Source organism: Monomorium pharaonis, chromosome 3, assembly GCF_013373865.1.
Source record: "Monomorium pharaonis isolate MP-MQ-018 chromosome 3, ASM1337386v2, whole genome shotgun sequence".
Lineage (NCBI taxonomy): Eukaryota > Metazoa > Arthropoda > Insecta > Hymenoptera > Formicidae > Monomorium > Monomorium pharaonis.
The window spans coordinates 16,596,134-16,668,222 of record NC_050469.1 but is presented as its reverse complement, the minus strand read 5'-3'; the positions used below and the strand labels follow the sequence as shown (position 1 = coordinate 16,668,222).

At 37.8% G+C, this 72,089-nt stretch overlaps 4 protein-coding genes across 5 annotated transcripts in view; 2 read left to right on the top strand and 2 right to left on the bottom strand.

Moving 5' to 3' along the window:
• Positions 1-20,139: 20,139 nt before the first annotated feature.
• Positions 20,140-21,345, top strand: LOC118644963. The gene has a single exon (XM_036284956.1). It carries the CDS (start codon positions 20,140-20,142, stop codon positions 21,343-21,345), a length of 1,206 nt encoding a protein of 401 aa, XP_036140849.1.
• A 12,287-nt stretch (positions 21,346-33,632) lies between these two features.
• Positions 33,633-35,124, bottom strand: LOC118644961 (collectin-12-like). Its single transcript, XM_036284951.1, has 3 exons — positions 35,084-35,124; positions 34,595-35,010; positions 33,633-33,652 (listed from the first exon to the last, which is right to left on the bottom strand). The coding sequence occupies exons 1-3, from the start codon at positions 35,122-35,124 to the stop codon at positions 33,633-33,635; spliced, it is 477 nt and encodes a 158-aa protein (XP_036140844.1).
• A 33,631-nt stretch (positions 35,125-68,755) lies between these two features.
• LOC118644852 (putative nuclease HARBI1) lies at positions 68,756-70,716 on the top strand. Its single transcript, XM_036284560.1, has 2 exons — positions 68,756-69,911; positions 70,007-70,716. Exons 1-2 carry the CDS (start codon positions 69,644-69,646, stop codon positions 70,591-70,593), a joined length of 855 nt encoding a protein of 284 aa, XP_036140453.1. The 5' UTR covers positions 68,756-69,643; the 3' UTR covers positions 70,594-70,716.
• Positions 70,717-70,779: 63 nt separating this feature from the next.
• LOC118644851 (myb/SANT-like DNA-binding domain-containing protein 3) overlaps positions 70,780-72,089 on the bottom strand; it is a 2,235-nt gene continuing 925 nt past the window's right edge. For both annotated transcript variants that reach the window (XM_036284558.1, XM_036284559.1), the window contains exons 3-4: positions 71,987-72,054; positions 70,780-71,890 (exon numbers count right to left, since the gene is read on the bottom strand). In XM_036284558.1, coding sequence (XP_036140451.1) covers positions 71,477-71,890; positions 71,987-72,054 — 482 coding nt within the window. In that variant the 3' untranslated portion in view covers positions 70,780-71,476. The remainder of the gene's footprint in view (positions 71,891-71,986; positions 72,055-72,089) is intronic.

Here is a 72,089-nt window from a genome sequence, read left to right as displayed (position 1 = left end):
CAATTGTCTTTTGACAAACAGACGGACGACTAAATAAGAATCGCTAATCATAATCTTTAGCAGCTATCTTTTGATTGATCTAAAAACAATCGTAGACGCAAACGTAAATGCTGACGCAATCGCTAATTGTTAGTGTGATTCGGGCATAATCTGACCCATCCCCTAAGAAACGGCTTTAAAATATATGATAAACATGTGGACTTAACTTTGAATAACGTCAACAAGATCAGTCAAGAGATCACTTTAATTATTTATATACATCAAATATTTTTCCCAAAATATCTTACCTACAAACAACTTTTATCTGGAACATTTTTTTATATTTAAAGCCGTTTCCAAAATTTAGGAAATAAGTCAGTAAAGACGTTCTGCTTAAAAATAAAAATATTAATTTTCCACTGTATTTTAATAATAAAGTTGTCAAATCATTGCAACATAAAAGCTTTATACTCATTAGCTGTCACAAATTACAACCTTACTACTTTACCACTACGGCTATTGTAAATGGACAATTAAATAAAGGCCATTGTACGTACTTTCTTTAATCATAACCGTAAGATTTCAATCATATTATTCAAACCGACCGAATTAACCAATCGTATTGCTGAATTTCTTACGATTATGATTAAGGAAATGTACGTGCAATGACCTTAAAGGTCCGTCTACAATCGCAGTAGTAGTAAGATCCCAGATAGCCACAAATGTATGTATGAGCACAAATTGTTCTCATGTTGCTAATAAAGATGTTAGCATCTTGCTACGCATTTACGTCGTCCCTTGTGCTGTTATTTGCTAGCATTCGACAGTGTCGAATCGACACTGATCTTAAGTAATGCTAGCGTAATGTTTGAAACGTGCAAAGAATTTTATTTCCGACATCGAATGCTAGCAAACAACAGCACAAGGGACGACATAAATGCGTAGCAAGATGCTAATATCTTTATTATATCATACTGGCTATCTGGGATTGTCAGTAAAAACTGACCATTATAGTTGAGTGTGAGAAGAATAATTGAATATAATTGATCAATTCTTATGGTTTGCGGCTTACAACCTTACTATTACTGCCATTGTAGACAGATCTTAAGAATCACTAATCGTAATTGCCAGCAGTTGCCTTCTGATTAGTCTTCTGATGGAAGAAACAATCGTAGACGCAAACGCGAACGCAGACGCAATCGCCAATCGCTAGAAGAAATATTCACCTGAAACATTTTTCCATATTTAAAGCCGAGATTTAGGAAATAAACCAGTAGACATTGTTTAAAAATAAAAATATTAATATTTTATGTTTATTTTAATTATACATAATATAAAAATTAGATAAAAGCATACAAGCATTGAAAACGCAGTACTTATATACAACGTAAAGATATTTATACATAAATGCTCAAACCATAAAATGTTAACATATTTATAATTGTAAAAGTATTGTCAAAATTTGGATTACAATAAGTATAAATGTGTCAAAACGTAAAAATAAAGAATAACATAACCGTGTTTCACTCTTAATGCCCGTTTACCTTTATCTAATTTTGTAAAATTCCAAGTCTTTGAAAATAGTTACACATTTCTTTTTGATACTTACTAAAATATTATCTTCAATACTTTCTTCTCGCCTTTTACTTTCTTCTCGCCTTTGATTTAATAATAATCAAATTAATTATATTGACAAATTGCATCAATAATAACCATAGCCATAAACAATCCATCAACAATGAAGACATTATTCAAACAGCCATAAAATTTCTAAAGCTGCGTTCGCATATCACTCCTATGTACCTACATAGAGTATGTTCAGGGAGCCGCTATTAGCGCTGCCAACATCAGTCTATCTTCATTGCTCATTAAAAGCAGAACAAGAACAGACTTATACTGTGATGATAGCGTCTCGCCGAACGCACTCATACATCGAGTGTTCCCGCCTTCCAGTCTCCACGTTCAAACATGGCGGCGAACAAGGATGTTACTTAAGTAAAATATACCGTAAAAATATAAAAATAAATGTATAAATATAAAAATATTCATTAAATAAATATTAATTTCAGCATCATGGAGATCGACGAAGAAGGGGATGCAATAATAGATAATGCAGCTTCTCAAATTGAGAAGCTGCACGTACAAGTCGCACCTGCAGCTTCTCAATTTGAGAAGCTGCATCAAATAGATACACCAATAGTGAGGGCCTCGCCACCGCCGCAGCCAACATCGGCGACACCACCGGCGGCGATTCCACTACCGCCGCTATCACCGCCGCCGACGACGTCGACCTCGCCGCCGACGACGACGTCGACCTCGCCACCGACGACGTCGATCCCGCTGCCGACGACGTCGGTCCCGCTGCCAACGACGTCGGTCCCGCTGCCGACGACGTCGGTCCCGCTGCCGACGACGTCGGTCCCGCTGCCGACGGCGTTGATGACATGGTGGGGGGCCACACCAACAACATGGTCATACCCGTGGGGGATGGTAACTCCTCCACCACCACCACCACCACCACCACCACCCCCACCACCATCATCATCACAGCAGTCGACAAGACGTAAGTAAAAAAATAGGAAAATATATCTTTATATATTAATATCAAGATCTGGTCCGTGATACAGATCAGTTTTCTTTTTGGTGCGACAGTACAGTACATTCACCATCTGTATCACGGACCAAATCATTTTTATATATTTATATAAATTTTGTTTATTAATATTAATCCTCTTTATTTTTCCTCATTACAGCTCCTCGATGGCAACGAGCAGGAAGGGGCCGCAGGAGAGAAAGGGGCCGCGGAGGACCATACATAAGAGGAAGGGGTCAGCGGAGGGCAAAACATTTATATAACATATAAATAAAAAGGTAAGCAATATGGATATGAATATTAAAATATTGTTGTGTGACAATAGCTACATACAAATCGAGGAATTTTTTGATCCGCAGCTACTGTCACATTACACTATAATTTTTAAAATGTAGAAAGTAACATTTTTTATTATTGTTCCAGATATGTACAAGACTGATGTCCCGAGTACCCATAATGCCTATAAAAATGTTTTATAAAATAAATACAGAGACATATATAATAAATATATGCTTATTTATTATAATTTAACCTTCCTAATCCCTATAATTCCTTATAAAATGTAAAATAAATTATAATTAAAATTTGTAAAACTTAAAAAATAAATATATCAGTTGAATGTCCTGAATACTTTTATATTTTTTTTACTTATATCACTTTTCTTGCGAGAGAACGATATATGTATTATTTACATCAGCCATAGAACTTGTTGTTGGGGAGTCCACCAGCCAGTTCTTTATAAAAAATTATATAAAACTAGTTAATTGTACAACTTCTGATTCTCAATCACGATATAGTAAAAAGAAAATCCAATTGCGTTTAAAAAAAAGAAGAAAAAAGAAACATTTCATTAGTGATTAGACAGAGAGTTTAAGCGTTGACAAGTGATTTGAATTTCAGAGTTGTATGACAATATTGACAGATAACAAAATCAAGCCATGATCAAATATTACAACTGATATTTAATATACAAATTTTATATATATTATATAATTTAGTTTAAAAAACAATTATATCTGATAAATCCCAACATTAATTCACGCTCAAAAAATCTATATTAACTCACTGGATATTTAAATGATATTGAACTCGTCTAATTTCCTCGCAAGCTATTTTTTCCGTGCGGCCTTTTCTGCTTTCCGTTGCATTCGCTCGAACTCCTTGCTCTTCTTGCGCTCGCGATTAGCCTGCACCCGTAACTCCTTCAATTTCCTCTTAAGATGAGTCTTAGCCTCGCCGTAAACTTCCAAGGCCTTCAGCTCCTCCAATTCCAAGCGTAACATTATTCCCATTAATATTCTATCAATTTAGCCCCATTGGCATACCTATTTAAAAATTAGAAAGTTATTAGAAACCATTAGAAATAAAAACCCCTATTTGTTCTTAAAGTAAGAGAAAAAAAGAAATAACACATTAAACCAAAGTCGCTTGGGTGAGCGGGTAATCAAACTGTGCTTGAATATATTGATAATGCAGAACGGATCAATATATTTTTATACTAAAGAAAATCATGCAATTAAAGCAAAAATTTAAGAGAATAAGGCACAAAATTGTACTTAAATAAAAAAATTTGAATATGATCTTTATAGATATAAAAATTATTTTGGGAACAAAATTTAAATACTTTCTTTTTAGTTTTTGATTTCTGTGCCTCATCCATATATCCAGCTCATATAAAATGCATATATAGTAGTTACTTTGACATCTATATAAACATCTCCCCTTTTACCATGTCATCAACAGGCCAGTTGGGTGATACTATATAACCCATATAGCTGTTATAGTTTTGGACAAGATTTCACGTACTTTACCTACAAAAAAAAGACGATATTTTTAAAAGCCATACAGTTGCAATACAATATTTTTTTAAAAAATATAACACTGTAACTCTTACCTGGCTTGCCATAAGACTTTTGATATGAATTGCTCTGCCAATTCTCTAAATGATAATTCATTGTTGAATTTAAAAGAGAATGAATCTCGATGAATTATGTTTCTTTCTCTCTTTCTTTTAATATAACTGAAATTTTAAACGTTACACAAAGTATTACTCTTATCTCAGAATACTTATTCTATACAAAAAATGAAACTTTTATGTAACTTATCTGATCTTCAAACTAGGCACAGCTGTATTTCCCTCCACAATGTAACCACGATGTGTAATCCACAACAATGTGCAAGTTATCATATCGCTGTAAAACCCACCATGGATTAAAAGCCATCACACACGAAATGATCACTCTCGCTGTATCTTTTCTTTCTCTTTCTCTTTCTCTCTCGCTCTCTCTCTCTCTCTCTACCTCCTTCCCTCTCTCAAAGTTCTTGTATTCGATGATCTCATCTCACAAGTACCTCAAACAATTATCAATATAAAGAATAATTCGCGAAACTATCTGTACAGAGAGAATGTCTTTTAAAAAAACAAGATTTTAAGAGAGGTCATCAAAGTTTCAAGAGGCATGATACTGATTCGCTGTAAGTAAGTGTATGTGCAACGTGAGACAGTTGGAGGACTCTGAGGAGAGGTTTCTCTTTGGTCTCCAACTGTCTTACGTTACACATACTTATACACTTACAGCGAATCAGTATCATGCCTCTTGAAACTTTGATGACCTCTTTTAAAATCTTGTTTTTTTAAAAGACATTGTTAAACATAATGGTATAATCTTGATATGCATTGGGTGCGTTCGGGAAGACGCTATTAGCGCTATCAGCATCAGTCCATCTTCATTACTCATTAGAAGTAGAACAAGGATAAACTGATACTGGTAGCGCTAATAGCGTCTCCCCGAACGCACCCATTATTATTACTTCACGAACTGTCATAACATAACCTTACACTGCATGTCATTTCACGCGAACCCCTGGCCAAAGACCGTGCTCCTGGCGACTCACATAACTCATTACACACGATGCAAACGCCGTAATGATAACGCGAATGGCTGCGTTCCGTTTTATTACGCATACGCACATGATAAACGTTAGATTATGCATGAAATGGAACGTTGTCCAAGAAGCATGCGAATGTGAACGCTGTTCATGCCACTATATTTTGTCGGTATGACAGGTTCCTAAATAACCTGATACGCGTTCATAGCACACAAGCGCCTCTTGTATCAAAGATGTGAAAGTGACTTTTTCTGATCTGAGAGGACGATGACGACGACAATGACGACGTTTCTTACATGAAAATTTTGACATTTGGAACTTTGCGTCGTGATATCTCCTCTCATAAGATACGTAGAGGAAAAATGAAAATAGTTTTCTTATACAAATCGACCCTAAGCTTTCGATTGAGCCTAGTTAGAACTCGATCCGTTTAGCCATTTCTGAGATCCGATAATTTCGGGTGTTCGCAAGTCGCGTACTCGCGTAAAGAGCACGGTCGGGCTCACGCTGCGCTTTCACTTGGCGCGAGCCACTACCGTGTCTCTTGATACTACCGTCTCATACGACGATTGCCGCGTCTGCACCGCGAAATTCGAGTCATTTATAATACCTACCCTCTCCGCACGTTATCACACTCCTTTTTATAATACTCCGATTACCATAACCGTCGCACGGTCTATATCTCCGTATCGCCTTCACGATTCCGATGAGGACACCGAGTAAAGAAAGAACGAGCAAGTTATGTGCCCTCCGCGTTCGCTTCATTCTCCGGCGACTTTTAACCCGACCGCACGGTCAGCCCATTATCACGCATGGATCGCGTCTGCTAAATGTTCTATCTCGCGAATTTACCAACACCGCCTTGACGTAGAACATATAATCTGTTTCGCGTGTTATATCAGTGCTTCTTGAGAAATCTGTTCATCCTACGTTTTGAAACGAAGACACGCTATACATATCGGATTTACTCAATGCTACGACGCGTGTATTTCCTGTTCAACGCGTTTAACAATTTTGAGACTTCTCGATGAATGTCTTATCTGTAGCGATATTTTAAGCGATTTTATACAATACCTAAATCTAACGGGAGAAGATCCGTATAATTCGGAACGACCGACGTTAATCGCAATTTCACAAACAGACGTAAATTCCTCCGAATAAACGTCGCGAATAAGATTTTTTTGTTGTGAAAATTGCTTGAATTTGCCTGCCACTACTTAATTTCCAGAGGAACGGTGGACCGCTCGACTCTGTTCCTTTAATCTTTTTCCCCCTCTTCTCCGGCTACGGGAGAACATCGGCGACGCCGCCCCTCCCGCACGCCCGGGACGTAACAATACATAAATAAAATATTTTTATTTCTCAGATTCTGACATTTTATTATAATCAATTCATATAAATAATTCCAATTAAATACAATTACTGATTAATGATTATTTTGACAATTATTATTATATAACTGGCATTATCTACGCACATGATTGAATTTGATTGAAAAACAATACTATTCTACTAAATATATATATTGTTGCGTGCCGCGTGTCGCCCGATACACCCCTGAAGCGCCAGTCAGCTGACGGACCGATCGATATTTTTGATCGGCCGGTTGCCGGAAGAATTTGTTATTAAAATAATTGAATTGAACGGCTGGTTGCCGGGAAATATTTTGTAAACAAATATTGTAGACAGTTTAACGTCGGACTCCTGCCGAGGAGGACGTGTCACGCGCTTTCTCTGTTACAATAAAGCTTTTTGAGTTCCATAGACGTTTTGATTTTCTTGACGCGAGTGTGTGTGTGAGTGCGGGAGTGTCTTTCGACGTTCCGACGCAACATTTTGGGGGCTCGTCCGGGATCGGACGAGCGAGCGAGCCGACGGGAGTTTTTCCGACGTCGTAAGGAATCAAAATGTCGACGACTCACTCGCCGAGGAAGACTCGCTCTCAGCACCAGGCGGCGAGCTCAGACGAGACTAGCGCGATGGAGGCTGTTCTCCTCGAGTTACATCAGATGCGCGAGGAGCGGAGACGGGAACGGCAGGAGCAACAAAATTTCCGCGCCGAAATGGAGGCCCGTTTCGTGGAGCGTGAGGCAGCTTTCCGACGAATGGAGGAGCCCAACTCAACGATGCTCAGCTAAGTCGCTCCAATAATATTTCCGCGGGCGAAGCTCCGACAGACGCGGCGCGTGTGGATTTCTTGAGCGGGAGGGGAAACGCGAGCGGGGATCGAGCGTCGTTTTCTTTAAGAGTAAAGACCGATACTTATGACGGGACGGTGCCGCTGCGCGAGTTTCTCTCACAATTTTCTTTCATTTCGCGCGCGAACGGCTGGGACGAGGCCTCTCAAACGGTGGCTCTTGCGTCATGTTTGCGGGGGAAGGCGCGTTCAGTTTTGGATGGGTTGAGCGCGGAGAAAGATAAATTAACGTTTTCGGAATTAAAATCTGAATTGGAATTGCGCTTCGGTGAAAGTAAACTAGCGCAAAATTTTTATTTACAATTCACTAATCGTAGACTTCTCCCGGGAGAAGATTATGCTACGTTGGGCGTGGATCTTGAGTGCCTTTCTCGAAAGGTATATCCAAATTGTCCTCACGAAATGCGCGATAAAGTTGCTTGCGCTCAATTCGTGGCTGCTCTGTCGGACGGTTTTGTTAAACGGACCCTCCAAGTAGAGGGAATATCTTCGCTCAGAGTGGCAATTGAGCGGGCCCGAACGTTGAAATTTATAAATGAGAATAGTTTCGCACGAAAACCGGAGAGACAAGGGAGCGGAAATTCGGGCGTAAAAGAAAATAAGAGCGCGGAGGAGCGAAGGGAAGGGAATAAAAAAAGGAATGAGGACGGGAGAAACAGGGGACCGAAAAAAGGGGAATGCTGGTTATGCGGAAATTCGGGGCACTTTCGTGCGGAGTGTCCTTCTCAGCGGAAGGAAAACTAAATTTTTCCGAGCTTCGCGGAGCCGGCTCGGCGGGGGGAAAACGGGCCCCGGAACGCGGCGGTGCCGGCGCGTCTCGGGAACTTTTTCTGGGAAGTTTTAACGCGGCGGACCGTGAACGTTTCTGTTTTCGGGGAAAATTAAATGAAAAGTCTTGTTGTTTTAAAATTGATACGGGCTCAGACGTGTCGGTGTTGAGCGCCAATTTGGCGGCTTCTTTTGAACAGGAACAAATAAAATTTTGCAATTTAAAGTATCCCACTGGCGAGAGAGTGCCGGTGACATCTCGGGTCACGGCCTCCGTGCGCCTGGGAAAATTTTGTGTCGTTTTACGATTCTATGTTGCGGAAATCGGTGAAGACTGTATTCTCGGAGCGGATTTTCTTTCCGAAACGGGAATTTTCGTAGGACTTTTTGAAGACGCTCTCGGGTTGACAAAGAGCGAGGCGGGGGAGCGCGGGCTGGTTTGTTCTCGTATTGAGAACTGCTCTGCTGATCTTCCCGATTTTCTTAAAGAGATTTATGAACAGAGTTCTATTGATTTGGAAAATACTCAAAAAGAAATTTTCTCTGACTTTTTATACGAATTTTGCGATGTTTTTACTGAAAATATTGTTGCTGGAAACTGTGATATTCTTTGCCATGACATAAAACTTTGTGATTCTTCCCCAATAAAGCAGGTACCTCGTCGTGTTCCAATTCATTTACAGGCTGAAGTTAATAAAATCCTGGAGGAAATGAAAGTCCAAAAAGTAATCGAGGAATCAAATAGTCCATGGATGTCCCCAGTTGTGTTGGCAAAAAAGAAGGATGGTTCGATCCGTTTTTGTGTGGATTTTCGGAAATTAAATGAGATCACGATAAAAGATTCCTATCCTCTTCCAAGGATCGATTGTATTTTGGACTGCCTTGCAGGAAATCTTTGGTTTTGTACATTAGACTTAAGGAGTGGATATTGGCAGGTAAGATTAAATCCTAAAGATCGTGAGAAGACTGCTTTCTCTTTGGGTAACGGTTTGGCAGTTTACGGTGATGCCTTTCGGTCTATGCAACGCCCCTGCAACCTTTGAACGATTAATGGAAAGAACTCTTAAAGGATTGATTTCTAGAATTTGTTTCGTTTATTTGGATGATGTGATTGTTTTCGGTAAAGATTTTAAAGAAATGATGGAGAATTTAAAAAAAGTCTTTTCTCGTTTTCAAAGCGCTAATCTCAAGGTTAATCCGAAAAAGTGTGTATTTTTAAAAAAAGAAATAAAATATCTTGGACATTTAATTTCTGCAGAGGGGGTTGCAACTGACCCTGATAAAATTTCATCCGTAAAACTGTGGCCGCTTCCTAAAACTCGTAAACAAGTATGTAGTTTTCTTGGCTTTTGTTCCTATTACAGGAGATTTGTTAGAAATTTTTCTGGAATTGCTAAACCTTTATATAAGTTAACGGAAGAAAATTGTAAATTCTTCTGATCTAAAGAATGCCAAGACGCGTTTGAAAAATTGAAATCTATTTTGACCTCCCCACCAATTTTATCTTTTCCGGTGGGGGAGGGCCAATTTGTTTTGGATACCGATGCCTCGAACCACGGTATCGGGGCAGTTCTTTCTCAATTTCAGGGTGAAGAGGAAAGAGTGATCGCTTATTTTAGTCGAGTATTGAGCAAGACTGAGCGGAATTATTGTGTGACTCGACGGGAGCTGTTGTTGGCCGTGGTGGATTCTATTAAATCTTTTCACCATTATTTATACGGGAGAAAATTTTTATTAAGGACGGATCATGCTTCGTTGCGATGGCTGATGTCTTTCCGAAATTTGGAGGGGCAACTGGCAAGATGGTTGGAACGCCTACAACAATACGATTTCGACATTTCCTATCGAAGTGGAAAAGGACATGGGAATGCCGATGGTTTATCCAGACTTCCATGTTCCGAGGATTCCTGCCAGTATTGTGCCAAGGTCGAGCAAAGAAAGGAAACCTGTAGTCAGAAAGTTTTTGGACGAATGGTTTTTGCTCAAGGAGATGTTCAGGAGTGGCGGTCCGCACAGCTTCAGGATTCTAACGTTTCCAAGCTGATACGAAGCAAGGAGGCTGGAAGGCGGCCAGAATGGCAAGAAATCGCTTCCGGAGAAGCCTCCCTGAAGATCTATTGGAGTTATTGGGAAATGTTGGAATTGAAAGAAGGAGTTTTATACAAGAGATGGATTTCTCCGAGTTTACAAAAGAACGTCTATCAAATTGTGGTGCCACGACTGAAGGTGAAAGAGATTTTGGAAGAGGCACATAATTCTCCTACAGGTGGACATTTCGGTGTAAATAAAACTTTGCAGAAGATTCGGAAAAGATTTTATTGGGCAACGTGCAAAAAGGATGTTGAGGAATGGTGTGCGACCTGCAAGATTTGTGTGGCAAGGAAAGGTCCTATCGGCAAAGGAAGAGCTCCCTTACAAATTTATAACGTTGGTGCTTCCTTCGAGAGAATTCAAGTTGATATTCTAGGCCCACTGCCGATTTCTTCGCAGGGAAACAAATATCTTCTTGTAGTTGTTGACTGCTTTACAAAATGGCCTAAAGCTATTCCTCTAAAGAACAAGAAGGCAAGTACAGTAGCTAGATGTTTAATTGAACAGGTGTTTTCTCGACATGGAATTCCTTTGGAGGTGCATTCGGATCAAAGTAGGAACTTCGAATCTCAACTTTTTCAAGAGATGACTAAGCTTTTGGGAATTAGGAAAACTCGAACTACTCCTCTTCATCCACAGTCTGACGGACAGGTCGAACGCCAGCATCGGACCATATTGGATTTTCTAGCGAAATTTATTTGCGAAACTCAGAAGGATTGGGATCGCTGGGTCCCATTATATTTGTTGGCTTATCGTTCTTCTAAACACGAAGCTACAGGATTGTCTCCGGCAGAAATGTATTTAGGACAAGATTTGCGTTTACCCCTTGATCTTTTAAGAGGAAGTCCCCCTTCTTTCGAGGAAAAGGAAGAGGCGGGTTACGTATCTCGGTTGAGAGATAAAATGGATTTAATTCATCGGTCCGCTAGGCAACGTCTTCAGATTAAATCCAAGAATGCAAAATCTTGGTATGATCGACGAACCAAGCAGGTACGTTTCGAACCCGGACAGAAAGTTTGGTTCTTCAATCCTCGTCGTGAAATAGGAAAAGCGCCGAAATTGCAGAGCCCTTGGGAGGGGCCATGGGTTGTAGTGAAGAAGCTCGGAGAGGTAGTTTGTTGTATTCGAAAACCTTCTTCTAAAAAGAATAAAATAGTGCATGCAGATCGTTTGGCTCCTTTTCTTGAAAGAAAGTTCTTCTAAAAATAATAATTAAAATAAACCGACAGAAAGCCTGAGCCCGTACCTTTTTGGGGGGATCTTAAATCTTTTTTTTTAATTTTAATTATTTAATTTAAAGTTTGTGTTCTGTTTTGTGTTTTATTATTGTTTTAGTATTAATGGAGTTCTGAAAAAGGAAAGGGATTTCGGAATTGAGAGCCGTAAGATAGTTAATTTCCTGGACTGCCTCTCCCACGGTTTTTGACCGTGGTTTTCCCGTGGGACTTGGGTGAATGCCGAGGCAGGGGACGGGGAGCTCTTTGAGCGATGAGTCCACGAAAGATATTCCTCCCCTGATCCCGAAGAAAGAAGAACGAAGCGCACAAGACTCGGCGGAAGAAGAGTTCGGGGACGGCTGGAGGAATACGGGCTAAGGAATTCTTTGTGGGAGCCTGGCCAGCTTCGCGAAGAAGGAAGCCCGTGTGGAGAACCTCCCTGGAAGAAGAGGACTTTGGTGGACGTGGCCCGGTAACTCGCTACGGAAGTACGAGGAGGGCAAGAAATCGTCCTGGAACCAAAGAAGGTCCTTTTCCAGAAGTGTCGCAAGCTGTTTTTTTTTTTCGGATTGTCGGGACGACAATTCAGAAGAGGGGGAGCAGTGTTGCGTGCCGCGTGTCGCCCGATACACCCCTGAAGCGCCAGTCAGCTGACGGACCGATCGATATTTTCGATCGGCCGATTGCCGGAAGAATTTGTTATTAAAATAATTGAATTGAACGGCTGGTTGCCGGGAAATATTTTGTAAACAAATATTGTAGACATTTTAACGTCGGACTCCTGCCGAGGAGGACGCGTCACGCGCTTTCTCTGTTGCAATAAAGCTTTTTGAGTTCCATAGACGTTTTGATTTTCTTGATGCGAGTGTGTGTGTGAGTGCGGGAGTGTCTTTCGACGTTCCGACGCAACAATATATATGTCTATTTTTATTGTCTGATAACCACTAATTAATTTGCATCTCTTCGCTAACAACAAATTTAGACAGTGAAGTGCTCCTATAGGTCCTAATCCTTTATGCGATCTCGATATATTACAGTAGTCAGACGGATGGGGTATTCGTGATCTGATGAATCGTTTTCTATATTTAAGATATTTTAATGAATTAAATATATAAATTTCTGATCGCATCCCTCTACCTAATAAACAAATTAAAGAATTGTTTCATTAATAAATATCTCGATACTATTATTCCCTCCAAATTAAGATTACTACAAATAATTTCTCGGGTGCGATAAGAATCACCGTCTCGTTGCGTCGGCTACTTAAAATAAGAAGTCGAGCTCAGTCACCCAACAGCTTGGTGGTATTAGCTGACTGGAGCCCGTTGAGGGTACTCCTGGTGATAACAAGCTGAGCATGTCGATATTTAATATCTACGTTGCAGCGGGGTAATACCAGCCTTGATCCGTCGGGTCGTTAATTACTAATTTTCCAGACAATCAAATAAATTTTAGGCAACATATTTTAATTAATTAACCAATTCATTATTTAATATTCAACATCAGAGAATAATTACTCTCCAATTTTCCTTTTTCCTTTACAAGAGTGACCACGCGTCTTGTTCAATGTTTATTACATTTTTGAATGGCAAGATTTCAGTGCGTCTGCGTTGTTTAACGCCGAGTTCACGTTTACTGGTATTGGCAAATTCGTTGAGCTTGTCCCATACGTTTACGGCCCTGAATGATGGTCATCTTAGTACCCCTGGGATGATCACCTCGTACTGAATATACCACCAGTTGCCATTCGTCGATCTTGAATAATAACTAAATAAAAGTTTAAACATAAATTGATCACTCTCTCGTTCAAATTATTGTGTGACTATATACTCGAGTTCAGCAAGAGTTCAGTGCGTCTGCGTTATTAACGCCGAGTTCTTGTTCCGCCGGCTCGTCACTGGTAGGTTTGTTGGGCTTGCCCATACGTCTAGGGTCCTGAACGATGATCATCTCAGTCACTTCCTGAGTATGATCACCTCGTACTGAGCATATCACTAATTGCTGAACATAACGAGTTAAAATTAAAACAGTCGCACTTGTTCGGGAAAAGTAATCTTGCATAAAGAGCGAATCTTGAAATAACTCATTAATAACTTCAATTCATTACGACCTATCTTATCCTAATTTCTACGATATCACTTCACACAAGGTAAGACGCACGAATACTAAACAATAACGCTTATTTAGGTGTTGGGAAGCCACGCTATATTTTATAATCCAGGAAGGTTTTTTTCCCTGTAGAACCAGGGACTTTCCACCGTAAGTTTATTCTATTTCCATTAAAATATACAAGTCTCGATTTCGTAAACCTATAAAATAATATTCGTATATCAGATGGTGGATCCAGGAAAGAACGGCCAAAGCCGCAAGCGACGGCACGATTACCGCCAAGCTATCCGCAATAATTCTCACCCGTACTTACGTGTACGCCCTATTTTAGAGTTAATTGATTTATTACGGCGATACCCCTTGTTTCCGGAATTATTAATAATCGTTTCTAACGCGGCCCTGTCAGATATTTTTCCGGAATCTGGTTTTCGCGATCGCAACGTCCCGTCTCCAAATCTAGACGAGTTTCCGTCTCTAAGTATATTTCCCGAGCAAACCGGGCTAGTAAATGCTCCGCTAAACGAATCCCTTGCCAGAATTATTAGTTTAAGTAACGACGATTTCCCGAATTCATCTGCGGCTGATCCGTCGGTTAGCGACGGCACGGATCCGTCAGAACGCGAAGCTCCCCCGTCATCGAATCTTAATCCGGTCACTCCTGCCGACCGATCGTCTCCAGTAGCTCGAGAAGAAATTACATCCTCTGATAATCTCGCGTCGCTTGATCTTTCACTTCCGGATGAGGTACACGATTTAATAAACGCCGAACTCCTCAATATTTAAGAGTCTCAAGAGAATAATTCCTTCGCAGATTTCTTTTCGGATTTTGACGATATTTAATTATAATCTTTATCCATACAAATTATTAATGCATACACGAGATCCACCATCTCTCTCATCTTTATTATTTGACAATTATTACTGTTTAAGTCTCATGCAGACATTTTATTATCGTATTAATGTTCTATAATTTCAATATCACTTTAATCAATTGCTAAATCCCAGCGTCGGCTCTAGACATTTTATTCTTTTATTTGCGTCATCACCTGCTGAGCAACTTAACAAGATTATATTTAATATAATATTTTATATAATAAAAATTATAATATTCCATAATATCTCTTACTTAAATAATTGCGCCTACACGAACGAATATTCGTCTTCTCATTTTTAACGAGCCTCATATAATTTCGAGATTATCAGTTCAATTACAAAATGAATCCTCATCTTATCACAAAGTAAGAAATCACCACTCAATTAATTTAATTAAAGGCGCGATTATTAATTATTAAATTGTAACTTATTATTAAATTGATTATATTAATATTTTTGCCTCTTACGTACAAATTCATACTGATATCTATTCAATAATTATAAATCAAGTCATTTGTCTCACAATTACATTATATTAACGCATGAGTGTCAGAATACTGTATCTTTTATTTCAAATAATCAATTACACATATATCAAGCTCCTTACAAGTCAATAATTCTTATATCAGAATCCCACATCTTTTATTTTTAATAATCAATACATGTATCAAATATTTTACGGGTTATTAAATCCCGATCTTCCATTTTTCACTGATTTTCCAGCATTACTACGCAGTCTTCAACAAAGGAGAATCTATTACAGAGAAATAAATATAAAATAAATGAATAACAAAATAAACAAAAATAAATAAATAAAAACAATCATTTACCCCGTCTCTCATCCTTTATTTTCTCCACTCAATAAGCGATAAACGATCCTTCTGGCTCTCGGCGTTCCCTGGGAATTAAGCAGACGTGCTGCGGTCGCCCTGAAATTACAAATAGAGAGCCCCGTTTAATGAAAACCGCGAAAGCTGCTACCCGCGATTAGTAATCACCGACGGGATATAAAACGGTTCTAATTTTCGACCGGTAACGCGCGGAAGTAACGTTTCGGGTAACCATAGATTTGGTATCTTCGGGAATTAACGCTTCCAAGACGTTACACCTGTCATCACCCTTTAAAATTTTCACGGTCTGCTGCACGTATCGTTTATTGGCTGCATCAGTATCGTCTACAGGCAGCGCTACACGTCGAATTTTGCGCGACTTTGCATCAAAATCAGTGGTAGTCATGCAAAGAGCGTTATCGTGCACGTAATTTCTGACTAATCCACTCCATTGGTAGTATGGTTCCGCACCACCTCTTCCAAGCGATGTTCCAAACTTGTTGATTGACATTTCGATGTTGACTAAATGGTTTGTTTCATGCAGTTTTAATTTATAATAAGATCAGCCTCGCGAAGTTCTTCAATAATTGATAGAATCTCGTTGTCGTGAGCATTGTGCCCTGCCTGGTGTGAGGCCTCGAGCAATCGAAGGCGATCCACAAGCTCGTTGGGATCATCCCAATGAACATAATCGATTTTGTTATCATTTAATGTAATAGCGCTCGGTATACCTTGTCCAACTTTTATGTCTGTTACTAAGGGCGCAATTATATTTGTATATTTAGACCCTTTGTTGCTTATTACTTGATTATGTGCAATATGCCCGCGTCTATATGCATTTGTTGCCAATAGAATGTTTTTATAATTCTGCAGGTCATTATTCGTGTACATGTTGGGCATTTTCATGAAAATTAATTCGTACAGACCAGGCGTTCCCACATATATTTTACCATCTATGACTATGCTGTCATTCTTATGTATGTCGATGCGTTTATCGCCGAGCATCGTTCCAAAGTCGGTGAAATAAACTCCATAAACAGTATTTATTATGACTAGTTTTTTACCACTCAGAACAGCTCCCATATATTTTTGACCTAATGGACCATAATGTGCGTGCAACTTTTCACGTCCTTCTCGCGTTTCCAACTGTTGTCGAATAGACGTCACAAGCGATTCATTGGCTGCGACTTCAAAAACGTCTTCGACAGAAGGTACATGACTGTATGATAAATCGCTATCATGTAATATTTGCGATGTTTCATTCAAATTGTTTGGTACAGTTTTTGATCGTCTCATTTTTTTAACAGGAGTAGAGGACATTATAGAATTGTTAAGCGAAGCGTTTAATCGCTTTCGTTTCGGTTTTGGTTCTGAGTATTCGTCTTCCCCCAAAAAGAATGTTTCATTCCTAATCGGATCTGATACATCACCAACGGTGTTTTCAACAATCTGTTTTAATGGTTCGACAATGGGCTTAAAGTGTCTCTCCAACGCCATCTCTTCTTTACCCACTTTCAAAGCGCGATATTTTTTGCGAATTGAATCACTCGTTTTTGCAATCTCTTTCACAATCTTCTCACGATTCATACTGTTATCTGTGTTATCCATGTTGAGAAACGCTACTTGGTCAACGTATCGAAAACAACTAACTGCTTTATGGTATTGCGAAGTCATTAAATCCTTTTCGATACCGTCCATTAGCGTACTATCCTTATCTATCACTAAAAATCCATACTTTTGTTGCCAACAAGTATGACATAAATTGTTAAAATCTTCGTAAGACATATCGGTATTTACATAATCGTTGTACGCATGTTTTAGATTAGTACCATGCTTGAATAAAATTAGCAAATTTGCATTGTCGCGTATAAGATGTTTCGGTATCTTTGCATACGTCTGACAGAGATAGAAGCAGTCGACGTCCACGTGTCGCCCCATTGCAAAGTAGTCTCGTATCTTGCTTATCACACGCCACGTCATCAAAAATAAAAATGGAATTCGAAAGCGCTTCACTCGGCTGAATGACATCACAGTTATTGGAGAATGCAAAATAACTAACTTCTTCAATCGGTGTCAATAAATTTTCCAAATATCGATATTTCGGTTGTTGTAATGATTTCGAGTACACATACACATTCTCAAAACGTACTCCATGCGGACTTTCCAACAAGCTTATTAATACGTTTGTCTTCCCACAATTTGACGGACCGCAAATTATATCGCGTATAGAACTCGGCAACATGTTTCCATGTCTCCGTATCTTTCGTTCGGACATTATCCTGTCATCGAAATTTGTTATTTTAATCGCTGGTGAATGTTGTACGAACCGCATATTTTTTCCCTCTCATAAGAACTGATAAAAATTATATTAAGACCGATCTATTTATAGAGACGCGCCGAGCAAAATTGCTCAGTATGTAAAATGTTTCTCATATTGTCACATCCCTCTGATATACTCGATTTGAGCGCCGAACAGTTATAATTCGTATCGAAACCTATTTTGCTACGCGTGTGTGGCAACTATATCGAACACGTGTGGGACAGGCTTCCGGAACATATAAAGACTGATCCAGAGGTTCAAAGCTATCGTCGTTGTTACGAGCATTATAATCAATCGTGGCAGCAGACGCACATCGACGGCCACGCACCGTTGATAAAGAATTGTCGCGAATGCCAGCGGTAGGTCGCAGCTTGTTAAATCGTGCGATAAATGCGCTTCCTTTTGAACTGTATATACCTGGATATCAATTTTGCGGTCCGGGTACTAGGCTGAAAAAGCGATTGGCCAGAGGCGATCGGAGTATTAATCCGTTGGACGTGGCGTGTCGCGAACACGACATTGCGTACTCCAGGAGCAACGAACTCACCGACACGCAGCTGACAATATACTCGCTGCGGAAGCGCAAAAACGCATTACAGCGAACGATTCGACTTTCGGAGAAAGAGCTGCTGCAGCAACCGTTGGGCAGCTATGAAAACTAAGACGAAAATCGGTATGGGCTTGAAAAAGAAAAAAAGAGATAAAAAGAAAAGAGCGAGTAAACGAATACTTCCGGTAGCGAAACGCGGAGGTGTTTTACCCATTCTACCGCTATTGGGAGTTCTCGGGTCGTTGGTCGGCGGGAGTTGCGAAAGTTGTGAATGATAACAAGGCAGCGCAGCGTCAGCTGAAAGAATTGAAACGTCATAATCACGTCATGGAAGGTCATGGAGTTTATCTCGCTCCATACAAGCGTGGACAAGGAGTTTTGATGAAAAGAAAAAAAAACGTCAAAAAGACGTTAAAAATGCCGAAAGGTGTAACTACCAACATACAATTATTACAGCTAGCAAAACGTATGCGCATTCCATACTTTAAAAGAATTTTTATGCGTACGGCATTACCAACGGCTGGAACATATCGAAACGAGAGTGGTATTGTAAATTTAGATAATGCTGAAGGATCGGGTACACACTGGGTGGCATACGCAAAGAGGAGAGATCGCGCTATATACTTTGATAGTTTCGGCAATCTTAGACCGCCGAAAGAATTGGTGCAATATTTAGATGTAAAGCGGATCGAGTACAATCACACGCCATATCAACGTTACGATCAAAGCAACTGCGGTCAACTGTGTTTGCGTTTTCTCCAAACAGTTAATAATCAATTTAAAGGCTAACATTGTGCAATTTAACTCAGTATTTGTTTCAATATGTCACTGACGTTTACGCTAACCGGCAAGAGTAGCATCCTCGCGGTAAGCTATTTTCCAGCTGTAGATTTGAGCGATGGCGATTATGAGCTCGGCCTCACAGATTTTGAAACATATTATACCATACCTAATGTAAATTCATCGAATAACAAATTTTACTATGACAAAGACGACAAAGAAATTATGATTCCGGAAGGATCGTATGAATTGCGTGATATAGATAGATATTTGAAACGCGCAATTTTACAATCTCATCCCGATGTTGCGGGAAAGAGGACGTTTCGCAAAGAAAATGAAGACGAGAGCGAATATCCGCTGGTGATTCGTGCTAACAATAATACAATGAAGAGCGAGATTATGTGTGCTTATCGGATAAATTTCATTAAACCTAACAACATCGGATCGCTGTTGGGATTTTCATCGCTTCGTATTCTTGAATCGCGATTGTGGCATGAATCGGATGCACCTATAAATATCATAAATTATTCGCATAGAATGTAACGTGACTGCAGGTGCGTACAGCAACGACAAGTGCGTACACACGATACATGAATTTTCACCGAGGGTGCCACCAGGATATAAGATATCGAAAACGCCTGCACAGATCATTTACCTTCCAATCGTCGCACGGAGCATTACTGATTTGACGATTCGCATTGTGGATCAGAACGGTCAATTACTCAATTTTCGCGGAGAGATTACCGTTAGATTACACGTACGAAGATGCTCGTGTTGAATGAGCAGGTAAAGGACATAATTTTTACACCAATCAAGAATATTCGGCCGTGTGACATAAATTGTACGACAGTTAAAAATATTCGATCATCTGATAAAAAGAAACTCTCCGCGTCAAACGTTGAATTTTTAAAATCATTGAGATTCGTCGTACGAAATATCTAAGATGTCTAACATCTTGAACATTGGAGGCGAGCCGATCTTTGTCGACAGCATCGTCAAGATTGAGACTCATACGTACAATCCGTACGCCAACACCACTTTTGGATACAGCGATGAAATAAGGATACCCATACAACAGCAGGATTTATACACGTTAGCATGTGAAAGTTTTCTCTACGTCGAAGAAAGATTGGTGATGAAGAAGAAAGACGATAAGGATAAAGATGAGATAAATCTCGGAAATAATTGCGTAGCGTTCATGTTTGATGAAATTCGATATGAACTTAACGGCGTGGAAATTGATCGCAACAGAAACGTTGGAATAACCAGTACTCTCAAGAACTATGTATCGTTATCATATGACAAAGCAGTAATTATGCAGAATGCAAGATGGGAATTTTCGTATAACCTACCAGAAGGATACTTCAACTTTTGCGTACCGCTTAGTGTATTATTGGGCTTTTGCGAAGATTACAAACGCGTGATTGTTAACGCTCGTCACGAATTGATCTTGATACGAACGCGCAACGATAACAATTCTATCGTCGGAAATTCTACGGCTCAACCGGAAATTGAATTATTTAAAGTGCAGTGGCGAATGCCGCATGTTACGTTAAACGAAGTCAACAAATTATCATTGCTGCGAGCTTTGGAGAGTGGACAATGTCTAAGTATGAGTTTTCGCTCCTGGGATCTGTATGAGTACCCTTTGCTGCAGAGTACGACGAAACATTCATGGGCTGTTAAAACTGCAATTCAGCTCGAGAAACCGCACTTCGTTATCTTCGCACTGCAGACTGGTCGAAAAAATATCATATCTCAAGATGTTACAATCTTTGACGACTGTAATTTGACCAACATAAAACTTTATCTAAACTCCGAATTTTATCCGTATGACGATATGAATTTAGACTTTCGTAAATCTAGATATGCAATTCTGTATGACATGTATCGACATTTTGGTAAATCTTATTATGGATATGAGTGTGAAACGCTGCTCAACGTAATCACATTCTTGGAAAAAGGGCCTTTTGGGGTCATTGACTGTTCGCGACAAAACGAATCCGTCAAGAGTGCTACCGTAGATGTGCGCATAGAATTTGATTGCAAAGAAAATGTTCCCACGAATACTACCGCTTATTGTCTCATTTTACATGATCGTGTAATTGAATATTGTCCGTTGTCCAACGTAGTGCGCAAAATCATGTAACATCAAACTGATAAAAACTGAGATATTTGGTATTAAAGTACAGTCTTGAAGAGTTACTCATAATGATTGTACCGACATTTGTGGATCTGCAAGGATTCATTGTCGATAAAAAATTTATCGTAAAGGAAGTGGCGGTACTGAGAAAAGGATTCGTTCTCACGCATTACATTTTTGCTAGCCCCATGCCATGGCGTGTTCTTACAAAATCCGACAAGTCTTGCGCTTCTTGGTTGATTGCATATCATCATGGATTGCAATGGAAAGACGGGATGATACCGTACAGCATGGCGAAACGTCTGATTACATCTGCTGTGTGTAATACGGAAGATGATGACAGAAAAACTATCGTATACATTAAGGGACTTCAGAAACGAGAATGGTTGATAAACATACTCGATGCCGATGATGGGATATATATCAAGACATTGGATGCGGATTACGAAGACATTGAATCTTTAAATAATCTAGATGTTAGTAATACTATACGATGTGAAAAACATGTTAAGAATTGTGCTTTACAAAATGTATTTAAAATATATAACTGGTGGTCGCAACACCAAAATAATTGCGAAATTTTTTCAAAATAAAGAAAAATAAAACGCAATAAAATGTTTATTTCTACCTTTTCCTGTACATATAAGATATATAGATGTATGATGCAGTTTGATAGCTGTACAATGCAGTTTGATAGCTGTATAATCCAGTTTGATAACGGTTAAATAGCTGTACAATGCAGTTCAATAGCGGTTTAATAGTGGATCGATAGCTGTATAATACAGTTTGATAGCAGTTCTTTATCTGTATGATGTGGTTTGATAATGGTTCGATAGCTGTATGCTGCAGTTTGATAACAGTTTGATAGCTGTATGATGCAGTTTGATAACGGTTAAATAGCTGTACAATGCAATTTGATAGCTGTATGATCCAGTTTGATAACGGTTAAATAATTGTACAATGCAGTTTGATAGCTGTATGATGCAGTTTGATAGTGGTTACATAGCGGATCGATAGCTGTATGATACGGTTTGATAACGTTTCAATAGTGGTTCGATAGCTGTATGATGTGGTTCGATAGCGGTTCAACTATGATTCGGCAGCTGTATGAAGCAGTTTGATAACGGTTCTTTATCTGTACGATGTGGTTTGATAGCAGTTCTTTATTTCGATCGAGGCGTTGACCGAGGCGTTGACCGAGACATCATATAAAACGGTCTCGTTGATAAATCACGTACGTTTTGTTAGACAATGGCGAGCGCAGATAAAAAATTTTATGAAAGCTGACGTGGCTGAGAATATGCTTTTCAAATTTTATTTCTCAAGCGATGGTTTAATTGTGATTTGATAGATGTGTTTGGCTGCTGTACGATGTGGTTTGATAACGGTTCAATTCTAGTGATGCAGTTCGATTGCTGTATGATGCTGTTCTATAGACGTATAATACGGTTCGATAGCGGTTCAATTCTGGTTCAACAGATGTACAATGTGGTTCGATGGTGCAGTTTGATGTATATGATTCAATATAATACATTTAATATGCTCTTTATGGAGTTGTTTTAAAACAGTGCTTTACTTCGACAGAGACGTTGACCGAGACGTTGACCGAGCCAGCATCATATAAGACAATCTTGCTGATAAATCGCATATGTTTTAGTTCTTGTTAGACAATGGTAAGCGCAGATAAAAAAATTCTACGAAGCTGACATGGTTGAGAATCTTTTTCAAATTTGTTTCTCAAGTAAAAGTCACGTACATCTTCACTATATAATGATGGGGGTCTGCTCCTCAACGTTAGTTTGGATCGCTCGTGTCGTCAAATAAAAGCTCGTGTCGTTGTTAAAGCTTGTGTCGATAAAAGTGCTAGCAACATGTCAAACTTTGGCCATAGATTGCGTATTGAGTATCCGGTTGTGGGGTAAGTACAAAAATCACTCAAATTGAAATATATTCAAATTATAGCAATATATTCTTTTTAAATTAAAAATATTATAGTTTTATTTCAATACTGCTAGTGTATTATTTTCTATTATTTTTTTTATTCGACACTTTTTCCTTTTTTGTTTAAGAAAATTAAACAAAAATAAATAATAAAGTATAATTTTCTTGATTAAACTTTTTTTTATATAAAATTTTAAAATAAATTTAATATAATATGAATTTTTTTTAATTTTTCAGTACGTGTACGTTGGTGACGTCCCACATGGACCGACCACGGCCGTTCACGGCCGTACCTATGTTCGGGTGCCGCAGAGCCACACATCAATTATTTGGCTAAATAATGTAGTGTCCATACGTGGGCCCGTGGGTCAACAGGTATATAATATTTGTTTTTGGATACAACTATACAAAATTTGTTTTTGGATACATAATTAAATAAAAATGTTTTTTTTTTTACAGCCCTATTTTGGATTCGATGAAATCCGCATATTGGGGTTCATCAATATCGCCGCAGCTCGGTGGAGGCGGTATTTCCGTCAAAGGAACCAGTGGAGAAACAAACAAAATCTAGAAAATGCATACGGGCAATATAATTTTAATGCTGATGTGTGGGACCTCAGGAGATTATTTAACATGGAGCCACCGTCCGAAGATGGAGAAATCTGGGAGTGACGTGCTATTTTAATTACTCTTTTATTACTTTTTTATAATTATTACATTTTTATACTTTTATATACTTTTTATATACTTTTATACTTTTATATACTTTTTATACTTTTTTATCCTTTTTTTACTTTTAATACTTTTATACTTTTAATAATTTTTTATATAATAAATTAATATATATATATATATTGTTGCGCCGGAACGTCGAAAGACACTCCCGCACTCACACACACACTCGCGTCGAGAAAATCAAAACGTCTATGGAACTCAAAAAGCTTTATTGCAACAGAGAAAGCGCGTGACACGTCCTCCTCGGCAGGAGTCCGACGTTAAACTGTCTACAATATTTGTTTACAAAATATTTCCCGGCAACCAGCCGTTCAATTCAATTATTTTAATAACAAATTCTTCCGGCAACCGGCCGATCGAAAATATTGATCGGTCCGTCAGCTGACTGGCGCTTCAGGGATGTATCGGGCGACACGCGGCACGCAACAATATATATATAATGGTTTAAAATTGTTTATTTTCCCTCTTGTTCCCTTAAAATATTACAGTCCCTCTCCATCACTCTCTGTTCTACAATCTTATTGTTAGTACATTAAATTTCATTTAATTTTTATCACATCGTTTAATAACCTAATTTTTTTTTTAATAATTAAAGTTTTAAATATTAAAGTTTGCCAAACTAAAATTTTTAAATTAATTTATACTATTTTATTAAATAAATAATTTTATATATAAATTATTTAAATAAATATTATAATAATTATGCGTACGAACGGATAATTACAGTTAAATTTGCAAATGTTATCATATTGTTCATTTTCTTTCAGTAGTTGATAAACGAACCGAAAAGGTGCGATGGGTGGGAGCGTATATATGTGACTGCGTATGAAAGAGCGCAACGAAAGAGAAAGAGATCTGTATGGTTGAAGATATCGCGTACGAGCGAGAGAGAGAAATTCATAGTAGAAGGAGAACGCAAGCACCGCGGCGATGGCTGCTGAAAAATATCGCGTACGGGTGAGAGAGAGAGATTCGCAACAGAGGGAGAGCGCGAGTACCGCGGCAGCGGCGGCGGCGGCGGGCGGCGGGCGGCGGCGGCGGCGGTCGCGGACCCCGATTCCCCCTCTACGGTCGCAGACCCGAAAATCCCGCGTCCACAATTCCCGCACCGCGGCCGCGGACCCGAAAATCCCGCGTCAGCAATTCCCGCACCGCGAGATCCCCCTTCCCGCGTGACGTCATTCTCCCTCGCGCCTACGAGTTCCCCCCGCACACCCGCACCCCTCTCGGAGCTCCCGAGTTAGAACCGATCTAGTTTTAACTACTAACAAGTGATTTTTAATAAAAGAAATATTATTAAGACTTTTGCAATCGCATAAATAACGAAAAAGCCTTCAAGGTTAGCTCGTCGAAATTATTACAAGTGCTAAAAATTCAAGAGCGGCGAATCACTAAGGTGATCACCACTGTAATAGATGGGAATCCCTATTTAAAATATGTGCAAATATTATAACGCTTGAATAATGAAATATTACGCGCAACTAAATATTCATTAATAACACACTTGCGAAGGTTTAAAAAATATAAAAGTTACATATATCGTTTGAGAACCACTATTACTGTACGTAAAAATTGTTACCACGAAGATAAATGTTAATTAACAATCAGTTTATTGATAAAACATACCTACGTACGCATATTCAATTATTCAGACTCAGTTAATAATTAATCTTAATAAAACAGAACTCTAAATAATATAAAATCTATTTGTATCAATTAATATTACCATATAAAGTCATTATCTCAACAAATAAGTATTATAAATAATTAATTTCGTTAAATATCAAATAATTAATGCGTAGCGTCTATTAACAATTAAATTTTGCAAAAACTAAGCTTTACAATGAAAGAAATATTATTGTATAAAACCTCCGCAAGCGTACGAGTCGTAGAAACATTAATTAATAATTTATTTCACAGTTATAATATTTGAATGAATATTTTATATGCATAAGATGCATAAATTCCATTCTCACGCTCGGGTATGAGTCATCGTGAGTCACTTGCGAAATTGTTTGATCAAAAGGTAATATGATATTTTTTTGTATCTCGAAAGACTAAACATCCGATACAAGTACATCCTTTGTAAAATTATGCCGCGGCACCCTTTGAAATTAGAAGCGAGAATGATGCAACTCCTACTTCGTACCACACTTCGCGGCCTACAAACTCGAACAATATAAAAGCGAGTGCCGCGGCGGATCGGCATTGCGCGCCGGACTTTTCAAGTAGTAAGACCGTACATCTCAGAGTGTTCACATTGCGCACTGAACTTCAACACTATACCGCATATTTGCCATTTTAAGAAGCATCCGCCATTTTGTCGACTATAGAAGGAACATTGTAATTGAAAGAAATAAAAACTTATAAAACTATAAGAGGATCCAGCCTCAATAATTCATATATCCCCGAAGATCTTTTGGTGAGTAATTAAATTAAATAATTTTATTTATCTGATTTATATAATCTCAATCAAGCTGTCATCAATCTCTACAAGTGAACACTCTGCCGCGTGTAATCACTTTTCGACCATCATTCTAAATTATTTCAAATTATTTTAATAATTAAATACTTAATAATTTAACAACCGAATAGATTCTGATACAATATTACCCCAGTCTGCCGTTTAGAAATTTAATTCAATTGAATTCAATTTTAATATTATTTAATCACGATTTAATTTAATTTAATTCAATTTAATTTGCGACTTTGACAATTTAATTCTAATTTAATACTATTCAATTGACATTTTGATTTTTATTTAATTTAATATAATTGACTTTAATTCAAATTATAATTTAATTCAATTTAATACAGCTTGGTTGATACTTTGACATTTTATTTGACATTTTTTGATACATTAATTGATGCACGAACATTTTATCAAGAGACACGGTAGTGGCTCGCGCCAAGTGAAAGCGCAGCGCGAGCCCGACCCGTTCTTTTACGCGAGTACGCGATTGCGAGCACCCGAGTCTCTCGGATTCTCAGAAACGGCTAAACTGATCGAGTTCTAAGTAGGCTCAATCGAAAGTTTGGGGTCAATTTATATTAGAAAACCATTTTTATTTTTTCTTTACATGTCCTATGAATGGAGATTATCGCGACACAAAGTCTGAAAAGCCAAAATTTCTTTTAAGAAACGTCGTCGTCATCATTATCGTCGTCAACCTTGAAGGTATCTCTGCGGGTAGTGCGGGTGCCGAAATGAGGGACGAAAATCCATTTCGCGAATCTGCTACGTGTGGCGTTCGCATCGTCACTATAGCACCGTATATGGCAATGTTATTATTATAAGTCACATGGGTTGCCAGTCGCTCGCTCGCGCCATTGTGTTACTACCAGTTTATGCGAAGTGATATGTAAAATAAAGTGTGAGGTTATGTTTTTTTTAAACATCTCATCTATTTAATCATCGACACCAATGTAAAATTAAATAATTATTATTATTAATCATAACATAGTACATTAAGAAATAATTCATTTAGAGAATAACATAGTACATTAAGACTTGTGTCGATAAAATAGATGAGATGGTATGTGATGTAAAATTGTGTATTGGTTTATTGCTGTATCATTGACACCATTAGAGAATAACATATATTATTGCTGTAATTGTCAATGATATATGTTACCAGTTTTTAAGAAACGTCGTCGTTTAAGTAAAAAAAGAATTAAAAAAGTATTGTTAAAACCATTTTTAATTAATATTGATTGATTGATTGACAATTACAGCAACATTTAACCAATACACAATTCTTCTACATCATACAACATCTCATCTCTCATCGACACTAATGTAAAATCAGAGAGCTATTTTATTTTAATTTTATAATGGGTCACATAGGTTGCTCGGGCCACAAGTCAGCTCGTGTCAAGTGACATGTGTAGTGGAGGTTAAATAATTTATTTAATGATTTTTAACACCATCTATTTAATCATCGTTCATTAAGATTTTACACTTGTGTCGATGAGGTAGATATTGCGTGATGTAAAATGTGTATTATTGCTGTAATTGTCAATGATAATGTTGTAAGGATAAGAACTATCACCATCACCAAGGTATTACATTTGTCACCAAGATACAATTATATGTTACTAGTAAAGTAAAGAATAAAATAGTATTATTAAAACCATTCCATTCATTTGAAATTTTGTTAGATCTTCTAATTGACAAAAGATGGTTCTTAACCTTATAACGTTATCAATATTTAACTGCTGCACAACTCAACGTCACACTTCATCTATTGATCATCACCACCAATGTAAAATTATTTAATCAGAGATTAACATAACTCTAACTCAGATTTTACACTGGTGTCGATGAGATAGATGAGATGTTGTATGATATAGAATTGTGGATCATTTGTGATATCCATAATGTTTGATTCTATGAATTACTATGAATAACTAAATTAATATTTATCATATTTTTTGTAGGTTGTCAAATAAGATTAATGCACTTCTTTAAGAGATCAGTGTACCCGTGAAAAGATTTTGAAATGCAAATGTATTAATTATTTCATTAAAAGGAGAAGGTAAGAAGAAATTATATAATGAGATAAATTAAAAATAATTGTCTTTTAAAGCTGAGAAATTTTAAGAAATATACTTCCTTAGAACTTGTCGCTAAAACAAAGAACTCATTTCAAACTATAAAGATATGGAAATATAGAATCGCTAAATTATTTAAGATATTTAATTTAATTTGATAATTAGCCAAAGTATTTAAAAAAAAGATATGTATCATCTATTGTTACTTTTCTTTTACAGATGTACCTTTTTAAAACGTTGCACATGTGAAACGCCGATGATAAAGTTATTGATTGAACTATACATCAGTAATTGATTACGTCGCTGGTCGTTGGTCGCAGATCTAGGCTATTGTTATAGGTCTTTAAGCTCAGCCCTGGTTCTAGGTTGGATCTTGTGCAAATGCATTTAATTTGTAATAAATATAACATTTTTATTTAATAAATAGATTGTATTATATTTATTCTTTGCATAAACTCCTTTACAAAATTATGTTGTCACACCATACTTTGCCTGTAGAAGCTGTGAAAAATTTTTATTAACAATATCTATATTAAACTATCTCATGATAAAACGTCATCCTTTTTGCATTAGAATATCATTTATACTGTTACACCACTTGTAAATATGTTTCCAACATTAAAGTTGTATATGATGTACGTAAGACACTGTTTATTTTTAGTGTTAATAGATCCTCGGTGATCTCAAAATTGGGACATTGTTACATATACTACGTTTCTTTGATACGTAAATTAGTAAGAATATTTGCTGCAATAGAGTTGCAAATGTCAAGGTAATCACGCGTTATATCAAAGAGACTTCAAAACTAACATCCAGCTACCATTGCACTTAGTTCTTATTCTTTTCTTACAATATACATAAATTCTATAAATTAATATAAACGATTTATCTCTCTTTATCTCTGTTTTTCTCCATGACACGAGGTGACGCTGAAAATAGTCAATTTCTAACACTGAAGGGATAATGAAAAGTATATAAATATATAGACATATTTATTCCTCTCTTTTAGTACAAAGTATAAAATTATTTAAAATTAATATTATATTTGTAATTCTTTTTTTGGTTAAATCCGCCTCGCCCGCGCCATCCGCCTCGTCCGCGCCATTCGTCTCGCTTGCCACGGCTTTTTTGCCATCGGACTGTAATAAAAGTATATAGGTTATAATTATGTATAAGTTTATCGTTCCAGGGTTAATGTAAAAAAAAATATTTACGTCGTTGGTCGTTGGTCGCAGATTCATTGTCAGTCGTTGACTGCCCAGGCTCTTGTAGCTCTTGCTCGTCTAGTTGGGAGCTCGGCCCCGGTTCTGGTTGCGAGTTCAACGTCGGTTGTGTCCCCGACTCCGATGTCTGGTTCTTTTGTTGTGCAGCGAACTGCTGCTGCATCTTTCTCATTTGCTTCTCAAGATCAGCAATCTTCTTATCTTTAATAAGTCTCTTTTGTTCCTGCAGTGTTATTACAGCAGCATATTGCTGCTGCATTTTTTTCATCTGTGCTTCCAGGTCGGCAATCTTTTTTTCTTTATCTTCGGCATTATTTGCGGCTGCCATTATGCTAAAAAGGATAACTTTCATTATTGTTGTTTACAATATTTTAATATGTAATAATATTATAAGTCTACTTACATTTCATCATCAACGTCGTCCATTTTTTCTTTTAATGTCAGACCAGGAGTTTAAAGAACTATAGAAGCATTCACTCTGTATGAGTAAGGCACTATAAAAGTGAGTATTCTCACGTCCGCCATTTTTCTTCTAACTAGCATGAAAGATTAGGTATGTTTTGTATATATATATATATATATATATATATATATATATATATATATATACGTCAATAATCTTTGGAAGCACCAAACTTTATGCGACAATGAAACGAAGACACGACATTTATGATCTTGAGACTGTAAAGATTATTGCAATGTATTATATATGTAAAACATTATGCTAGTTACTTGCTAGTTTGAAGAAAAATGGCGGACGTGAGAATACCTACTTTTTTAGTGCTCTAGTATGAGTAGCCCGATTTTTAATGATAGTTTATGGTCGTGATGAATGTTTATAAGGATATGTTTCTATCAACGTAGATTTATTTTAATTTAATCAGTTTTTTTTTAACTAAAACAAAGTAAAAAGTAAAACAAATTAACCAAAATAAATTTATGTTAATAAAATTTGAATAACTTTACAGATTTATCGAGATTAATTTTGTTGTAAGTAGCGAGATGAATGAATAATTGCGAAATTGTATCAATAGACATATTCAAAATTTCACAGTTAAAATAATGTATTTATAATAACGGTATAAATATTTATTTTAAATTTTATAAATGTTTATCAAATATTCTTCTTACAAATATTTTATAAATATTTTATATTGTGCTATCTGGGTTGTTTAGTTAAAAAAACCGACTAAATTAAAATAAATCTACGTTAATAAAAAGACCTAAAACAAATTAATCGAAATTTTGGACATAGAACCATATCCCTATAAACATTCATCATGACCATAAACTATCATTAAAAATCGGGCTATTCATACAGAGTGAGTGCTTCTATAGTCCTTAAACCCCTGATCTAACATTAAGAAAAGATGAACGACGCCGATGACGACGTGTAAGTAGATTCATAATATTAAATATTAAAATATTTAAAACAACATTAATAAAAGTTATCCTTTTTAGCATAATGGCAGCCGCAAATAATGCCGAAGATAAAGAAAAAAAGATTGCCGACCTGGAAGCACAAATGAAAAAAATGCAACAACAACATGCTGCTGTAATATCACTGCAGGAACAAAAGAGACTTATTAAAGATAAGAAGATTGCTGATCTTGAGAAGCAAATGAGAAAGATGCAGCAGCAGTTCGCTGCACAACAAAAGAACCAGACATCGGAGTCGGGGACGCAACCGATGTTGAACTCGCAACCAGAACCGGGGCCGAGCTCCCAACTGGACGAGCAAGAGCTACGAGAGCCTGGGCAGTCAACGACTGACAATGAATCTGCGACCAACGACCAGCGACGTAAATATTTTTTTTTACATTAACCCTGGAACGATAAACTTATATATAATTATGACCTATATACTTTTATTACAGTCCGATGGCAAAAAAGCCGTGGCAAGCGAGGCGGATGGCGCGGGCGAGGCGAATGGCGCGGACGAGGCGGATGGCGCGGGCGAGGCGGATTTAACCAAAAAAAGAATTACAAATATAATATTAATTTTAAATAATTTTATACTTTATACTAAAAGAGAGGAATAAATATGTCTATATATTTATATACTTTTCATTATCCCTTCAGTGTTAGAAATTGACTATTTTCAGCGTCACCTCGTGTCATGGAGAAAAAGAGAGATAAAGAGAGATCAAGAGACACGGTAGTGGCTCGCGCCAAGTGAGAGCGCAGCGAGACCGACCGTGCTCTTTTACGCGAGTACGCGACTTGCGAGCACCCGAGATTATCGGATCTCAGAAACGGCTAAACCGATCGAGTTCTAACTAGGCTCAATCGAAAGCTTGGGATCGATTTATATAAGAAAACTGTTTTTATTTTTCCTTTACATGCTCTACGAGTGGAGGTATTGCGATGCAAAGTCCGAAATGTCAAAATTTCATTTAAGATACGTCGTCGTCGTCGTCGTCATTATCGTCAACCTTGTAGGTATCTCTGCGGGTAGTGCGGGTGCCGAAAATGAGGGACGAAATTCCATCTCGCTTATCCGCTACCATGTGGCGTTCGCATCGTCACGTCACTATCGTGTATGTTATAATAATAAGGTTATTATTATGATGTCAAGTGATCAAGTGAGTTTCGTGAAGTAGTGTATCAAATCAATTATTGATACCGTTTGAGTTTGATGTCTATTAAGTTAATAATTATGTCGATTGATTTGATGGTAAAACCTTGAGGGAGAAGGGGAGAGAGAAAGGGAAAGCGGACAGCGGAAAGGGCCGGGATGAGAAAAAGAGTGGAACGTGGACAGTTATATGAGGTACTCAATCAAGCTTTTACAGATATTCTGACATATAGATAGACTTTAAGATATTTTGCTGCGTGTTGAATCGTAAAAGTTTGTAGACGTAAATATTTTATCCATACAGTAAAATATGAGATTTAATAATCAGATATTTTTATATTTCAGTTTTATTTGAAGTATCTTTCTTATTATTAAGTACTCATAATATTTTGCAGGACATTATGTGATATAACGTATTGTTTATTTCTCACAAATAATAAAAAAATATTTGATACAAAAGGATATTTCTGAAACATTCGTTTCAAGTTTATTTTGTTTCAGTTCTTAAAATATTCTGATACTGATTGTTGTTATGTATAACAGATATTTTGACGTATAGATTTTTAAAACATATCTGATATATTTTGCTGTGTGGAATTTTACTTTCTTGTAATTTTGTATATGATATTGTGTAGCCAGTTTTTATCTCCTTATAACGTTATCAATATTTAACAGATGCACAATTCTACGTTACACTTCATCTATTTAATCATTAATACCAATGTAAAATTAATTAGTCATTGAGTAACAAGCTCAGATTTTATATTGGTATCGATGAGATAGATAAGATGTGTGATATAGAATTGTGGATGAGTTAAATGTTGCTATAATTGTTAATTAACAATCAATACTCAAAAGTCCCGATTTGATTTGAATGACCTACATACTTAGATACTTTATTGCAGGAGAGGAAAATGACCACAGGCCGAGGAAAAAGAAGAAGGATATTTGATGGTTTATGAAGTTTTGAGAATGATGAAGAATGGGTGATGAAGAATGGGAGGAATACAGCGGTTTGGTGGAAAGATGACATTAATTCCATATCACCAATGGCAGGATTTATGTTACCTAGAATTGCAATGTATCCTAGCAGGTACAGTCTTTTTTTATAATTTTTATTCTTTTAAAGTAATTCTATATAAACCTAATTAATGAATCTTGCAGAGGCGGTTTTGGACGAGGAGTAGCAAATAGTCCATACAGTCTGCAAACACCTTCAGGAATAGATTATGGATACTGAAGTATAGGTATTCGTGTGACTCTCATGATGATTCTGCACTCGCTGGACAACAAGCAGACATCCAAGAAATTTCAGTAAGTGATTGTGTGTCGATTCTGATTTAGTGTAGGATATTGTAATATGTAATATTAATTTATATATGCGATATTTTATATGTTACTTTTTGCTTTCATTTTAGGTGAAGACCATGAAGCTATCGGCATTTTAGTTTCGATTGACAATCAAAAGGGAAAATTCTACACGTATAAGAAAATTCTTGCAATTGTAAGCATTAGAAATAATTGTTTGTAGAGATCATACCGATATAATAATGTGATAAATGTATTTAGATTTAGATTACTAATTATATATTATGATTTGAAAAAATTAAAAAAAGAAAGCATTGTACTAATGTAAAATAAAAAACGTATTAATGTAATAAATGTAACAATGTAATGTATTTGAAAAAAAATGTATTATACATATATTCCATGTGGCATTTCAGGTACGGCATCCATATATACCAAAGTATTAAAATTAAATTATTTAATTTTTTTATTTATAATTATATATAGAAGGAAAATGTTCCCTTTTATTTATCTTCTTTTCTTATAATCTCATCTATTATTAGTTTAAGTGTCTCTTGATTCCGCTGGAACTTTATTATATATCTAAGAAATTTGGAACAGGGAAATAACAGGTTAATAAACGTATTATTATTTATATTTGAAGGGTATATTTATTATTCATTAAATCATAAAAAGGGCATATTAATAATAACACTGTTAAGTAGCATTATTTTTGAAAATTAAAATAATATTTTGTGTAATATTTTTTTTTCCGCCTCGTCCACCTCGTCCGCCTTGTCCACCCCTGTGTCCGCGGCTGTGGCGGCTCTTCTGCCATCGTCGCGCTTTAACAGATTTTTGAGAAGTACGTTATTATGTTATGTATATGAATAAAATTATGAATAAAATAGTGTGACATTTAAAATAAAATACTTACGTATCTTGGTCGCAACTTCCTCTCGCGGTTGATATGTTTGCAGCTGCAAGTTCTGCGATTCTCGTGTCCTTGGCTGTGAAGGCTGTGGATTCGATCCGCTCTGCCCGCTTGATCTGCTCGGCCCGCTTGGTCCGCTCGGCCCGCTTGGTCCGTTCGGCCCGCTTGGTCCGCTCGGCCCGGTTGGTCCGCTCGACCCGGTAGAAGTCTGCTGACTGAGTTGACTCTTCGGATTTGGCGCAGGATTTGACTCCGTCGACCCGTTTGGCTGTTCTTCTGGCTGTGGGGTCGGCTGTTCTTCCGGCGTCGTTTTTGATCCTGTTGGCTGAGCTACGTTTGCAGCAGCTAACTGCTGTCGCGCTTGCCGTAGCTCAGCTTCCAGGGCCGCTATTTTTTCTTGATAATCTGCTGCCATAATGCTGAAAAAAATTATAAATTTTATAATTTGTTATGCTATTTTAAATGTTTTAATATATAATAATCTCTAATTACATATCGTCTCCAGTATCGTCCATCTCCATGTTTTCTTCCATTTTTACATTGTTTTGTTATCATGGGTAAAAAATCAATAGAAGCATTTACGCTGAATGAATTGTTAACGATTTTATGGCCTGTTCTTTTTTTTTGCACTGCTCATTATAACCATAAACTAATAGGGATAAGGACTATGATCAATTCAAAAAAATTTGATTAATTTAAAATTATTTTAGGTTAATGTAGATCAACTTTTTAATCAAATTTTTATATTTGATCATAGTCCTTATCGCTATTAGTTTATGCCTATAATTGTTCATAGGGATAAGGTAAGGACTGTGATGTGACGTCAAAAAAAATTCGATGAATTTAAAATTTAACCGATATTAAATTAAAGTTAATCTACATTAATAGAATAAACCTAAAACGATTTTCCATTAATGTTGTAGATTAACTTTAATTTAATATTGGTTAAATAAAAACAAATCTAAAATGATTTTAAATTCATCGAATTTTTTTATGTCACAGTCCTTACCTTATGCTTATGAACAATCATTATAACCATAAACTAAATCGTTAACAATTATTATTTATACAGCGTAAATACTTCTATTGATTTTTGACCAATGATTTAACAATGGAAGAAATCATGGATGACGCTGGAGACAAGATGTAAATAGAGATTGAATTATATATTAAAACATTTAAAATAGCATAACAAATTATAAAATTAATAATTTTTTCAGTATTATGGCAGCAGATTATCAAGAAAAAATAGCGGCTCTGGAGGTTGAGTTACACAAGATACAACAGCAGTTTGCTGCTGTAAGTCTAGCTCAGCCAAAAGCACCGCAAACGACGCCGGAAGAACAGGCGAAAAAGTCGACGGAGTTAAATCCAGTGCTGAAGCCGAGGACTCAGTCGCCTTCGACCAGGTCGAGCGGATCAAGCGGGCCAAGTGCGTCGAATTCACAGCCAAGGGTACAAGAATCGCAGCACTTACAGCTGCAAAGATACCAACCGCGAGAGAAAGCTGCGATCAACATACGTAAGTGTTTTATAAATTTCAAATTCGTTGCACTATTTTATTCATATATGTTCATGTACATAACACGTAACATACGTCTCAAAAATCTGTTACAGCACGACGACGGCAGAAGAGCCGCTACAGCCGCGGGAGTGGACAAAGGGGTGGACGAGACGGAACAAAGATATATTACACAAAATATTATTTTAATTTTAGAGAATAATATTCAAGTTTGACAGATAATATAAATATATTTGAATAAATATATCCTTCAAATATAAATAATTTAATACATTTATTAACTTTTCATTTCCCTATTCCAAATTTTCTATATAAGTTTTAAAGTTTTAGCGGAACCATAGATACTTGGACTAGTAGTAATTGGTTATCGTTGCAGTAAAAAAACAAGGTTAAAATTGAGTTTTTTATAAGAAAAGAAGGGAAACGGAAGAGAACAATTTCCTTCTATATATAATTAGTGTTAAATTTTGATACTTTTGTATATATGGATGCCGCACCTGAAATGCCCCATGGAATGTATGTATAATACATTTTTTTTTTAAATACATTACATTGTTACATTTATTACATTAATACATTTTTTATTTTACGTTAGTACAATGCTTTCTTTTTTTCAATTTTTCAAATCATAATATATAATTAATAATCTAAATCTAAATACATTTATCACATTATTATATCGGTATGATCTCTACAAACAATTATTTCTAATGCTTACATTTAGAATTTTCACTTTTAATTGTCAATCAAAACTAAAATGCCGATAGCTTCATGGTCTTCATCTAAAATGAAAACAAAAAGTAGCATATAAAATATCGCATATTAATATTACATATTACAATATCCTACACTAAATCAGAATTGACACACAATCACTTACTGAAATTTCTTGGATGTCTGCTTGTTGTCCAGCGAGTGCAGAATCATCATGAATGTCACACGAATACCTATACTTCATATCCATATGCCAATCTGAGCTACCTATGAGTTATGAGAGACCAACATCCATTCCTGAAGGTGTTTGCAGACTGTATGGATTATTTGCTACTCCTCGTCAAAAACCGCCTCTGCAAGATTCATTAATTAGGTTTATATAGAAATACTTTAAAAGAATCAATAAGATAATTATAAAATATAAGCAAAAGACCGTACCTGCTAGGATGCATTGGGGTTCTAGGTTTCCACCAGACAGCTGTATTCTTTCCATTCTTCATCATTCTCAAAACTTCATAATAATAAAACTATCAAACATTCTTCTTCTTTTTCCTCGGCCTGTGGTCATTTTCCTCTGCTGCAATAGAGTATTTAATTTAAGTATATAATGTGTGGGTCATTCAAATCAAATTAGAATTTTTGAGTTTACAACTATCAAGGAGTGGAAATTGCTTTTATCCTTTGACACACTCTTCCGCTACACTCACATATCCATCACAGTGCCCAACCAATGCCTGGGATGCTCTGGCATAGAAAGATCCTCTATCACGTCTGAACCATTCTAGGACAGCCAGCTTCCTTTTGTCATCAGTGCTGACTGAAATGATCCAGATGTGGAGGATGCTGGGGTTTTCCTGACATTGGTTGGGCGCTGGGATGGATATGTGTATGTGACAACCGAAAGTTAAATTAAAAATTAAATTAAAATAATTTCACTTAATTCTGTAATAAACAACAGCTACAATCATTTGGTTCCAATGTTCCTTGCTAATTTTATATAATGATGGTTATAAATTCGTTCCAAATGTACACTCTTTCTGCAACCTGTAGCAAAAAATAAAGGAACTATTATTTCACAACTGTGTAACAAATGTCAAAAAGTTATTTTATTTTATTATAATTACCTGAATGTGTGTGTGGTAAAGAAACGCAACGTGCGACTTGTTTGTAAGCATATTCTATATATACAGAAAAAACTTTTTCTGTATATACAGAAAAAATTGTTATTAAAAATGTTACAGAATAGGCCTACTGACAAATCGTTAAAAAATCAATTTCTTTTTCTTCTTCTTTACACTCCCCAAATAGATATCCGGCCCAGAAATAATCAATTTTAACTTCACACTATAAATATTTTCATTTAACACGAGTTAGCGCCGCGAGCCACTGGTAACTAGAAAAAGAAATCTCTTTTCGTCGCTAACTCGTGTTAAATGTCCAATCGGACATCATGGCAGTTCGCGGGGATTGGCTTGCCTAGAACATGGCGGCACCAATAAATATGCGGTATTATAGTAATAAGGCACTATAAAAGTTAGTATTCTCACGTCCGCCATTTTTCTTCTAACTAGCATGAAAAATTAGGTATGTTTTGTATATTACATACGTCAATAATCTTTGGAAGCACCAAACTTTATGTGACAATCTACTAGTTTACACCAAGCACTTGGTACGCGTATCAAGTAGTGAATTTAAGCTGATCAGCCAATGATTAAACACATTCACTAGTTATTTACTATTTGATACGCGTACCAAGTGCTTGGTGTAAATTAGGGGTTCGATTCTTGAATTCATTCGCAAGAAAACGTATGCGCAAATACCCGCTCTAACAGAAAAGTTGCAAGTTTATTGGTTAAAAGTCATACGATAGCCAATAAATTTTCAACTTTTCTGTAAGAACAGAATTTGCGAATACATTTCTCTTGCAAATGAATTCAAGAATCGAGCCCCAGGTCAATAAAACGAAGACACATTTATGATCTTGAGACTGTAAAGGTTATTGCGATGTATTATATTATGTAAAACATTATGCTAGTTACTTGCTAGTTTGAAGAAAAATGGCGGACGTGGGAATACCTACTTTTTTAGTGTCTAATTATAGTGACAATGCAAACGCCACGTGATAGCGGATACACGAGATAAAATTTTGGGAGCGTCCCGTCAGATTGCTGAATTAGTTAGAGTTAGGATAAATTTATAGAATTTGATTGGTGGTATTCGTTGCGTCTTAAATAAAATTTGTTGATTGGACTTTACGTTGCGATACCTCCATTCATGTGGCATATACAGAAAAAGAAAGCAATTTTTCGATATAAATCGATTTCGAGTGCTCGTAAGGGCCAAAGCACAAAACGTGGCGTAATGATTAAGGCAGTCGTAGTCGTAGATGTAGACAACGCAAAGCTTTTCGACTGTCTTAATTACGTCACGTTTTGTGCTTCGGTCCTGTCCAATATTGTCTTTGGTTAGGTTGTGACCGGATTTTAGAGCGCGAGAATTTTTGTGGCTACCGAAGAAATGAACTCACGTACCTTTTCTGCCCTTTATTCACAGTCGCCAGCTCCTTTAACCTGCCCAGGAGCAAGGATCGGTTGTTCCGGATCAGTTGGATCTGCCGGAACGCCGTCTCTGCAACGCAGACTTCCGCAATGCCGCAGGAACAACTATTTTTTAGGTTATGTGCAAATTTAGTACCACATGCACTTTACTCTGCTTTTGCACTTAACGATATGCACTATATTTATTATTAATTCTTTTTTTATGTTTCAGATGCTGCCGCTGCCCATCGGATTCGCCAGGATCGCCGTCATCCCCCAGGAACGTCTCCAGGTAAGTATTTCTAGGTTATGTGCCTGTACTACGCTCAGGTTGTCACTAGGATGTATTTCGCTAGCAGGATCACCCGGTTTCACCTCAGGAACAAGGATCGGATCTTCCACACAAAGGTAAGTAATAACTCTTGTTTTGTAATAAAACAATAACAATAATAACTTTTATTCAGTCCTTGCAGGAAAGAATTGTCACACAGTCTTCCCGAACGCGTCGCTTCAATTCACACTCGTTTCGAAGGTTTCTGTTAACCACGGTGGTTTGATAACAACACCCGTACGCGACGCTTATTCACAATCGGGTTATCGACTGACACTCGCGTTAGCAACGCGATGAGAGCTTACTAGCATTCGGCTCTAAGATATTAATAACGCGGGACGCTCGCTGCGTAATATCCCGCGGAACTCACGCACGCTCGTACGCCTACTTGATTCGGCGTCGGAACACACACACACGCTCGTATCTCCCGACAACGCTACGTGGGATGTTTATGATACAAGCTATATGCCCTCGTGACTCCAAACAAGCTCTCTGATTTTGCTCGATGAAAAGTCCGCGCGCGAAAAGCTCTCGAGAGCTCCTCGCCTCGGATTTTATACTCGGGAGCCTAATTTCCCCCATCCGGGTTGTTTCGCCAATCACCGTGCAGCAGGGATGCCGGCAGAGCGAGTCTTCCCCCCCCAGAGGCCGTTGGTCCAATCCCCGTTGTTCGACGATGTCGCATGGCAGGATGGCAGAAGGCATCCCCTCTACTGGTTGGCCGGCCAATCACGAACAGGCTCGCAATTGCACCGGAGTTCAGCCAGGGTTGCACGTTTTAACTCTGTGTGCTCCCCGAGATGTTTTTCGTTATTGCACTTAAAAGTGCAGGTTCGGCGGTTTTGGTGGCACTCGAACCAAACTTAACAAAGTACTTAAAAATGATATTTAAACTGAAAATATTATGAAATAGTAATGAGCATGCAGTATGCGTATGCTATGAGAAAAGAAATGTATAGTCTAAGAATAATAATCATGAAACTCGATAAGAGATATATAACGAGATTTGACTCGACTTCGTACATGATCTATTGTCGCTGGACTTTTATGAACATGCACTTAACGTAAAATAAAAGGGTTTCGCTAGAATAAGATACAAAAATATAACTGAATACAATTTTATGTGCGTATCACACGCACTCGCCTCATGCGTATACAACAAAGTTAATAGAAATAAAATAAAAGTTATAAACTTAATACGCGCGCCAATTCGCGCTAGAAAATGTAAAACTTAATCTTTTTACGCTACTATTGCGTTCTTATAAAATAATTCGACTCGCTGGGAATCTATGAGGAAACTTAGACTAATGACTAAAAATATTGATATTATTGAAAGAACAACTTGGGATAAAATATATGAAATAATAGTAATATAAAATAAAATAATTAAAGAAACGAAATCACTTTCGCGCGCTTCATAAGGTTCGCGCGACTTTAAACGTTTTCGCGTCTGGTTAACGCCTGTGCGCGTCTCCGGGCGCGTCAGCTCTCCTTAGGGTGACAGCCAGGACACTTTTACCCTCGATGTTCTTTGACTCGGTCTTCGCTGTCTGGAAATAGGCCGTGTCGCTGCTCCTCGGAGGCTGCCTTGAGGTGGACGCCACAGGCTGAGGGGAGCCCTTTGGAGTCGGTCGCAAGGTTAGGTTGTGACCGGATTTTAGAGCGCGAGAATTTTTGTGGCTACCGAAGAAATGAACTCACGTACCTTTTCTGCCCTTTTCACAGTCGCCAGCTCCTTTAACCTGCCCAGGAGCAAGGATCGGATGTTCCGGATCAGTTGGATCTGCCAGAACGCCGTCTCTGCAACGCAGACTTCCACAATGTCGCAGGAACAACTAATTTTTAGGTTATGGGTTTATTCAGTATCACATGCACTTTACTCTGCTTTTGCACTTAGGATCGTGCACTTGATTTGTTATTAATTCTTTTTTATGTTTCAGATGCTGCCGCCGTCCATCGGATTCACCAGGGCCGCCGTCATCCTCCAGGAACGTCTCCAGGTAAGTATTTCTAGGTTATGTGCCTGTACTACGCTCAGGTTGTTAATAGGATGTTGTTCTCTTTCAGGTTCGCCAGGTATCACCTCAGGAACTAGGATCGGATCCTCCACACGTGGGTAAGTAACAATTCTTTGTTTTGTAATAAAACAACAAAAAGGTCAAGTTTATTCAATTCTTGCAGAAATGAATTATCACAAAGTCACCCGAACGCGTCGCTTTGATTCACACTCGTTTCGGTATGTTTTATTAATCAAGGTGGTAAGTTGACAACACCCGTACGCGACGCTTATTCACAATCGGATTATCGACTTGCACTCGCGTTAGCAACGCGATGAGAGCTTACTAGCATTCGGCTCTAAGATATTAATTACGCGGGACGCTCGCTGCGTAATTACCCGCGGAACTCACGCACGCTCGTACGCCTACTTGATTCGGCGTCGGAACACACACACACGCTCGTATCTCCCGACAACGCTACGTGGGATGTTAACGATACAAGCTATATGTCGTCGTGACTCTAAACAAGCTCTCTAATTTTGCTCGATGAAAAGTCCGCGCGCGAAAAGCTCACGAGAGCTCCTCGCATCGGATTTTATACTCGGGAGCCTAATTTCCCCCATCCGGGTTGTTTCGCCAATCACCGCGCAGCAGGGATGCCGGCAGAGCGAGTCTTCCCCCTCCAGAGGCCGTTGGTCCAATCCCCGTTGATCGGCGATGTCGCATGGCAGGATGGCAGAAGGCATCCCCTCTACTGGTTGGCCGGCCAATCACGAACAGGCTCGCAATTGCACCGGAGTTCAGCCAGGGTTGCACGTTTTAACTCTGTGTGCTCCCCGAGATGTTTTTCGTTATTGCATTTAAAAGTGCAGGTTCGGCGGTTTTAGTGGCACTCGAACCAAACTTATCAAAGTACTTAAAAATGATATTTAAACTGAAAATATTATGAAATAGTAATGAGCATGCAGTATGCGTATGCTATGAGAAAAGAAATGTATAATCCAAGAATAATAATCATGAAACTCGATAACAGATATACTACGAGATTTGACTCGATTTCGTACATGTTCGTAGGTCGCTGCTACTTCGTGAGCATGCACAATTAGGTAGAATAAAAGGGTTTCGCTAGAATAAGATACGAAAATATAACTGAATACAATTTTATGTGCGTATCACACGCACTCGCCTCATGCGTATACAACAAAGTTAATAGAAATAAAATAGAAATTATAAACTTAATACGCGCACCAATTCGCGCTAGAGAGTGATAAAACTTAATCTTTTTACGCTACTATCGCGTTCTTATAAAATAATTCGACTCGCTGGGAATCTCTGAGAAAACTTAGACTAATGACTAAAATATTAATATTATTGAAAGAACAACTTGGGATAAAATATATGAAATAATAGTAATATGTAATAAAATAATTAAAGAAACGAAATCACTTTCGCGCGCTTTATAAGGTTCGCGCGACTTTAAACGTTTTCGCGTCTGGTTAACGCTTGTGCGCGTCTCCGGGCGCGTCAGCTCTCCTTAGGGTGACAGCCAGGACACTTTTACCCTCGATGTTCTTTGACTCGGTCTTCGCTGTCTGGAAATAGGCCGTGTCGCTGCTCCTCGGAGGCTGCCTTGAAGTGGACGCCACAGGCTGAGGGGAGCCCTTTGGAGTCGGTCGCAAGGTTAGGTTGTGACCGGAGATTTGATACACGGAATTAGAACTTTCGGATAATTTGGAAACTCACAAACCTTTTGTCGCTCTTTTATCAGGTCCCCTACACGGTCGCCAGCTTCTTTAACCTTCACCAGAAGCAAGGTTGCCTCGATGACCTTGTGATGACTGCAACGGCCTCGAGCTCTCGTACGGATTCACGACGTCTCGGCTGGATACAGACTCGAACGTAATCCAATGGCACTCGTGCTCACGCACACGCGGAATCCACACTTATTATTTAGAACTAATTATATCTTTTTATTTTTCAGGTGCTGCTGCTTCTCCCAGGATGGATCAGGAACGGCTCTCCTTCCAGGAACGGCCTCAGGTAAGTAACTATCTTTTATTTCAGGATCATCAAGGATCATTGCCCAGGAACAGGATCGTCGCACAACACTTGGGTAAGTAATCAGTCCTCTTTGTTTTGTTAACAATAAAATATAACAAATTTATTCAATAATATATGTATGTTCTCCTTATATCACAGACACTTCCCGTCCGCGTCGCTTAATTCACAATCGAGTGAACGAATAAGACTATCGAATAGTCTTCGCAATTTGTCACTCCTACTCGCATTCGGGTGACGATGATTTATTACGCGAAACGCTTTTTAATTACACGAATCGCGGAACTTCCGCCGGTGGTCACCTACTCGCATTCGGCGACCAACGCCCTAACGCTATCAAAGATCGGGCGCGAAAGCTCGACTTCGCTCTGTCGAGATGTTACCGCTATGATAGTTCGGGCGCGAAAGCTGGTCTTATAACTTGCGAGGTGTTATCGCTGTAAAGGTTCCGGCGCGAAAGCTCTCGAGAGCTCTCGCTGCTTGCTTATGTACCGGGAGAGAGACGCTACCCCCTCCCGACGGGATCCGCCAATCCCGCGTGGCGTCGGTGTTACCGGGCGCAAGGCTTGGTGGAAGCCCCCACTCCCTGTGACTTGCACGGCTGCGCGGCGTCGTTGCGCCGTGAGGCAACGCGTCTGTTGCCCCTTCCATCACGGCGTATCCCCACCATCGAGTGGAGACTGCACTTGTAAGCGCAGCTGTCTGCCGATGATCGCACTTAAGGTGTAATTCACACCGACTAACGGATTTTATGTTATCCGTGGCTCACTAAAGCCACGACACTAGGAAATGCATCGAATAAGCGTATGAAACTAAAAAGGTGGCGTTAAGCCTGAAAATAATTAGATTTGTAAGAAAATAAGCATAGCACAAAAGTTGTGCCTCGAGCATGTCCGAATGACAAATTCTGTAAGATAGAAAAAAAACAAATAGTACCAATCCCTCAGTGGGTGTCGGTTGTACGTAAAAAACGCACCAGAGTGCGATTTGATGCATTTACTAATGTTTTCCTAAATTTTAGAATATTGCACTTAAAGTGCAGTTTTTATACTACAAAGATTGCACTTAAGGTGCAGTTTGCTTAAACTTGCTAAATGAACTAAAAAACTTATAAAATGACTTGAATCACACGTAATGTCACTAAATATAGATAATAGAAGAAATTTGGCGTTGAGCTTAAGTGTATTTAGATTAATTAACTTAAAATTAGGGCACATGCATTGTGCTTCTGGCAACATGCTTGCCAGTACAAAAGAGTGAAATTAAACTGTTTTAAAAGTATGCTGGGTAGCAAATGATTATTATAATTACTGTAAAAAAGAAAATAGCTAAAAGAGCTAGTAGTACCATGCAAGGTACTGATACCATTGTATAAAGAATGTCACACACGAACATGTGAAGTAAAGCTTAGAAAACTAAGAAAACTAAGATTATAACTAATAGTAATCACACGAAATATATATATGTAATAAAAAAAAGTTAAGTAATGAATTAAAGATAGGTCGCGAATTTGACCCTATGCGCTCGCGCTGGTTTTCCGCTCGCTCGTAACTCGAAATAAAATAATTTACGTAAGTTAGGAAAACTAATAAAGAAATAAATAATAAAATTTTCGAAGTTTGACCTCGTAGATGTAACGCGTCCTATGCCGGTTCCCTGCTGTCCTCGGGTCGGGTTGGCTTGCCAGGGGTAGCCCCGTCGTCCGCCGGTCCGGGAGTACGCTGCAGGATGACGCTTACAATGTTTTTTCCGTCGCTCGTTTTCCTCTCGACCCTTTCAGCTACGAATAACTTGGGCTGCGTCGCCGAAAGGCCAGACGTCGATGCCACTGCCGCCGCCGGGTCGGGGTGCTGGGAGCTTCTGGGGGCCGGTTTCAAGATTAGGTCTTGGGTTACGGATCGCGGAAATCTAGTAAAAATTTAAAAATGTTGTCTTCCGCGTTTCCGCGTTTTCCTATTTTATGGCCGGTATTCATACATGTTGGTCAACGCTACGTTGGTCTTAGTCGAATCTTATTCAAGACCCATCTTAAGCACGATCTGGAGATATCAATGCTGTTATTTCATTGATTAAGTAAGCCCGGATCTATAATAGTGTAGTAAGCTTTATGCCATAAGGAATTAACCAATTATATTTGATTATTCTTCTCATATTCGATTATAATTGGTCAATTTCTTATGGCATAAGGCTTACTACACCTATTGTAGATCCGGGCTAAGTCTCCAATCGGCTCGAAGCTAGACTTAAGACAATTTTTGAACTTAAGATCGGTCTATGAATTTCGTCCTATGTAATGGTACCCTTAGGACGGGATTCATAGACCGATCTTAAGCTCAAGCATTGTCTTAAGTCTAGCTTCGAGCCGACTTGAGATTTACTTAACCAATGAAATAACAGCATTGACGTCTCAAGATCGTGCTTAAGCTGGAACTTGAATAAGATTCGACTATGAATTCCGACCTTAATGATTTGTGGTTTATGGTTGTTATGTCATGGATTATAGAGATTTTTCAAGACAATAATCAATATACTAATACAAATTGCAATAAATTAAGAAAAGACACATTTTAATAAAGAAAATATGTTTAATTGTGACCATATTGTCATCCTTTTCTGTGTAAATTGCGCTTCGTGTAATATGAAGCAATCAAAACGAACGGAACGGATCGCGGATGCTTCCGCGTTTGCGTGTTTTCGCGCTTTATGTAATGGCACCCTTAATGATTTGTGGTTTATGGTTGCTACGTCATGGATTATAGGGATTTTTCAAGATATAATTAAATCCTTTGATATCGCGGCGCTGATAGCGCGATTTCTGAAAGTGGTCGTACACAATCATACACAATTGATCATTAACTGTTTAGTTGTTTGATTATGGTGATTATATTTATTGTGTTGTGTGTATATTACGGAAGATTTCGTGTTTTTCAGCAATAAAGAGGTAATTGTATACATTATTTTATAAATATTGTGGAGCCGGGCGCGGGGCAAGTCCGATCGTAAAAAGTTTTTCCGACGCTAACACGACGAATCAGTACGGCGATCGCGAGGTCAGATGCATTTTTTTTTTTATGCGTCTCTTTTTTTTCTTTGCCTGCGAGTGGACATGCGATAGCGCCCGCGGAGCTGGACTCGCGAGCCTGGTGACAAGAAAAAAAAAGGACAGTCAGTCTTTGCGAGCGATCCATGCGAATAGCATCGAACGGTCAGTCCTTGCGAGAAAGCCCTGCAGGTCACATCCTTCCGAGTGTAATAAAGGAAACTTACATTTTAACTGAGTGTGTGCGTATTTGATTTCCTACAAATTGGGGGCTCAGCCGGGATTGAGCGAACGAGAAACTGAGTAAGAGAGACGGAGTGAAAGTGACCGCAGGAGCAGAGTGAGAACAACGAGGCAATAAGCGAATTTTGTTTGAGCGAAGATATAGTGAGGCATACTTTGCAAATCTATCACTAGTTGTGGGTAGTTGTGAGAGCGAATAAACTTATTGTGTGTGAAGATGAGTACCAGGAATCTATCAGATTTTACAGTGAATCAGTTGAAAGAAAAATTGCGAGAATTGAATCTTCCCTTGACCGGAAATAAAAACGACTTAGTTGCGCGATTAGCCGAGGCAGATCCTTCGGGTCCGTGGACAGAGGAAGCTTCTGATACATTGGAGGATGGTGAAGCGATTCGAGGAGGCCCGAACGAAGCTAGCGCGGGGGCATTGTCCCGTCACGAGCGAGAGATCGAGTTATACCGTCGCGAGAAAGAGTTAGCGGAACTAGAGTTGCAGTTGTTGCGGAGGGAGCTAGAGTTAGCCAGAGGGATGCGGCAATTAAACATCGGAGAGCATAGTCAGGCGGCGGATCGAGAGAATGTTTCACGTGATTATCCAAGACCCAGTATAACGGCCATCGCCGACCTCCTCAGTTTTTTCGACGGCAGCGGTGACTACGAGACGTGGGAGAAGCAATTCAGGTTGCTGAGAGCAACATATCGCTTGAACGACGAGTACGCGAGACTTTTGGTGGGCATGCGGCTAAAGGGAAAAGCGTCAGAATGGCTGCATTCCAAGCCCCAACACATTGAACTGCCAGTAGAAACTTTAGTGAGCGAGATGCGAGAAATGTACGATCATCGCCCAAGTAAAATGACGCTACGAAAGCAATTTGAGGAACGCGTGTGGAAAAAGGAAGAAACGTTCCAGCAGTACGTTCACGATAAAATAATTTTAGCCAATCGTGTGCCAATTAGCGAAGAGGAAATTATAGACTATCTTATCGACGGAATACCAGCGGCAAACTTGAGAGACCAAGCACGAATGAGCAGATTCTCCTCGAAAGCAGAGCTAATACAAGCTTTTGAGAAAGTGATGCTTCGTGATCGAACACAGACAAATAGCGTGAAGAAGAACGAGCAGCAGAAAGGCGACGGAGATAAGCGGCAACACGGAGGAGGAAGAGCGGAGAGGAGGAACGCGTCGAAGGATGAAACAGTGAGACGCTGCTACAACTGCGGACTGCGTGACCACATGAGTGCAGACTGCCCAACGAAATCGGAAGGGCCGAAATGTTTTCAGTGCGGCGAACGCGGACATGTTGCATCAAAGTGTGAGGAGCAAAAGAAAGCGGTGAGAGCTATCCATGCTAACGCGCGTGCGAAGAGATATACTAAAGAAGTAGAGCTTAACGGTAATAGAGTTCTGGCTCTTATCGATACAGGGAGCGATTTTTGTCTATTGCGATCCAATAAATATATACAATTAGATTTTCCAAAATTAGAATCGAAAGAAATTCGCTTCCGCGGCATCGGGTCGAGCGATAATACGACTTTAGGTGAATTCAATGCGAACTTAACGGTAGACGGAAGTACATATTCCATTCTCGTGCGCGTAGTATCGGATGCTCTTTTGAAACACGAGCTAATTATCGGTGCAGACTTTGTAAACACGATCGAGATGACGGCGCGAGCGGGTGAGATTGTCATTCGGCAGGTATCAAAATCTTCGTGCGTCGATGAGGAGATACCTGAAATTTTTCAAATCGATATAGATTCTGTGGAGAATGGCGAGACAGACGTGTCACATATACCGGAATAGAATATAGAAATAGAATTCAGAAAGCAGTCGCTAATTACACTCCGAATAAATCGCGAGATGTAGATCTGAAAATGTCCATAGTTCTTAAAGACGAAGTACCCGTGTATCAGCGAGCTAGGCGATTATCGGCGTCGGAGAGAGAATTAGTTAACGCACAAATAAGCGAGTGGATACGCGATGGTATCGCGCAGCCTTCATTATCAGAGTACGCGAGTCCGGTAGTGCTGGTAAAAAAGAAAGATAATTCAGTTAAGCTATGCGTTGACTACCGTCTCTTAAATAAAAAGATTATTAAAGATCGATATCCTTTACCACTCATAGAAGATCAGCTAGATTCTTTACAAAACGCTAGGGTTTTTAGTACTCTTGATTTAAAAAACGGATTTTTCCACGTTCCGATTGATGTACAGAGCCGAAAGTACACAGCCTTTATAGTGCCGGACAGCCACTATGAGTTTTTGCGCGTTCCGTTCGGTCTATGCAACTCACCGACAGTATTTCAGCGTTTCATTAATATTGTATTTCGAGATTTAATTCAAACCAAAGTAGTATTAACATACTTAGATGATTTAATAATTCCATCTGTAGATTATGAGAGTGGCGCGACTAATCTCGAAATTGTATTAAAAGTTGCGAGCGAAGCCGGGCTGATAATAAACTGGCGAAAATCTAGCTTCCTAAAGCGTCGTGTCGAATTTTTAGGCCATGTTATTGAGAACGGTAAAGTATATCCTTCCGGGCAAAAAGTAGAAGCGGTGCGAAAATTTCCTGTACCGTCTAATGTAAAATAAATGCAGAGCTTCCTAGGATTAAGCGGATATTTTAGGAAATTTATACCACGATACTCCACCATTGCGCGACCTTTGAGTGACTTACTAAAAACAAATGTTAAATATGTATTTGGCGAAAAGGAGAATGCAGCGTTTATACAACTAAAAGAAATGTTAGTTAGTAAGCCGGTGTTGAATCTGTACGTGACAGGCGCAGAAACCGAGCTGCATACGGACGCGTCGATGTTCGGATACGGTGCGATACTTTTACAGAAAAGCGCAGATGATAATATGTTTCATCCGGTTTACTATAGTAGCGGCAAAACTACACCAGCCGAACAAAATTATTTAAGTTACGAGTTAGAGGTACTAGCAATAATTAAAGCCCTTAAGAAATTCCGAGTTTATTTGATAGGCGCTCGTTTTACAATTGTAACGGATTGTCGCGCGTTTGTTGCAACTATGAATAAGAAGGACTTGTGTGTGCGTGTTGCGCGTTGGGCGTTATTACTCGAAGAGTATAATTATAAAGTAGAACATCGTCCAGGCAAAAATATGAGTCATGTGGATGCGTTAAGTCGCAATCCAATCGCGGAGTGTCATGTCGTCGTGGAACAGGAGAATGGAATTACGGCGCGATTAATAAAAGCACAGGCAAACGACAGCGACGTAAAGAAAGTATTTGACCAAGCGAAATCGGGACGCTCGAGTGACTATGTTGTTAGAGGCGACTTACTCTTTAAAGAAATTAACGGTAATCTGTGTGTAGTAGTGCCGAAAGCGATGCAGATGCAAATCATACGGCAAGCACATGAGAGAGGACACTTTTCCGTAGCAAAGACAAAAGCGCTTTTACGTAACGATTACTGGATTCCGAATATAGAAACTAAGATAGAGAAGGTTATTAAAAATTGTATTGCGTGTATCCTTGCTGAAAGGAAGCAGGGCAAGCAGGAGGGATTTCTTAATCCAATAGCGAAGGGGGAGGTCCCGTTGGATACATACCATATCGATCATTTAGGCCCGCTTCCTTCCACCAAGAAAAACTATAAATATATATTTGTAATTATAGACGCGTTTTCGAAATTTGTGTGGCTCTACTCGACAAAGACTACTAACACGAGCGAAGTTTTAGACAAACTAATTAAACAGTCGTTTATCTTTGGTAATCCGCGAAGAATAATTTCCGATCGTGGAACAGCCTTCACTTCCAAAGAGTTTTCTGAATATTGTAAAAAAGAGGATATCAAACACGTGTTGATTACGGTTGGAATACCTAGATCTAATGGTCAGGCCGAGCGTGTAAACCGTATACTGATACAGCTGTTAACTAAACTTGCGAATCCGAGGCGTGAAGAATGGCATAAATACTTAGCGTTTGCACAACAATGTATTAATACTACACTAAGTAGAAGCATAGGTACCGATCCATTTCATTTGTTGTTTGGCGTACATGCGCGGCTGCGAGGCGATCTCGAAATTCGAGAATTATTAGAAAAAGAATACATCGAAGCATATCGGGATGAACGCGATCAACTAAGGGAATCAGCAAAAGAAAACATTGCCGAAATCCAGCGTGATAACAAGCGTACCTTTAATAAAAATAGAGTAGCTGCGACGAAATACCGAGAGGGCGATTTAGTGGCGATTAAACGCACACAACAAGGACCGGGTTTGAAATTCGCAAATAAATATTTCGGACCCTATCGAATTATTCAAGTCCTGCGTAACAACCGCTATGTAGTACAACGCGAGGGGGAACATGAGGGACCCCTTAAAACTTCGACCGCAGCAGATTATATGAAACCATGGATATCTAATGAAACTGATTATAATAGCGATGAAGACAGCTCAGAAGACAGCTCTGATATCCGGGGCGGATATCCAGAGCAGGATGGCCGAGTGTGGAGCCGGGCGCGGGGCAAGCCCGATCGTAAAAAGTTTTTCCGACGCTAACACGACGGGTCAGTACGGCGATCGCGAGGTCAGATGCATTTTTTTTTATGCGTCTCTTTTTTTTCTTTGCCTGCGAGTGGACATGCGATAGCGCCCGCGGAGCTGGACTCGCGAGCCTGGTGACAAGAAAAAAAAAGGACAGTCAGTCTTTGCGAGCGATCCATGCGAATAGCATCGAACGGTCAGTCCTTGCGAGAAAGCCCTGCAGGTCACATCCTTCCGAGTGTAATAAAGGAAACTTACATTTTAACTGAGTGTGTGCGTATTTGATTTCCTACAATATTTTAAATGCTTTTTATGTATATTGACTAGTACAAATGTTTGAATATGTCAAAAAATATCGAAATGCACATGACCATTTGGATGCATTTATGCGTTATTTATTTGTGCATTATTTATTTCATAAAATCGGTAATGCGATAAAGAGAAATGAGTGTGTTATTATTTATATTTGTATTCTCTTAATGCAAATAAATATGTATATTTGTAATTTATAAAAGTCAAACATTATAAAACTTATTTAAAACTTAGGTAATAAAAGTTAGATTAATATAGTCCAATTTCATTGTATTTGATATTAATAATTTTAAATTTTTACAGGTGGTTGTGTTTAAGAAAACATTGGGCTTGATTAGTATCTGTTGTGTGATTAGTATATGTGAGTATATATAATAATATTTATATAATTTTAATTAATACCCCACACAGCAAAATATATTTGTGGGATTTTTAAAGATATTTGATGAACATCTCAATATCCGTAAGATATTACTGGGATGTACTAATGTCTACACTTAAGAAAACATGGAGATATCATAGAGATATTGTAAAATAGAAAAATTTTAGTATATCCTGCAGATATACGATATCTCTATGTTTTTATAAGTACGGATATTAGTATATTTTTTAATCAGTATATCTACTGGCTATATTGTAAAGATATTGAGATATGTTTTGTATATTCACAATAGTTTCAGTATATCCCACAGATTTCCTTCGCTGTGTGGGTATGTATTATAATATACAATTTATAATATAATTTTATATTGTACAGGTAATCAGTGGTCTGCACAAAAGACGGTTTTTAATTGAAACGTAAGTAATAAAACATTGTATTTTCCAATTTGTTTAAATATGCAATATATAGCCATTGACAAAATTGTCAGGTTTAAATCTTTTGGATTTTAAGCCATTTAGTTTTATCATTTTTTATAAGAGTTCTTTGGAGTGCAACATAAGAATTTGAGCTCATTCTGCTTCACTTAATTCATATTTTTAGAGTTTGAAAATTTTTTAACAATAACTAGACAAAGAAGTTTAGTAAGTAATGATGAAATTGGAATAATCATGTCTATACTAACCAAAGTTGAAATACGATAAAGAGTTTTGTAAATATATTGTCACGTCTTTAAGAAACTTTGTATTTCACTTGCTTAAACATTTTGCAAGGTCAGTTATATAAATAAAAACAACACATAAATAGAAAGTTTACGCTCATTCAGTATCAAGAATATTAGAGGAAATAAAGGTGCCTAATAATTTTGTCAATGGTTGTATACCCCATACAACAAATACATTTGAGATATAATCAATTAATAAATTTAATTGTAAGTACAAATATCTTTGTACTTACAATTAAATCAATTTTAAGGTATCTTATTATTAGTTATTCATAAAATTACTTGATATCATGATTGTGTGTAAAAAAATATTTCTTGAACGTATCTTAAGATAAACTTTAACATATTTTAAATAAGAATTAAAATTATACTAAATACAAAATAATATGACTTTTCATCATTTTGGAAATATTTCAGAATCATTTTTAAGTTATCTTGTCTTGGTGATTGTAAATCAGATATTTCAGAAACATTCTTAAAATATCTTGATAGTGATTGTTGCAATGTAACATATATTTTGACATATAGATATAGATATAGATAATTTTCAATATATTCTGTGATATATTTTATTATAAGTTTGTAAGTATAACTTATATAATAAAATGTATTTCAGATATAATAATCATCTTTGTATTTACAGTTTTAAATCAATTTTAAAGTATCTTGTTATCAGATATTAAAATAATTTTGAATGAGATTTAAAGATTAGAATAAATAAAATTCAAGTTTAAGATAAAATTAGTATGATTTTTTATTGAGATATTAAGAGTTTAGAAACATTCTTAAAATATTTTGATAGTGACTGTTGCTATGCAACAGATATTCTGATATATAGATATCTTCAAGATATTTTTGTTGTTTTATGGAATATCTTCAAAACATTTCTGTAAAATATTTTGCTGTGTGAAAATGTACAGAATATTTTGAGAATAGGTAAAAATATTTTTATGATTTAGGAAAAAATAATGTTATAAATGTATGATTCCAGTACTTATTCATTAATGTTATATTATTTATGTTAAAAGGTTTAAATGTCATGTAATATTTTGATGACTGTTGTTATGCAACAGTTATTCTGACATATAGATATTTTCAAAATGTTTTTGTTGCTTTATGGAATATCTTCAAAACATTTCTGTGAAATATTTTGCTGTGTGAAAACGTCCCTTTTACTTTCTTTGTATTGTAAGGCGGGGGTACTGATTTTAAAAGAACCGCGGAAAGCCAAAGGAAAGATCTGGAACGTTCGAGAGGGAGATTGAGTAGAAAAACTCTCGTGACGGGATTTTAATGTCAGGATAGATAGCTTGGGGAATAGGGAATTGGACACAACCACGACGTAGCAGAAGAAAGCACTAATTCACAGTTAATGAAAATACTGGTTTTATTTGGTAGCACGAACACTCGCGTACATCTCGTCTTTTTCGCGTACAGCCGTACACCGCGAGAGAGTTCTCCTCCGCGCGCTCTTCTTCTTCTTCCTTGTCGTCTGCACAGCTAGGTGTCGCATCAATCGACCAATAGTGTGCACGAAACTGCTGTTACGCCAATGAGGCTAGTACAATATATCACGTGGGCGGAAGGCCCAATCGCTGTCGCGGATTAGGTGACTCGAGCGCCTCGGCAAACGCAATGCCATTTCTTCACAAGTGGCGCGAAAAACAAAATTTGGTGTCGCGTACTAGAGCTACCTTACAGCTCGGCCAGCCTGCATTGGCTGTTCGACCCGAACACTGCAGATAATCACTGAGAGAAACTACAAATAAGACTTTTAAAAATAAATTGAACCTTAAAGAATAAACACTACAAATTATTACCAAGTGGACGGTTCGCAACTAAATACTAAGATTACACAAGTACGAGCTGTCAAAATACAAGAAAAGAGTATTATACACATATGCTTAAAAACTAATAAAAATATACTTAAAAGAAAACCAATAGAATTATTTTATAAATGATTTGAGTGATGATTATAACGTGGATTTGGAATTATCATTTTACGTATTTAATTAACAATAGGTTTTACCCAGGGTTTTATCCTATCTGGGGACAAAATTGAATTATACGGCTTCTGCGCATTATTGAAACCTGGTATGTCCGTAACGACGTATCTGTTTTTATTTAAAACCTTACGAATTAAATAAGGACCTTTATATGGTGCCTTGAATTTCTTCTCTTCCCCTGGTTTTACAGAGGAGTCCCGAAGAAATACATAATCTCCTTCTCGATAAACTGACGGAGATTTGTGACGTTTATCATAATACAACTTGTTATAATTTTTAAGCTTGTCGGAAGCTTGGCACGCTATATCCCGATTCTTATCACGGAGATCATATAAATCCTGGTTAGACAAGGTCGATTTTGAAATGTCATTTAAAACTTGAATTAATGGAGAATCAATCTGATTTCTCATCTCATATCCGAGAAGTAACATGGACGGCGAGTTTCTGATAGATGAATGAAAGGTATTATTAATAATATTCTGAATCTGTTCGACTTTATCTGACCATGTTTTTTGATCGTTAATCAACTTACGCAGCGAAGATTTCAAAAATCTGTTAACGCGTTCACAAATGCCGTTTGACCATGGCGCAGCAACAGCAATCAACCTATGTTTAATGCTACGCTTTTCTAGGAATTCTTTAAATTCGAATGAGGTGTAAGCAGTTCCTCGATCAGAAACAAGTTCAATCGGATTTCCAAAAGTATTGAAAACTAACGTTAAATTTTTAATTGTTTCTTTGGAAGTTGTGGACCTTACCGGGAACAACCATGTGAATCTGGTAAAGGCATCAATCAAAAGTAAAATGTGTTTATGACCGGATGTTGACACTTGTAACGGTCCAAAATGATCAGCATGTAAAGTATGCATCGGAACTTTAGACGTATCATAGATTTGAATTTCGCCTTCCTTTGTATGAGAGGAAGTATTTGAAATCAAACAAGTTAAACAATTCTCAATGTATTGCTGAACCTTTTTCCGCATCGACGGAAACCAATAATTGACCATTAAACCTTGAAGTGTTTTTTCTACACCGCAATGAGCATTATCTTCGTGATAAACGCGCAATAGTGTTTGAACCATTGAGTCGGGAACGTAAAAACGAGGCCGGTCTGAAAATTTTCTATATACTAGACCATCTAGCAATTCAAATTTTTCATGTTCGCTATTTTCTAAACGTTTAGCAAGAACTTCGATGTTAGCATCAGCCAATTGGCGATACTCTAATTCCTTTTCTAATGGCATCGAATCAATGGGAGCAGCGACTCTACTCAAAGCATCGACATGCGCCATCTTTTCTCCTTGTCGATGAACAATTTTGAATGTGTAATTCTGCAGGCGGATCGACCACCGAACGATACGTGGATTTAGATTAGCTTTATTCAAAGCGTAAACAATTGCATAACAGTCGGTAATGACTGTGAAATCTATACCGTATAGATAGATGTGAAACCTTTCAATTGACTTTACTACTGCGAGCATTTCAAGATCGAATGAATGGTACCGACTTTCGGCATCATTGGTGGCCTGACTAAAGTATGCAATTGGGGCCAGAAAACCTGTATCCTGTTTTTGCAATAGGATTGCAGCAATAGCAATTGAACTCGCATCCGTATGGAGTTCCGTGTGAGCTTTTGGATTATATAACCTTAAAACAGGAAAAGAAAGCAAAGACTTTTTCAAAGCATCAAAGGCATTTAAACAATTTTGAACAAAGTTAAAGGGAACAGACTTTTTGAGTAATGAATACAAGGGTTTTGCAATTGTGGCAAAATTAGGTATGAAACGTCTGAAGAAACTAACTAGCCCTAAGAAACGTTGAAGTTTATGTACATCTGTAGGAATCGGAAACCGTTTTACGGCTTCTACATGCCTATTGCTTAAAGTAATTCCCTGCTCTGAAATCATATAACCTAGATATTCAATACTTTGTTTTAAAAAAATACATTTTCGAAAATTCAATTCAAAAGAATATTGTTTCAATAGAAGCATGGTCTGATACAAAATTTCCAGATTTTCATCCACATTATTCGTGGCTATCAAAATGTCATCGATGTAAACTAGAAGCTTGTCTTGGCGAATTAGAGGATGGAGGATCTGAATTAGCCTTTTTTGAAATTCGGCTGGAGCTTCTGAATAACCAAAAGGGAGTTTAAGGTATTCATACTGACCATCTGGGGTCGCAAAAGCAAAGTATTTAGTAAAATTTGGATGAATGTCAATGTGATGGAAACCATCCTTTAAATCCAACAAAGTGAAAATCCTTTTGCCTCCTAATCGTGCAAGACAATCCTCTATTAGGGGAAACGGGTACTTTTGTTTGATAACTCGAGCGTTCAACGGTCTTAAGTCAACACAGAGTCGGAGTTGACCATTCCTCTTGCGCACGGGCACCACTCGAGCACAGTAGGGGGAAGTACTTATTTTAATAATATTTCTTGACAATAAATCGTCAATAACTTCGCGCAGATCGTTCCTTTCTTTGTACGCAAAGCGACGGGGTGCAAAAGCATACGTCGAAGTGTCCTTAAGAGAGATCGAAACATTATAATTGTCACAAACCTTTTCTACCGGAGCAGAATTAATTTCGTTAATTAAATTACAGACTTTTAAATCTACTTCTGGACCGCAATCAGTTTTGACACTGTTGGGCGTTACTATTGACTGATCTTCCTCATCTTCCTCATAAATTTCGGCGGAAGCTACTTCATTAATCAGTTTTAAACACTCACGCGATTTTAAGTCGGAAGGACTAAAAACAAGCGTTAATTTGTTGGAGCTCAAAAAATCACGTCCTAAAACAACATGTGTAGGCCAATTATCATTTTGAATTATTTGAAAATCAACATGAAACAATGACCCCGGTGAGGAAGATAAGCCAACTAGAGTCTTTTTACTATCAACTACTTCAATTTTGGAATCGTTCAAAGTACGAAATTTCTTAGCGTTAACGCTATTGTAACAAACGTTTTGTCCAAAGAAAATCTTATAAATTGACTCACGAATAAATGAAACGGGACTTCCGGTGTCCAACAATGCATGTAAACTACACGGTACACCGTTCAAAGAATTAATTTCAACGATCTGATCACTTAACCGGAGTTGACGTTGGGAATCTGCATCAACACAGCCAACCAATGGTGAATCCTCCTGGGAAGAAGCAGACGGACTGGACGCCTTGAGCTCTGCAGCGGCAGCTACCGGAGAGAGTGAACCAGCGGGCACTAACGTAGATGTAGACTGCTCTTTGCGCTTCAACTTGTAACAGTCTGATTTAACATGTCCCTTTGCCTTGCAATAGGCACACACCACATCCTTCGAGAGCACTGGTGAAGATGGTTTCTTTTGAGAAGAGTCCTTGGTATTATGCAAGTCCTTGGAGTCTCGTGACTTGTCCTTTTTTGGCAAAACAGGTGATGAACGTTTTGGCGTTGCGCCTGCGGCTTTTATGGTAAAATGCATCCTGTCTAGGAATTCATCCACTGTGTTTACATTCAGAGAAGCAGCGGTGCTCCGAATGACAAAATTAGTAATGCCACTGATGAGAAACTGAATTATCTCCCTAGGTGGCAGTCTAAGAGGGAGTAACAGCTTCATCTTATGTGTAACGTAGTCCTGGAAGCTCTCCTTTGAGTAGTTCCATTTTCTAGACTCAACTTTCTGCATTGTCTCTTGATACGAAAGTCTTCGTCTAAATCGTTGGGCGATGGCAGCTTTAAAAATATCCCACGATTCATTCACAAGTTCGACATCTAGCTCGAACCATTCTTTTGCAGTTTTTTGCAGCTTGGTTGTAGCGGCTAACAATTTGATGTTACTGCTAGCGCCATGTACTGTAGCAATCCTTTCAATTTTATTGAGCCAGAGCTCAACATCATCATCTTCTGAGCCGTGAAAATGAGGAATCTGCGAAGCCAGAAGAGAGACAGCTTGCGCAGGGGGCACGGTTGCAAACTCAGGTCGATAAGCATTTGAATGTCCAGACAAGAACTGTGATTGATGATCCTCGACACTGATATTCCTCGTCGTAGCCAGTGGATTACGCAAATCTGACGATGTATTCTGAGTCGGGTTTACGTTCAACGTTGACAGCTGAGAAACACGTTCCGTAAGGAATGCAATTTGTTGCATCATATGACGCATCACTACTTCAGGTATTTGAGAATCGGCGGGTACAGTACCTTCTTGTAACAGACGATCTTCCTCGTCTCCTTGGATACTTTTCCACTCGGATGTATTATCCGTCGGGCCTTGATAGCCTGCAAAATGCGACATGATCGCATCAACACACTCTTCCTTAGAATTTTTCTCGGGAAGGTCATATTTCTTGAGCTCTTCTTTAAGTTCAGAAAGCGAGAACTTATTTAATTTAACACGCAATGACTCCATTATTACGTGGTATCACCGACGAGTTCACATCGACGGCAAACAGTAAAACAAAAGTACGGCAGTAGAAAGAAAAACCGTTGACTATGGAAAATTCCAGCACACACTCAAAATGGCGGAAGAACTAAACGCGGGAGCACGAAGACAACACGCGCGAACGAGCCAATATGGCGGAGAGACTATAACTTGAGCGAAGTTACGAATTCGCGAAACGAATATGATTAGTACGACGGCACAAACTGCTACGTGGTTTGTAAACTATATTTCTTCATCCCACTTCTGAATTTTGTGGCTGTAAGGCGGGGGTACTGATTTTAAAAGAACCGCGGAAAGCCAAAGGAAAGATCTGGAACGTTCGAGAGGGAGATTGAGTAGAAAAACTCTCGTGACGGGATTTTAATGTCAGGATAGATAGCTTGGGGAATAGGGAATTGGACACAACCACGACGTAGCAGAAGAAAGCACTAATTCACAGTTAATGAAAATACTGGTTTTATTTGGTAGCACGAACACTCGCGTACATCTCGTCTTTTTCGCGTACAGCCGTACACCGCGAGAGAGTTCTCCTCCGCGCGCTCTTCTTCTTCTTCCTTGTCGTCTGCACAGCTAGGTGTCGCATCAATCGACCAATAGTGTGCACGAAACTGCTGTTACGCCAATGAGGCGTAGTACAATATATCACGTGGGCGGAAGGCCCAATCGCTGTCGCGGATTAGGTGACTCGAGCGCCTCGGCAAACGCAATGCCATTTCTTCACAAGTGGCGCGAAAAACAAAATTTGGTGTCGCGTACTAGAGCTACCTTACAGTATTATGTACAGAATATTTTGAGAATAAGTAAAAATATTTTTATGATGTTAGGAAAAAATGATAATATGTTATAAATGTATGATCCCAGTACATATTCATTAATGTTATATTTATTTTGATAAAAAAATTACTTTATGTAATAAATGTCATGTAATAAATTTTTTTAGAATAAATAAAATTCAAGCTTAAGATAAAATTAGAATAATTTTTTATTAAAATATTTTGATAGTGACTGTTGCTATGCAACAGATATTTTGATGTATTTTATGGAATATCTTTAAAACATCTCTGTGAAATATTTTGCTGTGTGAAAACGTTTCTTTTATTATGTACAGAATATTTTGAGAATAGGTAAAAATATTTTTATGATGTTAGGAAAAAATGATAATATGTTATAAATGTATGATCCCAGTACATATTCGTTAATGTTATATTTATTTTTAAAAAGTTTAAATGTCATGTAATAAATATTTTGATTAAAAAATTACTTTATGTAATAAATGTCATGTAATAAATTTTCTAAAAAAGCAATTAAGTATGCAAAATTAATTACATATTATTTATGGTTGGTCTACTGCATTTTTCATTGCAATTTTGACAGATAAATTTTAATTTAAATTAACATCTGACTGATTCATTATTAAATAACAAGCCACTAATTATTAGTTGTTTTACTTATTTTGATATATATAAATACCTACGTGATTTTAAAAATGTATTAATTCTAGAATAGTAAACTTATCATCCCAAGCGTCATATTGGGTTATAAATGTAACACCAGAGCAGACCTGTCACTAGCAATACAATGACAAATTCATGCAGCAAATTGAGAACAGATGTTGCAACGTAAACTCACAGCAGATTTGCGCCAAATATGCAACAGATCTGTATTCATAAATGATGATAGATTGGCGACAGATTTGTTGAATCTTTTCATTTCTTCTTTCATCACAGTTATAATTTTATTTGGGAATCGATGTAAGCAATCTCCTGGGAAGATTTATTAATTCAGCAGTAGGAACAGATTAAATAATTTACCTAACCCTCTCCTTAGCATCTAATATTTCCTATAGGGGGGCCTCAATTGACCTATCTATTTTCTCCCTTTATATCGCAGGTATATCATCTATTCTAGGTGCAATTAATTTTATTAAATTTCTTTGTAGTTAAATCTCACTCCAAAAAAATGAAAATACTACCAGTTCTGTATCATAAAAGTATAATGTGGCGGTCCTCCGCCACATCGGACTCCTCTGCAGGCGCAGCGAAGGAAGATAATTTTTGCTTACCTTCGCGCTGCGAGTGGTCTTTATGTAGCGAGTTGATGACTGCATTTTACTCCCGAGAAAGTAAGCCGCCTATCGACGGTGCCGCACTTTTTATTGCCAATTTGACATTTCGACAGATCTGCTGCATTTCTGGTATCAATCTGTCGCGTACTTTGACACACAAATGTTGTTGCATTTCTACAGGCAATTTGCTGACATTGTTTGCACTTTGGTGTTTGTCGTCAACCTGTTATCAATACTTTCAATAAATCTGCTCGCAGTTCACTACTATTTTGTCATGTATTCTGATGACAGACGTTGCTAAATATTTGCTGAATATCTGCTAATAGTGTTTGCAATAACAAGATATGTTTCTCATTTGTCGCCTTTTTGGCAACAGAATCTGTTGCCAACATTTGTCACAGCAGAAATGGTTATAGGGGTTAGGTTGTGACCGGATTTATGCATGCGATAGAATTTACAACCGAAAATGGAGAGAATCTCACAAACCTTTGATATTTCAGATAACGGTCGCCAGCTCTTTTTACCACCAAAGAGCAAGGAACAGGATACCCAGACCTTGTATTGCCGCTGGAACATCCGTTGTCACACGCAGGACCACGCCCGTGCTGCTATGAGTATCCGCCTTTGAGGTTATGGACGCCCGCGCGCAGTGGATTTCCGACACGTGTGAATCTGCTACCACTCACTAATTCACTTTCTTTCTTTTTCAGGTGCTGCCCACATCCCAGAGGAACGCTTCCGGATCGCCGCAATCTCCCAGGATCATCCACAGGTAAGTTCACAACTTTGAGGTTATGTATCACCCTTGTCCCAGTCTTAACGAGATCTTTTATTTCAGGTCCCCAGAGTATGTTCGTAGGAAGGATTGTATGCACAGAAAGGTAAGTATAATCACAAGTGTATCTAACAGTAACAAAGAGTAATGATTTATTGATAATCACTTTTAATGTTTGTTCACAGTACCCGATCGCGTGGCTTAATCACAATCGCGTAATCGTGATACTCTCTTAATTACGTAGGCCTACTAGCATTCGACCCACGTCACAATCAGTTTCGCTTTCGTGGTGAACACGGAACTTTCACTTTCGTCGCGCGATCGCTATGCATCACAAAATGGCCGACGATTGGTTTGCGCGCGAACTTATTATCTATCGGACGTGAGGTTGTTCCCTCGTAATCTCCGAGACGCGAAAGCTCAAGTGAACTCTTGGTCGCTCGTTTTATACTGAAACGCATCACCCTGCCATCGCCGCATTCGCCAATCAGCGATAGCGTCACCTGCCACCACTCGGGGTTTCCCGATACCCCCACCACTCATGCCGTGGCCACTCGACGCTTCGCGTCGCCTCGCGGGATCGCAGGCAGTGTTATCCCCTCTCCCTTGGCTTCCACCAATCACGGCAGAGCGTGGCTGGCTCGCGTGAGATGCGCTTCTCCGCTTCCTATACTCTATTCGAGCTTACACGGAAAATGATCGTATTGCACCCGAAAGTGCAAAAGTGCAGGGGTGTGTGCCACTCCGTACTTTATTACTAAATGTTTTAGAACAAACTGAAAATAATATTTATTTAAGTAACCGCTACATATAAGCAGAAAGCGTATGAAATAATGAATGTAATCCAAAGTCGCATTAGTGCGATGAAATAAACTAGCACGGAATAGCACACTACCTCTTGTAGTAACTTTAACATTTTTATCTAACTTAACATGCTGATACATGCAAGAATGAGAAACATGCCTATCGGCTAACTGAAATATGATTAATTATTAACGCTACTCGACTATGAATCTAGCTTTAAGCCTTATGTGATGTTAGATAGATATTTTTGACAAATGTCATATAAAGATGTCTGGTAGCTTGATTTTCGCCGGAATATTTTCCTAGCTTGGAATAGTAGATGTTTTTGATTATAATAGAATTATTTAAAAGAAGAATAAATGTTTATTATATGAAAACTTAGCGTATGCTATAGATTTAGTAAAAATAGCTATAAAATGTATTTGTACGTGTATCTGTGTTTTATAAAAAATAGTGTATTTAAGGAGTTATATAAAATATGTATCGCTAATATTGCGAATGTCATGTGTGCTTATTTTCTACTTTGGTACTATAAACTTAACCTAGGATATATGTATCTTTAAGTAACAATATAAAACTTAACCTAGAATAATTATATTTGTTTATTACGCGATTTTTCTTATCTCAGCGTGTTTCCGCGTGACTAGAGTGTTTGTGTGTTGTCGTCGGTGTCGTAACATTTGCACACGACTTTACTCTATTGTAAATTAACTTGACATAGTAAAATACATAAAACTGTCATATTATATTAAGTATCAAAATAAAATAAAATAATCTCGCATATAATATTTGTGCGTGGTTGTGTATAACGTGTTAATGTTTGTGTATTTCTTATGTTTCAGATCTCCCGGTGTTGCCTGGGTCCGGCCTTATCTTCCGGGATGTCTCCAGATCTGGTTAGGGTGACGCTGAGGATGCTTTTCCCCTTCACGGTTTTTCGCTCCATCTTCGTGGCCTGGAACCTTTTTGTCTCGGCTTGCGTCTTCCGCTGCAGTCCGGAGGTTGATGGCAGTGGTTCCGGATGCGCCCCTAGAGCCGGTCGCATTTCCCTCTTCAAGGGCTTTGCCTAGACTTTACGTCTGTGCTAAGCGCCTTCCTTTTGGAAGGTGATGGTGGTATTTCCGGTTCTGATTCACTGTCTGTTTGGTAAATCTTTTGGATCTTCTTCCTCGTCTGTGTATTTTGCTTACGGAAGATCCTTTTCTTAGTTCTCGTGAATTGTGGAGATTGACTTTTTTCTCCCAAGCTCGCTGACTCGTCGCTGATGTGAATCGCTTGGTTTGCGTCGCGATTCTCCTTTTCGCTTTCCTCGTTCAAGTTCTGATCATCGACATTAAGATTAGCTGTGTTGTCGAGTGGTATATGAATCGGGGTTAAGCTTTTTAGGTTAGGTACCTGTTTTTCGCTTTGCGTTGTGTTAATCTCGTTTTCGCCTTGTTGTTCACTCGCCGGGAGGTTAAGTTGGCTCACCTCATCTGATTTTTGGCGCTGTGGTGTTTGGAGGTTATGTTGCATCTCCTCACGTGGCGTTGTCTGTGTTTCGGCTTGGAGGTTAGAATCGTCTCTTTCGCCTGTGCCTGTCGTCTGAGTAGGCTGTGGTTGTGGTGTCTCGTCGACGAAATTGTAAAATTTCGTGTGTATTGTACCATCTTTTATCGTGGCGACAATCTCGACATGTGGTTGTTGGACGAGATTATCGTGGTACATTTCCACTTCTAGCATGATATTTGCTTTGCCTATGACGTTTCCGTCCTTGTCTGCTATGTCCATTGTCTCGAACATGCAGTTTCTCTTATTCAGATTTTTATAGTGATCGTTGATTAATTTAACGATGGCACTGTCGCGTTTCTTGTCGCGCTGTATTTGCTCTATTATTTTTTCTCGGGTCGCCCCTGGTTCTGTTGCTTCGGTTCCCTTTGCCAGGTTCCTCAGGAAGCTCATTCGTTTGTGTTTGCGGGCTGTTAATTCCTCGCTGAGGATATTGGTCATCGCCTGGTGGAGAAGTTTCTCTTCGTCGTTGTCCAGTCCGAGTTCCCTGATATCCTCCATGACTCGTAATAGTCATCTACGCACTTTGTCTTCACACGCGGTCGCGATTTTACAGTTTTTCTCGCGTTTGTTGTCCATGCGTTTAATGGCGCGTGTAAGTACTGCTACTGTGTCGCAGAATGTCGAAATACTTATAGTTGGGTTAGCTTCGCTATTAGCGCTCGCACGAGATTGGCTGACGCTCGATAAGGTGACGCTATCTGTGATTGGTCTAGTCTTAAGCCTATCGCGCTGTCTACCTATGCTAGTAACTTTCGCGGTTTGTTCAGTAATATTATTATTCGCGATTTTATTAGTATTATCGTTGGTTTTGTTATCGGATTTAGTTTTGACATACCATTGGTATGCTTCTTGCTGCGAATCACAAATTATTACTTCGCATGCGGAACATTGTTCATTTTCTATTATTAATTCATTTTCATGTAAACGCGTATTGTTATTTTGTAATTTATTAGTTTCGCTACGCGGTTCGCTGTTTCGCGCTAGTATCGCGTTTAAATCTGGACTAGATTCTATTTCTATTATTTCTCTAGAAGTGTCGCTACTATTACTAGGTATTATTACGTATTCTGTTGACTTTACGCATTTTGCACCTTCGCGTGTAGTTATAGGTCGTGTATTACACTTTATAGTGTGGATGTTTCTTGTGTGTGTATTATTTGTTTTTGGTGTATTATTTGTGTCATCGCTTACATTCTGAAGTTCTACGATGGCTGGTTGTTCAAACTGCCTTCGGGTTCGTTCGGTCTCGCTCAACTCGTTCAGCTTTCCGTTTCGATATTCCGGGCTCTCTCTTAGATTGGCTTTGGCTTTGGATTGGCTCGTGCGTGAAGACTGCTCCGTGGGATGTTCGTCCTGCTGCACCGCAAGTCCCATTGATTGGTCAGCTTCACCCGATTGGTTGTTTATCTGAAACAAATCTAAATTCGTTCTTTTCTCCTTGCCGCGTTGCCGTCTGAGTTTCTTTGCTGTTGGGCTGCTAATTAACGCTGCTAGCTGCTTCCTCGTGTTTCTGGCTATCAGTAGCACTGGCTCGTCTTCTTCTAAGATCATGGCTTCTACGTTAAGCTCTGTTGAGAATATTTGCGTTCTGACAGTCACAGCTTTTATCTTCGTTCTTTTTTCCCTTTTGAGATACACAGGAATGTTTGTTGATTCTGTCGTTCTCGTCAGTGGTCCGTTCTTTTGTTCGATTATTTCAACGGCTTTAGATGTGATTGCGTTGAATTCGCCTCTGGTGTTCATTACCACCTTTAGCTTGCAGTTCTCGACTCTCGCTTGGATCGAGCCTGTTTGTATTTGTTCTTTGATCATTTTCCGGATTCGAGACAAATGTCTCATCCCCTTCTCGCTTATTATTTGTCTCTTGCGCCTCTTTCTGCGTTGGACTATCCCGCTTTCAGATGATTTGTTGCTTTCGATCTCTGGACTTTCCTCTTGAGATTCGTTTGATAATGGATTATTTTGTGTTGAATTTAGTCTTAACTTGTTGATATAATCGTCTATATCCTTCTTGGAAATTTGATTTATCTGACTTTCAGGTATTCGCACCATATGTAAGTATTTTATTTTTTCTTTTGTATTATTAATTTTTTTCTTTTCTGTTTCAGGTTTCTTCGGGATCTTCGAGGGATTTTCGGATGCTGTTTTCATCGCGTTCAACTGCACTGGGTCCATCATCTTGGCTTCTCTGTGGGGTTTCAGCTGTCTCGCGTTATATACGCCTATCGCGTCGTTGTTATCATCCACCACCAAGTAAGCGTTTTCGCGTATTATTTGGCCTATTTTGTATGGTCCGTCATACACAAGATGAATTTTTTTAGTGAGTCGCCTGCTAGCGTCGCTTCGTCTATGAAGCTTGATCCACACCTGATCGTTGACTTCGAATGGTTTTGCTTCTTCGGATTTGTCTACTTGTATCTTTCGTTGGGCAGCTCGCTTCCCAAGGATCGCTGTTGCTCGTTCGATCGTCGTCTGGAGTCTTCTTTCCGCAGTTATTTCGTCTTCTTCATCCGCTCGCGGCTTCAAACGTTCGTCGATGGGCAACTGGTTTTGGTGATCTCTGTGGAGGTCGGCAGGTCTGCACCCGGTACTTGAATGTGTAGTACTATTTATTGTAGTCTCAGCCCGTTTAATTATCTTGTCCCATCTTATTTGACGGTCATACGCATATACTCGGATTATGCGTCCGATCTCTCTCATAACCCGCTCGACTGGGTTTGATTGAGGATTGTATGGGCTGGTTTTTCTGGCAGTGAGGCCCATTTCGGTTGCAAAATCTCTCCACCGATTCGTTATGAATTGGCCTGCATTGTCAGTTAGTATCTCGCGTGGAATGCCAATATCGTTGAAACAATTTAACTGGAGCGTGTCAATTATCGTTTCCAGTTTTTGGTTTGGCATTATGTATAATTTTGTTAACTTAGAAAATTGGTCCATTACGACCAGCACGTATTTATTACCCTTGGCCGTCTGAGGCAATGGGCCAAAAATATCTATAGATATAACTTTACCCGGTCTCTCTGGCAAATCATAGTATTGTACGCCGCGTGTCGCTCGCGTAAAATACTTTGTCGCCTGGCATACGTGACACGACGCAACAACATCTCGGCCTAGCTTGTCTAGATTGTTAATCGCGAAATATTGTCTCGTAAAATCGACAGTTTTGTCCGTGCCAAAATGCAATAGATATTCGTGTATTTTATTGACTAATCGCCAACGAATACTATCAGGTACGACGATTCGATCGCCTTCGGGTGTTTTTAATCTTATTAGATCGTTTCGTAAAACGTAATTTTCGGGTTGTTCTGTTAACTTCGTATTCAATTCTACGTCCTGACTTTGTGCGGTTTCCACGAATGCGACCCACTCGGTAGTTTCTATATCGTCATTCGGTTCCCTAACAGCTGCTATGACTCTGGTCATCTCCGCTTTTTTCGCGTATTCATTTTGTATATTGCAACGAGATAACGTATCCGCAGTGGTATTCTGTTTTCCAGGAATATGACTAATTTATAAATCAAATTCGTTGAGAAACGATATCCAGCGCGCAATTCTGCCACTGTCTGTCGCACATGATGTTAGAAATTTAAGCGCGCGATGATCGGTGTGCACTCGAATTTTCCGTCTCAGTAAAGTAGCGTGCCATTTTTTAAGCGCCCAAACTAACGCTAAGCACTCGATTTCGGTAACGGTGTAATGAAGTTCGCCACCCTTCAATGACCTACTCGCGTACGCTATTGTGTACTTCTTCTCGTCTTCCGCGTATTGATATAATCTCGCGCCCAACCCGTACTTTGAAGCATCGACATAAATGCCAAATTTTCTATTCGGACGAATTACAAAGAGCTTTTCGGCTTCGTCGAACGCTCGCTTGATCTCATTAAAAGCTTTTTGTTCGACGTCAGTCCAAACAAATTTTACACCCTTTTTCAACAAGTTTTCCAGTGGTTTAGCCAAGTTCGCGAGTCCCTTAATGAATCTACGATCCCAATTTACGAGCCCTAAAAAAGCTTGAATGCCCTTTTTGTTTCTAGGTCGCTCGAAGTTTTTAATCGCGGATCTAGTATCTTCGTTCATTTCGGCCGTTATTTGGTCGAATGTATGCCCTAGAAATTTAATTTCCGGTTTCATGAACTCGCATTTTGTTTTATTTAATCGGAACCCTACTTTTTGTAGTTTTTCCAAGACGTAATTAATATGGAATAAATGTTCCTCGAAACTATTGGACGCGATCAATACGTCGTCTAAGGCCCAGTTTCACCACTTAGTTTAACCGGAGTTTAAGTCATTAAACTTGGTTTAAAGAAAATATTACGTTCCACAGCTTCTTTAAACTTACGTTAACATCGATTTCTTACGTTAAAGTTAAACGGTGAATTTTGGGCGTTTAGGAATCTAAACGAGGTTTATTTCAGTGTCAAAAATTTGTTTAGGTTTAGGTTTAGGTTATGTATATAGCATTGTTATTTTGCTAGTGAGAAAAGTAATCGTCAAGTAATTAAAAATTTGTAAGTGACAAATAAAAATATGTGTATTGATTAAAATTATGGCTTTAGCGTATATACTATCATCATCTGATGAAGAAAATTTCATTGTCAATCGACGACCTCGACGACTTCGACGACCAAGAAAAATAAAGAGACGACCATCATATTTTGAAGAATTGGATGATGTCGATTTTCATATTCGGTTTCGTTTATCAAAAGCATCAGTTAATACAATATTGAGAGAAATCGAACAAGAAATTTATCAAGGAAAACTGTGAGTATATATAAAGTTAATATGTGAAATATTATCAGACTTTTGTATTTTGACAGATAATGTTATAAAAAGAATAACAAATAACAAAAATAGTAATAAATTTTAAAAATTAATTATATTAAACAATTGAGTATTATTTATTATGATTATATATAAAGTATATTATAACCTATGTATAATATTTACTTTAGAATTTTAGAATGTCGTTTTTTATACTACTAAAAATAAACAATAAGTTAAAATAATTAATAAATTATAATAAAACTTTTTGTTTACTATAAAAACAATGCTATAGCTCCAATGAATCAACTTCTTTTGACGTTAAGGTTTTATGCAACGGGATGTCATTTATTAACGGCAGCGGATTTTGGTGGAATAAGTAAATCAAGCTGTCACAGAATTGTTCATCGAGTGACTAAAGCTATTGCTCGTCTTCGACCACGTTATATAAAATTTCCTATATTGCCTGAGGAAATAAAAAAAACACAAGTTGAATTTTTCAATATTGCAAGGTTTCCTAGAGTAATAGGCTGCATTGATTGTACTCATGTAAAAGTACAGTCATTTGGTTAGTAAAATATAATTCATAGAATGTATTTTTAATATATTTTATATATATTTTATTTACTTTTATTAATAAATTATTTATTGCACTTATTACAGGTGGAAATGATGCAGAGTATTATAGAAACAGAAAAGGATATTTTTCCATTAATGTACAAGCAATTTGTAATGCAAATTTAGAGATAATTGATATTGTGGGTCGATGGCAAGGATCAGTGCATGATGCCACAATATTTAATAATTGCAGAATACGCGCTTTATTCGAAGCTGGAACATTTGGGAATTCTTTCCTATTAGGAGATGGTGGTTATGCTCTTCGTCCTTATTTTATGACTCCTTTACAAAATCCGCGCACTCGTATGGAGCAACTATATAATGAATCGCATATACGAACACGGAATACAATCGAGCGTGTATTCGGTATATGGAAAAGAAGATTTCCAATTTTAGCAGTTGGATCTCGATTTCAAAAGGTAGACAAAGTTTTACCCGTTATTGTTGCAACTGCTGTGTTGCATAATATTGCTCGGCAAACCGGTGATGCATTACCACCAAACGATCCTGCACTGCAATTGCCCGTCCCATGGGAAAATATATTACAAGAAGGCAATATAGTTTATAGAAATGATGTACCTGGTAATAATGAGATACAACGTCTATTAATCAACGATTATTTCCGAAGGTAAGAAAAAAACCATTAAATTATGTATTTACTAATAGTTTATCTTTGTGATTAAAATTTTTTAAATATTTTATTATTAAATGGGTGTAGATATAATAATAAAATATATATTTATAAAATAAACATATTTTCTATATAAATTTTTCTTAAAATTAGATTATAGGAACAATAAATTAACAATTTTTTTATATTTGCAAAAATTATGTTATAATTTACTTTTTAAAAATCAATACATAAAATATTAATGTTTTATAACACATTATTTTTTTTAGTTTAATGTAAGCAACCAATTTTGCTGCTGATCAAAGTCCTTTGACTTCTCGTTTAGTGAACAAAGTCTACAAAACTGTGTTAGTAGGAATAAAAAAACCAAAGATGCGACTCTCTTTAGAGATTATCATATTAATACAAATAATGTAATTGTATTCCTTCATCCTATATTTTAATAAAAAATTTTTTAAAAATAAAGAATAAAGCAAAAACCAAATTAAAAGAATATTTCTACGAATACATAAATAATCTTATATACTTACATTTTATGACTCTCAGAACTTTAACACTAACATAAATATTTGCAATCCCTGCAATAAAATCTAATATAAAAAAACAAAATGAAATTAAAAAATAAAAAACTAGGAACTATATAAAAGGAACATACACAAACTTAATACTAACAATAAAATTAAGCGACTCTCCTCAGAGGTTTCATAAAAACAAATATTGTGATCTCTGCTATAAAATATTCTAATAAAAAAAAAGAAAAAAATATTGCAACGAATATATAAACTTTTTTATATTAAAAAAAAAATTGCAGCTTTCGATACAATTCGGTTATTTTGGCACAATCCAAACTAGAACTATGAGAATTAAAGAAAAAATTATTTTATTTAATCTTTATCAGAATTTAACCGTTTTTTCAGAATTTTAATATTAAGCTGTTCTTTTTCTAACAACGTTTTATAGATAATTATTTCTAAAGCTGACTTTTTTTTAATTTCTTCTTTCATTATTTCTATTAGTTCTACTTTGGATTGTACCAAAATATCCAATTCATTAGTTTTTTTTGCAGCTGCTTTGGTCTTTTTCGATTTTTTATACTTTAAATTTGATTGTGGTAACTTATTCGTTACTGGATTGTTTTCTTTTGAAGATTCCTTATCGAGAACACTTTCAACATCCTCAAATATTAATTCTTCAGTTTCTTCAGTTTCAAGATTGTCCGAAACCTGCAACTCTTTACTCTTCTCAGAGCACAACTTCGTTGGTGTCCAATCAGTCCAATTGCTTGAATCTTCGAGTATCTGTGAGACAAATATAAATATAAATTTTTAAATAATAGTTTTTCTATAATATTTAAAATATTAGATAATAAATAATTTTAAACAAGATGTACGTACCTCATATTGATAACAGCTTTCACCTTCTGATTCTTCATTGCATTGTGATGTATTTGTTTCTGCGATGCCTAAAATATCAAATATATATTAATTACATATATAA

Coding starts and splice junctions, on each gene's coding strand:
- LOC118644852 (XM_036284560.1), top strand. CDS start 69,644: ATGAATCAACTTCTTTTGACGTTAAGGTTTTATGCAACGGGATGTCAT. Junction 69,912..70,006: donor TGTAAAAGTACAGTCATTTG/GTTAGTAAAATA, acceptor CACTTATTACAG/GTGGAAATGATGCAGAGTAT.
- LOC118644961 (XM_036284951.1), bottom strand. CDS start 35,124: ATGGAAGAAAACATGGAGATGGACGATACTGGAGACGATAT. Junction 35,011..35,083: donor GACGATACTGGAGACGATAT/GTAATTAGAGAT, acceptor AATTTTTTTCAG/CATTATGGCAGCAGATTATC. Junction 33,653..34,594: donor GGAAGTTGCGACCAAGATAC/GTAAGTATTTTA, acceptor CTTGTTGTCCAG/CGAGTGCAGAATCATCATGA.
- LOC118644963 (XM_036284956.1), top strand. CDS start 20,140: ATGTCTAACATCTTGAACATTGGAGGCGAGCCGATCTTTGTCGACAGC.